The following is a 72089-nucleotide window of genomic DNA, read 5'->3' on the forward strand; positions in this document are numbered from 1 at the left end:
TGTTTTTTGGAAGACTCTGGGAAGCTGCAGTAGAACACAAAGGCATCAACTGACAGGCTGCTCCTGTTGAAATATAACAGGAAGATATTTGAGATCACACTTGAAACATGTCCTATTTTTTCTTTCTACAGCACTAACCATAATTTCTATGACAAAATGAACCCCATCATTTTGTTCCTTTTTAAATTGAATGTTTTATGTGTTGCCAGTTTATTCCAATCAAGATGGCTTCAGGTGTGCCATACTTTTGTCATAAGTAAGGCTGTTAGCGCTCTAGTTGTTCTTTGGAAGACTCTGGGAAGCTGCAGTAGAACACAAAGGCATCAACTGACAGGCTGCTCCTGTTGAAATATAACAGGAAGATATTTGAGATCACACTTAAAACATGTCCTAATATTCCTTTCTACAGCACTAACCATAATTTTTTATGACAAAATGAACCCCTCATTTTGTTCCTTTTTAAATTAAATATTTTAAGAGTTACCAGCTTATTCCAATCAAGATGGCTTCAGGTGTGCCATAATGTTGTCATAAGTAAGACTGTTAGCGCTATAGTTGTTCTTTAGAACACTCTGGAACGCTGCAGTAGAACACAAAGGCATCAACTGACAGGCTTCTCCTGTTGAAATATAACAGGAAGATATTTGAGATCACACTTGAACCATGTCCTAATTTGTCTTTCTACAGCACTAACCATAATTTCTATGACAAAATGAAACCCATCATTTTGTTCCTTTTTAAATTAAATGTTTTTAAGTGTTACCAGTTTATTCCAATCACGATGGCTTCGGGTGTGCCATACTTTTGTCATAAGTAAGGCTGTTAGCGCTCTAGTTGTTCTTTAGAAGACTCTGGGAAGCTGCAGTAGAACACAAAGGCATCAACTCACAGGCTGCTCCTGTTGAAATATAACAGGAGGATATTTGAGATCACACTTGAAACATGTCCTAATTTTTCTTTCTACAGCACTATCCATAATTTCTATGATAAAATGAACCCCATCATTTTGTTCCTTTTTAAATTAAATGTTTTAAGAGTTACCAGTTTATTCCCATCAAGATGGCTTCAAGTGTGCGATAATTTTGTCATAAGTAAGACTGTTAGCGCTCTAGTTGTTCTTTAGAACACTCTGGAACGCTGCAGTAGAGCACAAAGGCATCAACTGACAGGCTGCTCCTGTTGAAATATAACAGGAGGATATTTGAGATCACACTTGAAACATGTCCAAATTTTTCTTTCTACAGCACTAACCTTAATTTCTATGACAAAATGAACCCCATCATTATGTTCCTTTTTATATTAAATGTTTTAAGTGTTACCAGTTTATTCCAATCACGATGGCTTCAGGTGTGCCATACTTTTGTCATAAGTAAGGCTGTTAGCGCTTTAGTTGTTCTTTAGAAGACTCTGGGAAGCTGCAGTAGAACACAAAGGCATCAACTCACAGGCTGCTCCTGTTGAAATATAACAGGAGGATATATGAGATCACACTTAAAACATGTCCTAATTTTCCTTTCTACAGCACTAACCATAATTTCTATGACAAAATGAACCCCCTCATTTTGTTCCTTTTTAAATTAAATATTTTAGGAGTTACCAGTTTATTCCAATCAAGATGGCTTCAGGTGTGCCATACTTTTGTCATAAGTAAGGCTGTTAGCGCTCTAGTTGTTCTTTGGAAGACTCTGGGAAGCTGCAGTAGAACACAAAGGCATCAACTGACAGGCTGCTCCTGTTGAAATATAACAGGAGGATATTTGAGATCACACTTGAAACATGTCCTAATTTTTCTTTCTACAGCACTATCCATAATTTCTATGATAAAATGAACCCCATCATTTTGTTCCTTTTTATATTAAATGTTTTAAGTGTTACCAGTTTATTCCAATCACGATGGCTTCAGGTGTGCCATACTTTTGTCATAAGTAAGGCTGTTAGCGCTCTAGTTGTTCTTTAGAAGACTCTGGGAAGCTGCAGTAGAACACAGAGGCATCAACTGACAGGCTGCTCCTGTTGAAATATAACAGGAAGATATTTGAGATCACACTTAAAACATGTCCTAATTTTCCTTTCTACAGCACTAACCATAATTTCTATGACAAAATGAACCCCCTCATTTTGTTCCTTTTTAAATTAAATGTTTTAAGAGTTACCAGTTTATTCCATTCAAGATGGCTTCAGGTGTGCCATAATTTTGTCATAAGTAAGACTGTTAGCGCTCTAGTTGTTCTTTAGAACACTCTGGAACGCTGCAGTAGAGCACAAAGGCATCAACTGACAGGCTGCTCCTGTTGAAATATAACAGGTGGATATTTGAGATCACACTTGAAACATGTCCTAATTTTTCTTTCTACAGCACTAACCTTAATTTCTATGACAAAATGAACCCCATCATTATGTTCCTTTTTAAATTAAATGTTTTAAGTGTTACCAGTTTATTCCAATCACGATGGCTTCAGGTGTGCCATACTTTTGTCATAAGTAAGGCTGTTAGCGCTCTAGTTGTTCTTTAGAAGACTCTGTGAAGCTGCAGTAGAACACAAAGGCATCAACTCACAGGCTGCTCCTGTTGAAATATGACAGGAGGATGTTTGAGATCACACTTAAAACATGTCCTAATTTTCCTTTCTACAGCACTAACCATAATTTCTATGACAAAATGTACCTCCTCATTTTGTTCCTTTTTAAATTAAATATTTTAAGAGTTACCAGTTTATTCCAATCAAGATGGCTTCAGGTGTGCCATACTTTTGTCATAAGTAAGGCTGTTAGCGCTCTAGTTGTTCTTTGGAAGACTCTGGGAAGCTGCAGTAGAACAAAAAGGCATCAACTGACAGGCTGCTCCTGTTGAAATATAACAGGAAGATATTTGAGATCACACTTAAAACATGTCCTATTTTTTCTTTCTACAGCACTAACCATAATTTCTATGACAAAATGAACCCCATCATTTTTTTCCTTTTTAAATTGAATGTTTTATGTGTTGCCAGTTTATTCCATTCAAGATGGCTTCAGGTGTGCCATAATTTTGTCATAAGTAAGACTGTTAGCGCTCTAGTAGTTCTTTAGAACACTCTGGAACGCTGCAGTAGAGCCCAAAGGCATCAACTGACAGGCTGCTCCTTTTGAAATATAACAGGAGGATATTTGAAATCACACTTGAAACATGTCCTAATTTTTCTTTCTACAGCACTAACCATAATTTCTATGACAAAATGAACCCCATCATTTTGTTCCTTTTTAAATTAAATGTTTTAAGTGTTACCAGTTTATTCCAATCAAGATGGCTTCAGGTGTGCCATACTTTTGTCATAAGTAAGGCTGTTAGCACTCTAGTTGTTCTTTAGAAGACTCTGGGAAGCTGCAGTAGAACACATAGGCATCAACTGACAGGCTGCTCCTGTTGAAATATAACAGGAAGATATTTGAGATCACACTTAAAACATGTCCTAATTTTCCTTTCTACAGCACTAACCATAATTTCTATGACAAAATGAACCCCCTCAATTTGTTCCTTTTTAAATTAAATATTTTAAGAGTTACCAGTTTATTCCAATCAAGATGGCTTCAGGTGTGCCATAATGTTGTCATAAGTAAGACTGTTAGCGCTATAGTTGTTCTTTAGAACACTCTGGAACTCTGCAGTAGAACACAAAGGCATCAACTGACAGGCTTCTCCTGTTGAAATATAACAGGAAGATATTTGAGATCACACTTGAAACATGTCCTATTTTTTCTTTCTACAGCACTAACCATAATTTCTATGACAAAATGAACCCCATCATTTTGTTCCTTTTTAATTTGGATGTTTTATGTGTTGCCAGTTTATTCCATTCAAGATGGCTTCAGGTGTGCCATAATTTTGTCATAAGTAAGACTGTTAGCGCTCTAGTTGTTCTTTAGAACAATCTGGAACGCTGCAGTAGAGCCCAAAGGCATCAACTGACAGGCTGCTCCTGTTGAAATATAACAGGAGGATATTTGAAATCAAACTTGAAACATGTCCTAATTTTTCTTTCTACAGCACTAACCATAATTTCTATGACAAAATGAACCCCATCATTTTGTTCCTTTTTAAATTAAATGTTTAAGTGTTACCAGTTTATTCCAATCAAGATGGCTTCAGGTGTGCCCTACTTTTGTCATAAGTAAGGCTGTTAGCACTCTAGTTGTTCTTTAGAACACTCTGGGAAGCTGAAATAGAACACAAAGGCATCAACTGACAGGCTGCTCCTGTTGAAATATAACAGGAAGATATTTGAGATCACACTTAAAACATGTCCTAATTTTCCTTTCTACAGCACTAACCATAATTTCTATGACAAAAAGAACCCCCTCATTTTGTTCCTTTTTAAATTAAATATTTTAAGAGTTACCAGTTTATTCCAATCAAGATGGCTTCAGGTGTGCCATAATGTTGTCATAAGTAAGACTGTTAGTGCTATAGTTGTTCTTTAGAACACTCTGGAACGCTGCAGTAGAACACAAAGGCATCAACTGACAGGCTGCTCCTGTTGAAATATAACAGGAAGATATTTGAGATCACACTTGAACCATGTCCTAATTTGTCTTTCTACAGCACTAACCATAATTTCTATGACAAAATGAACCCCATCATTTTGTTTCTTTTTAAATTAAATGTTTTAAGTGTTACCAGTTTATTGTAATCACGATGGCTTCAGGTGTGCCATACTTTTGTCATAAGTAAGGCTGTTAGCGCTCTAGTTGTTCTTTAGAAGACTCTGGGAAGCTGCAGTAGAACACAAAGGCATCAACTCACAGGCTGCTCCTGTTGAAATATAACAGGAGGATATTTGAGATCACACTTGAAACATGTCCTAATTTTTCTTTCTACAGCACTATCCATAATTTCTATGATAAAATGAACCCCATCATTTTGTTCCTTTTTAAATTAAATGTTTTAAGAGTTACCAGTTTATTCCAATCAAGATGGCTTCAGGTGTGTCATAATTTTGTCATAAGTAAGACTGTTAGCTCTATAGTTGTTCTTTAGAACACTCTGGAACGCTGCAGTAGAACACAAAGGCATCAACTGACAGGCTGCTCCTGTTGAAATATAACAGGAAGATATTTGAGATCGCACTTGAACCATGTCCTAATTTGTCTTTCTACAGCACTAACCATAATTTCTATGACAAAATGAACCCCATCATTTAGTTCCTTTTTAAATTGAATGTTTTATGTGTTGCCAGTCTATTTCAATCAAGATGGCTTCAGGTGTGCCATAATTTTGTCATAAGTAAGACTGTTAGTGCTCTAGTTGTTCTTTAGAACACTCTGGAACGCTGCAGTAGAAAGCAAAGGCATCAACTGAGAGGCTGCTCCTGTTGAAATATAACAGGAAGATATTTAAGATCTCACTTCAAACATGTCCTCATTTGTATTTCTACAGCACTAACCATAATTTCTATGACAAAATGAACCCCATCATTGTGTTCCTTTTTAAGTTAAATGTTTTAAGTGTTACCAGTTTATTACAATCACAATGGCTTCAGGTGTGCCATACTTTTGTCATAAGTAAGGCTGTTAGCGCTCTAGTTGTTCTTTAGAAGACTCTGGGAAGCTGCAGTAGAACACAAAGGCATCAACTCACAGGCTGCTCCTGTTGAAATATAACAGGAGGATATTTGAGATCACACTTGAAACATGTCCTAATTTTTCTTTCTACAGCACTATCCATAATTTCTATGATAAAATGAACCCCATCATTTTGTTCCTTTTTAAATTAAATGTTTTAAGTGTTACCAGTTTATTCCAATCAAGATGGCTTCAGGTGTGCCATAAGTAAGGCTGTTAGCGCTCTAGTTGTTCTTTAGAAGACTCTGATAAGCTGCAGAAGAACACAAAGGCATCAACTGACAGGCTGCTCCTGTTGAAATATAACAGGAAGATGTTTGAGATCTCACTTAAAACATGTCCTAATTTTTATTTCTACAGCACTAACCATAATTTCTATGACAAAATGAACCCCCTCATTTTGTTCCTTTTTAAATTAAATGTTTTAAGAGTTACCAGTTTATTCCATTCAAGATGGCTTCAGGTGTGCCATAATTTTGTCATAAGTAAGACTGTTAGCGCTCTAGTTGTTCTTTAGAACACTCTGGAACGCTGCAGTAGAGCACAACGGCATCAACTGACAGGCTGCTCCTGTTGAAATATAACAGGAAGATATTTGAGATCACACTTGAACCATGTCCTAATTTGTCTTTCTACAGCACTAACCATAATTTCCATGACAAAATGAACCCCATCATTTTGTTCCTTTTTAAATTAAATGTTTTAAGTGTTACCAGTTTATTCCAATCACGATGGCTTCAGGTGTGCCATACTTTTGTCATAAGTAAGACTGTTAGCGCTCTAGTTGTTCTTTAGAACAATCTGGAACGCTGCAGTAGAACACAAAGGCATCAACTGACAGGCTGCTCCTGTTGAAATATAACAGGAAGATATTTGAGATCACACTTGAAACATGTCCTATTTTTTCTTTCTACAGCACTAACCATAATTTCTATGACAAAATGAACCCCATCATTTTGTTCCTTTTTAATTTGGATGTTTTATGTGTTGCCAGTTTATTCCATTCAAGATGGCTTCAGGTGTGCCATAATTTTGTCATAAGTAAGACTGTTAGCGCTCTAGTTGTTCTTTAGAACAATCTGGAACGCTGCAGTAGAGCCCAAAGGCATCAACTGACAGGCTGCTCCTGTTGAAATATAACAGGAGGATATTTGAAATCACACTTGAAACATGTCCTCATTTTTCTTTCTACAGCACTAACCATAATTTCTATGACAAAATGAACCCCATAATTTTGTTCCTTTTTAAATTAAATGTTTAAGTGTTACCAGTTTATTCCAATCAAGATGGCTTCAGGTGTGCCATACTTTTGTCATAAGTAAGGCTGTTAGCACTCTAGTTGTTCTTTAGAAGACTCTGGGAAGCTGCAGTAGAACACAAAGGCATCAACTGACAGGCTGCTCCTGTTGAAATATAACAGGAAGATATTTGAGATCACACTTAAAACATGTCCTAATTTTCCTTTCTACAGCACTAACCATAATTTCTATGACAAAAAGAACCCCCTCATTTTGTTCCTTTTTAAATTAAATATTTTAAGAGTTACCAGTTTATTCCAATCAAGATGGCTTCAGGTGTGCCATAATGTTGTCATAAGTAAGACTGTTAGCGCTATAGTTGTTCTTTAGAACACTCTGGAACGCTGCAGTAGAACACAAAGGCATCAACTGACAGGCTGCTCCTGTTGAAATATAACAGGAAGATATTTGAGATCACACTTGAACCATGTCCTAATTTGTCTTTCTACAGCACTAACCATAATTTCTATGACAAAATGAACCCTATCATTTTGTTCCTTTTTAAATTAAATGTTTTAAGTGTTACCAGTTTATTCCAATCACGATGGCTTCAGGTGTGCCATACTTTTGTCATAAGTAAGGCTGTTAGCGCTCTAGTTGTTCTTTAGAAGACTCTGGGAAGCTGCAGTAGAACACAAAGGCATCAACTCACAGGCTGCTCCTGTTGAAATATAACAGGAGGATATTTGAGATCACACTTGAAACATGTCCTAATTTTTATTTCTACAGCACTATCCATAATTTCTATGATAAAAAGAACCCCATCATTTTGTTCCTTTTTAAATTAAATGTTTTAAGAGTTACCAGTTTATTCCAATCAAGATGGCTTCAGGTGTGTCATAATTTTGTCATAAGTAAGACTGTTAGCTCTATAGTTGTTCTTTAGAACACTCTGGAACGCTGCAGTAGAACACAAAGGCATCAACTGACAGGCTGCTCCTGTTGAAATATAACAGGAAGATATTTGAGATCACACTTGAACCATGTCCTAATTTGTCTTTCTACAGCACTAACCATAATTTCTATGACAAAATGAACCCCATCATTTAGTTCCTTTTTAAATTGAATGTTTTATGTGTTGCCAGTCTATTTCAATCAAGATGGCTTCAGGTGTGCCATACTTTTGTCATAAGTAAGGCTGTTAGTGCTCTAGTTGTTCTTTAGAACACTCTGGGAAGCTGAAGTAGAAAACAAAGGCATCAACTGACAGGCTGCTCCTGTTCAAATATAACAGGAAGATATTTGAGCTCTCACTTAAAACATGTCCTAATTTTCCTTTCTACAGCACTAACCATAATTTCTATGACAAAATGAACCCCCTCATTTTGTTCCTTTTTAAATTAAATGTTTTAAGAGTTACCAGTTTATTCCCATCAAGATGGCTTCAAGTGTGCGATAATTTTGTCATAAGTAAGACTGTTAGCGCTCTAGTTGTTCTTTAGAACACTCTGGAACGCTGCAGTAGAGCACAAAGGCATCAACTGACAGGCTGCTCCTGTTGAAATATAACAGGAGGATATTTGAGATCACACTTGAAACATGTCCAAATTTTTCTTTCTACAGCACTAACCTTAATTTCTATGACAAAATGAACCCCATCATTATGTTCCTTTTTAAATTAAATGTTTTAAGTGTTACCAGTTTATTCCAATCAAGATGGCTTCAGGTGTGCCATACTTTTGTCATAAGTAAGGCTGTTAGCGCTCTAGTTGTTCTTTAGAAGACTCTGGGAAGCTCCAGTAGAACACAAAGGCATCAACTGACAGGCTGCTCCTGTTGAAATATAACAGGAAGATATTTGAGATCACACTTAAAACATGTCCTAATTTTCCTTTCTACAGCACTAACCATAATTTCTATGACAAAATGAACCCCCTCATTTTGTTCCTTTTTAAATTAAATATTTTAAGAGTTACCAGTTTATTCCAATCAAGATGGCTTCAGGACAGCCATACTTTTGTCATAAGTAAGGCTGTTAGCGCTCTAGTTGTTCTTTGGAAGACTCTGAGAAGCTGCAGTAGAACACAAAGGCATCAACTGACAGGCTGCTCCTGTTGAAATATAACAGGGAGATATTTGAGATCACACTTGAAACATGTCCTATTTTTTCTTTCTACAGCACTAACCATAATTTCTATGACAAAATGAACCCCATCATTTTGTTCCTTTTTAAATTGAATGTTTTATGTGTTGCCAGTTTATTCCATTCAAGATGGCTTCAGGTGTGCCATAATTTTGTCATAAGTAAGACTGTTAGCGCTCTAGTTGTTCTTTAGAACACTCTGGAACGCTGCAGTAGAGCCCAAAGCCATCAACTGACAGGCTGCTCCTGTTGAAATATAACAGGAGGATATTTGAAATCACACTTGAAACATGTCCTAATTTTTCTTTCTACAGCACTAACCATAATTTCTATGACAAAATGAACCCCATCATTTTGTTCCTTTTTAAATTAAATGTTTTAAGTGTTACCAGTTTATTCCAATCACGATGGCTTCAGGTGTGCCATACTTTTGTCATAATTAAGGCTGTTAGCGCTCTAGTTGTTCTTTAGAAGACTCTGGGAAGCTGCAGTAGAACACAAAGGCATTAACTCACAGGCTGCTCCTGTTGAAATATAACAGGAGGATATTTGAGATCACACTTGAAACATGTCCTAATTTTTCTTTCTACAGCACTATCCATAATTTCTATGATAAAATGAACCCCATCATTGTGTTCCTTTTTAAATTAAATGTTTTAAGTGTTACCAGTTTATTCCAATCAAGATGGCTTCAGGTGTGCCATACTTGTGTCATAAGTAAGGCTGTTAGCGCTCTAGTTGTTCTTTAGAAGACTCTGGGAAGCTGCAGTAGAACACAAAGGCATCAACTGACAGGCTGCTCCTGCTGAAATATAACAGGAAGATATTTGAGATCACACTTGAAACATGTCCTAATTTTTCTTTCTACAGCACTAACCATAATTTCTATGACAAAATGAACCCCATCATTTTGTTCCTTTTTAAAGTGAATGTTTTAAGAGTTACCAGTTTATTCCAATCAAGATCGCTTCTGGTGTGCCATAATTTTGTCATAAGTAAGACTGTTAGTGCTCTAGTTGTTCTTTAGAACACTCTGGAACGCTGCAGTAGAACACAACGGCATCAACTGAGAGGCTGCTCCTGTTGAAATATAACAGGAAGATATTTAAGATCTCACTTCAAACATGTCCTCATTTTTCTTTCTACAGCACTAACCATACTTTCTATGACAAAATGAACCCCATCATTTTGTTCCTTTTTAAATTAAATGTTTTAAGTGTTACCAGTTTATTCCAATCACGATGGCTTCAGGTGTGCCATACTTTTGTCATAAGTAAGGCTGTTAGCACTCTAGTTGTTCTTTAGAAGACTCTGGTAAGCTGCAGAAGAACACAAAGGCATCAACTGACAGGCTGCTCCTGTTGAAATATAACAGGAAGATGTTTGAGATCTCACTTAAAACATGTCCTAATTTGTATTTCTACAGCACTAAACATAATTTCTATGACAAAATGAACCCCCTCATTTTGTTCCTTTTTAAATTAAATGTTTTAAGAGTTACCAGTTTATTCCAATCAAGATCGCTTCTGGTGTGCCATAATTTTGTCATAAGTAAGACTGTTAGTGCTCTAGTTGTTCTTTAGAACACTCTGGAACGCTGCAGTAGAACACAAAGGCATCAACTGAGAGGCTGCTCCTGTTGAAATATAACAGGAAGATATTTAAGATCTCACTTCAAACATGTCCTCATTTTTCTTTCTACAGCACTAACCATAATTTCTATGACAAAATGAACCCCATCATTTTGTTCCTTTTTAAATTAAATGTTTTAAGTGTTACCAGTTTATTCCAATCACGATGGCTTCAGGTGTGCCATACTTTTGTCATAAGTAAGGCTGTTAGCACTCTAGTTGTTCTTTAGAAGACTCTGGGAAGCTGCAGTAGAACACAAAGGCATCAACTGACAGGCTTCTCCTGTTGAAATATAACAGGAAGATATTTGAGATCACACTTGAAACATGTCCTATTTTTTCTTTCTACAGCACTAACCATAATTTCTGTGACAAAATGAACCCCATCATTTTGTTCCTTTTTAAATTAAATGTTTTAAGTGTTACCAGTTTATTCCAATCACGATGGCTTCAGGTGTGCCATACTTTTGTCATAAGTAAGGCTGTTAGCACTCTAGTTGTTCTTTAGAAGACTCTGGGAAGCTGCAGTAGAACACAAAGGCATCAACTGACAGGCTTCTCCTGTGGAAATATAACAGGAAGATATTTGAGATCTCACTTGAAACAAGTCCTAATTTTTCTTTCTACAGCACTAACCATAATTTCTATGACAAAATGAACCCCATCATTTTGTTCCTTTTTAAATTAAATGTTTTAAGTGTTACCAGTTTATTCCAATCAAGATGGCTTCAGGTGTGCCATACTTTTGTCATAAGTAAGGCTGTTAGCGCTCTAGTTGTTCTTTAGAAGACTCTGGGAAGCTGCAGTAGAACACAAAGGCATCAACTGACAGGCTGCTCCTGTTGAAATATAACAGGAAGATATTTGAGATCACACTTAAAACATGTTCTAATTTTCCTTTCTACAGCACTAACCATAATTTCTATGACAAAATGAACCCCCTCATTTTGTTCCTTTTTAAATTAAATATTTTAAGAGTTACCAGTTTATTCCCATCAAGATGGCTTCAAGTGTGCGATAATTTTGTCAGAAGTAAGACTGTTAGCACTCTAGTTGTTCTTTAGAACACTCTGGAACGCTGCAGTAGAGCACAAAGGCATCAACTGACAGGCTGCTCCTGTTGAAATATAACAGGAGGATATTTGAGATCACACTTGAAACATGTCCTAATTTTTCTTTCTACAGCACTAACCTTAATTTCTATAACAAAATGAACCCCCTCATTATGTTCCTTTTTAAATTAAATGTTTTAAGTGTTACCAGTTTATTCTAATCAAGATGGCTTCAGGTGTGCCATACTTTTGTCATAAGTAAGGCTGTTAGCGCTCTAGTTGTTCTTTAGAAGACTCTGGGAAGCTGCAGTAGAACACCAAGGCATCAACTGACAGGCTGCTCCTGTTGAAATATAACAGGAAGATATTTGAGATCACACTTGAAACATGTCCTATTTTTTCTTTCTACAGCACTAACCATAATTTCTATGACAAAATGAACCCCATCATTTTGTTCCTTTTTAAATTGAATGTTTTATATGTTGCCGGTTAATTCCAATCAAGATGGCTTCAGGTGTGCCATACTTTTGTCATAAGTAAGGCTGTTAGTGCTCTAGTTGTTCTTTAGAACACTCTGGGAAGCTGAAGTAGAACACAAAGGCATCAACTGACAGGCTGCTCCTGTTCAACTATAACAGGAAGATATTTGAGCTCTCACTTAAAACATGTCCTAATTTTCCTTTCTACAGCACTAACCATAATTTATATGACAAAATGAACCCCCTCATTTTGTTCCTTTTTAAATTAAATGTTTAAGAGTTACCAGTTTATTCCAATCAAGATGGCTTCAAGTGTGCCATACATTTGTCATAAGTAAGGCTGTTAGTGCTCTAGTTGTTCTTTAGAAGACTCTGGGAAGCTGCAGTAGAACACAAAGGCATCAACTGACAGGCTGCTTCTGTTGAAATATGACAGGAGGATATTTGAGATCACACTTGAAACATGTCCTAATTTTTCTTTCTACGGCACTAACCATAATTTCTATGACAAAATGAACCCCATCATTTTGTTCCTTTTTAAATTAAATGTTTTAAGTGTTACCAGTTTATTCCAATCAAGATGGCTTCAGGTGTGCCATACTTTTGTCATAAGTAAGGCTGTTAGCGCTCTAGTTGTTCTTTAGAAGACTCTGGGAAGCTGCAGTAGAACACAAAGGCATCAACTGACAGGCTGCTCCTGTTGAAATATAACAGGAAGATATTTGAGATCACACTTAAAACATGTCCTAATTTTCCTTTCTACAGCACTAACCATAATTTCTATGACAAAATGAACCCCCTCATTTTGCTCCTTTTTAAATTAAATATTTTAAGAGTTACCAGTTTATTCTAATCAAGATGACTTCAGGTGTGCCATCATTTTGTCATAAGTAAGACTGTTAGCGCTATAGTTGTTCTTTAGAACACTCTGGAATGCTGCAGTAGAACACAAAGGCATCAACTGACAGGCTGCTCCTGTTGAAATATAACAGGAAGATATTTGAGATCTCACTTGAAACAAGTCCTAATTTTTCTTTCTACAGCACTAACCATAATTTCTATGACAAAATGAACCCCATCATTTTGTTCCTTTTTAAATTAAATGTTTTAAGTGTTACCAGTTTATTCCAATCAAGATGGCTTCAGGTGTGCCATACTTTTGTCATAAGTAAGGCTGTTAGCGATCTAGTTGTTCTTTAGAAGACTCTGGGAAACTGCAGTAGAACACAAAGGCATCAACTGACAGGCTGCTCCTGTTGAAATATAACAGGAAGATATTTGGAATCACACTTGAAACATGTCCTATTTTTTCCTTCTACAGCACTAACCATAATTTCTATGACAAAATGAACCCCCATCATTTTGTTCCTTTTTTAATTGAATGTTTTATGTGTTGTTGGTTAATTCCAATCAAGATGGCTTCAGGTGTGCTATACGTTTGTCAAAAGTAAGGCTGTTAGTGCTCTAGTTGTTCTTTAGAACACTCTGGGAAGCTGAAGTAGAACACAAAGGCATCAACTGACAGGCTGCTCCTGTTCAAATATAACAGGAAGATATTTGAGCTCTCACTGAAAACATGTCCTAATTTTCCTTTCTACAGCACTAACCATAATTTATATGACAAAATGAACCCCCTCATTTTGATCCTTTTTAAATTAAATGTTTTAAGAGTTACCAGTTTATTCCAATCAAGATGGCTTCAAGTGTGCCATACGTTTGTCATAAGTAAGGCTGTTAGTGCTCTAGTTGTTCTTTAGAAGACTCTGGGAAGCTGCAGTAGAACACAAAGGCATCAACTCACAGGCTGCTCCTATTGAAATATAACAGGAAGATGTTTGAGATCTCACTTAAAACATGTCCTAATTTTTATTTCTACAGCACTAACCATAATTTCTATGACAAAATGAACCCCCTTATTTTGTTCCTTTTTAAATTAAATGTTTTAAGAGTTACCAGTTTATTCCATTCAAGATGGCTTCAGGTGTGCAATAATTTTGTCATAAGTAAGACTGCTAGCGCTCTAGTTGTTCTTTAGAACACTCTGGAACGCTGCAGTAGAGCACAAAGGCATCAACTGACAGGCTGCTCCTGTTGAAATATAACAGGAGGATATTTGAGATCACACTTGAAATATGTCCTAATTTTTCTTTCTACAGCACTAACCATAATTTCTATGAGAAAATGAACCCCATTATTTTGTTCCTTTTTAAATTAAATGTTTTAAGTGTTACCAGTTTATTCCAATCAAGATGGCTTCAGGTGTGCCATACTTTTGTCATAAGTAAGACTGTTAGCGCTATAGTTGTTCTTTAGAACACTCTGGAACACTGCTGTAGAACACAAAGGCATCAACTGACAGGCTGCGCCTGTTGAAATATAACAGGAAGATATTTGAGATCTCACTTGAAACAAGTCCTAATTTTTCTTTCTACAGCACTAACCATAATTTCTATGACAAAATGAACCCCATCATTTTGTTCCTTTTTAAATTAAATGTTTTAAGTGTTACCAGTTTATTGCAATCAAGATGGCTTCAGGTGTGCCATACTTTTGTCATAAGTAAGGCTGTTAGCGCCCTAGTTGTTCTTTAGAAGACTCTGGAACGCTGCAGTAGAACACAAAGGCATCAACTGACAGGCTGCTCCTGTTGAAATATAACAGCAAGATATTTGGAATCACACTTGAAACATGTCCTATTTTTTCCTTCTACAGCACTAACCATAATTTCTATGACAAAATGAACCCCCATCATTTTGTTCCTTTTTAAATTGAATGTTTTATGTGTTGTTGGTTAATTCCAATCAAGATGGCTTCAGGTGTGCTATACTTTTGTCATAAGTAAGGCTGTTAGTGCTCTAGTTGTTCTTTAGAACACTCTGGGAAGCTGAAGTAGAACACAAAGGCATCAACTGACAGGCTGCTCCTGTTCAAATATAACAGGATGATATTTGAGCTCTCACTGAAAACATGCCCTAATTTTCCTTTCTACAGCACTAACCATAATTTATATGACAAAATGAACCCCCTCATTTTGTTCCTTTTTAAATTAAATGTTTTAAGAGTTACCAGTTTATTCCGATCAAGATGGCTTCAAGTGTGCCATACGTTTGTCATAAGTAAGGCTGTTAGTGCTCTAGTTGTTCTTTAGAAGACTCTGGGAAGCTGCAGTAGAACACAAAGGCATCAACTGACAGGCTGCTCCTGTTGAAATATAACAGGAAGATGTTTGAGATCTCACTTAAAACATGTCCTAATTTTTATTTCTACAGCACTAACCATAATTTCTATGACAAAATGAACCCCCTCATTTTGTTCCTTTTTAAAATAAATGTTTTAAGAGTTACCAGTTTATTCCAATCAAGATCGCTTCTGGTGTGCCATAATTTTGTCATAAGTAAGACTGTTAGTGCTCTAGTTGTTCTGAAGAACACTCTGGAACGCTGCAGTAGAACACAAAGGCATCAACTGAGAGGCTGCTCCTGTTGAAATATAACAGGAAGATATTTACGATCTCACTTCAAACATGTCCTCATTTGTCTTTCTACAGCACTAACCATAATTTCGATGACAAAATGAACCCCATCATTTTGTTCCTTTTTAAATTAAATGTTTTAAGTGTTACCAGTTTATTCCAATCACGATGGCTTCAGGTGTGCCATACTTTTGTCATAAGTAAGGCTGTTAGCGCTCTAGTTGTTCTTTAGAAGACTCTGGGAAGCTGCAGTAGAACACAAAGGCATCAATTCACAGGCCGCTCCTGTTGAAATATAACAGGAGGATATTTGAGATCACACTTGAAACATGTCCTAATTTTTCTTTCTACAGCACTATCCATAATTTCTATGATAAAATGAACCCCATCATTTTGTTCCTTTTTAAATTAAATGTTTTAAGTGTTACCAGTTTATTCCAATCAAGATGGCTTCAGGTGTGCCATACTTGTGTCATAAGTAAGGCTGTTAGCGCTCTAGTTGTTCTTTAGAAGACTCTGGTAAGCTGCAGAAGAACACAAAGGCATCAACTGACAGGCTGCTCCTGTTGAAATATAACAGGAAGATGTTCGAGATCTCACTTAAAACATGTCCTAATTTTTATTTCTACAGCACTAACCATAATTTCTACGACAAAATGAACCCCCTCATTTTGTTCCTTTTTAAATTAAATGTTTTAAGAGTTACCAGTTTATTCCATTCAAGATGGCTTCAGGTGTGCCATAATTTTGTCATAAGTAAGACTGTTAGCGCTCTAGTTGTTCTTTAGAACACTCTGGAACGCTGCAGTAGAGCACAAAGGCATCAACTGACAGGCTGCTCCTGTTGAAATATAACAGGAGGATATTTGAGATCACACTTGAAACATGTCCTAATTTTTCTTTCTACAGCACTAACCATAATTTTTATGACAACATGAACCCCATCATTTTGTTCCTTTTTAAATTAAATGTTTTAAGTGTTACCAGTTTATTCCAATCAAGATGGCTTCAGGTGTGCCATACTTTTGTCATAAGTAAGGCTGTTAGCGCTCTAGTTGTTCTTTAGAACACTCTGGAACGCTGCAGTAGAGCACAAAGGCATCAACTGACAGGCTGCTCCTGTTGAAATATAACAGGAGGATATTTGAGATCACACTTGAAACATGTCCTAATTTTTCTTTCTACAGCACTAACCATAATTTTTATGATAAAATGAACCCCATCATTTTGTTCCTTTTTAAATTAAATGTTTTAAGTGTTACCAGTTTATTCCAATCAAGATGGCTTCAGGTGTGCCATACTTTTGTCATAAGTAAGGCTGTTAGCGCTCTAGTTGTTCTTTAGAAGACTCTGGGAAACTGCAGTAGAACACAAAGGCATCAACTGACAGGCTGCTCCTGTTGAAATATAACAGGAAGATATTTGGAATCACACTTGAAACATGTCCTATTTTTTCCTTCTACAGCACTATCCATAATTTCTATGACAAAATGAACCCCCATCATTTTGTTCCTTTTTTAATTGAATGTTTTATGTGTTGTTGGTTAATTCCAATCAAGATGGCTTCAGGTGTGCCATACTTTTGTCATAAGTAAGGCTGTTAGCGCTCTAGTTGTTCTTTAGAAGACTCTGGAACGCTGCAGTAGAACACAAAGGCATCAACTGACAGTCTGCGCCTGTTGAAATATAAAAGGAAGATATTTGAGATCTCACTTGAAACAAGTCCTAATTTTTCTTTCTACAGCACTAACCATAATTTCTATGACAAAATGAACCCCATCATTTTGTTCCTTTTTAAATTAAATGTTTTAAGTGTTACCAGTTTATTGCAATGAAGATGGCTTCAGGTGTGCCATACTTTTGTCATAAGTAAGGCTGTTAGCGCTCTAGTTGCTCTTTAGAAGACTCTGGGACGCTGCAGTAGAACACAAAGGTATCAACTGACAGGCTGCTCTATTTGAAATATAACAGGAAGATATTTGAGATCACACTTGAAACATGTCCTATTTTTTCTTTCTACAGCACTAACCATAATTTCTATGACAAAAAGAACCCCATCATTTTGTTCCTTTTTAAATTGAATGTTTTATGTGTTGCCGGGTAATTGCAATCAAGATGGCTTCAGTTGTGCCATACTTTTGTCATAAGTAAGGCTGTTAGTGCTCTAGTTGTTCTTTAGAACACTCTGGGAAGCTGAAGAAGAACACAAAGGCATCAACTGACAGGCTGCTCCTGTTCAAATATAACAGGAAGATATTTGAGATCTCACTTAAAACATGTCCTAATTTTCCTTTCTACAGCACTAACCATAATGTATATGACAAAATGAACCCCCTCATTTTGTTCCTTTTTAAATTAAATGTTTAAGAGTTACCAGTTTATTCCATTCAAGATGGCTTCAGGTGTGCCATAATTTTGTCATAAGTAAGACTGTTAGCGCTCTAGTTGTTCTTTAGAACACTCTGGAACGCTGCAATAGAGCCCAAAGGCATCAACTGACAGGCTGCTCCTGTTGAAATATAACAGGAGGATATTTGAGATCACACTTGAAACATGTCCTAATTTTTCTTTCTACAGCACTAACCATAATTTCTATGACAAAATGAACCCCATCATTTTGTTCCTTTTAAAATTAAATGTTTTAAGTGTTACCAGTTTATTCCAATCAAGATGGCTTCAGGTGTGCCATACTTTTGTCATAAGTAAGGCTGTTAGCGCTCTAGTTGTTCTTTAGAAGACTCTGGGATGCTGCAGTAGAACAAAAGGCATCAACTGACAGGCTGCTCCTGTTGAAATATAACAGGAAGATATTTGAGATCACACTTAAAACATGTCCTAATTTTCCTTTCTACAGCACTAACCATAATTTCTATGACAAAATGACCCCCTCATTTTGTTCCTTTTTAAATTAAATATTTTAAGAGTTACCAGTTAATTCCAATCAAGATGGCTTCAGGTGTGCCATAATTTTGTCATAAGTAAGACTGTTAGCGCTATAGTTGTTCTTTAGAACACTATGGAACGCTGCAGTAGAACACAAAGGCATCAACTGACAGGCTGCTCCTGTTGAAATATAACAGGAAGATATTTGAGATCACACTTGAACCATGTCCTAATTTGTCTTTCTACAGCACTAACCATAATTTCTATGACAAAATGAACCCCATCATTTTGTTCCTTTTTAAATTAAATTTTTTCAGTGTTACCAGTTTATTCCAATCACGATGGCTTCAGGTGTGCCATACTTTTGTCATAAGTAAGGCTGTTAGCGCTCTAGTTGTTCTTTAGAACACTCTGGAAAACTGCAGTAGAACACAAAGGCATCAACTGAGAGGCTGCTCCTGTTGAAATATAACAGGAAGATATTTAAGATCTCACTTCAAACATGTCCTCATTTGTCTTTCTACAGCACTAACCATAATTTCTATGACAAAATGAGCCCCATCATTTTGTTCCTTTTTAAATTAAATGTTTTAAGTGTTACCAGTTTATTCCAATCACGATGGCTTCAGGTGTGCCATACTTTTGTCATAAGTAAGGCTGTTAGCACTCTAGTTGTTCTTTAGAAGACTCTGGGAAGCTGCAGTAGAACACAAAGGCATCAACTCACTGGCTGCTCCTGTTGAAATATAACAGGAGGATATTTGAGATCACACTTGAAACGTGTCCTAATTTTTCTTTCTACAGCACTATCCATAATTTCTATGATAAAATGAACCCCATCATTTTGTAACTTTTTAAATTAAATGTTTTAAGTGTTACCAGTTTATTCCAATCAAGATGGCTTCAGGTGTGCCATACTTGTGTCATAAGTAAGGCTGTTAGCGCTCTAGTTGTTCTTTAGAAGACTCTGGGAAGCTGCAGTAGAACACAAAGGCATCAACTGACAGGCTGCTCCTGCTGAAATATAACAGGAAGATATTTGAGATCACACTTGAAACATGTCCTAATTTTCCTTTCTACAGCACTAACCATAATGTCTATGATAAAATGAACCCCCATCATTTTGTTCCTTTTTAAATTAAATGTTTAAGAGTTACCAGTTTATTCCATTCAAGATGGCTTCAGGTGTGCCATAATTTTGTCATAAGTAAGACTGTTAGCGCTCTAGTTGTTCTTTAGAACACTCTGGAACGCTGCAATAGAGCCCAAAGGCATCAACTGACAGGCTGCTCCTGTTGAAATATAACAGGAGGATATTTGAGATCACACTTGAAACATGTCCTAATTTTTCTTTCTACAGCACTAACCATAATTTCTATGACAAAATGGACCCCCTCATTTTGTTCCTTTTTAAATTAAATATTTTAAGAGTTACCAGTTTATTCCAATCAAGATGGCTTCAGGTGTGCCATAATGTTGTCATAAGTAAGACTGTTAGAGCTATAGTTGTTCTTTAGAACACTCTGGAACGCTGCAGTAGAACACAAAGGCATCAACTGACAGGCTGCTCCTGTTGAAATATAACAGGAAGATATTTGAGATCACACTTGAACCATGTCCTAATTTGTCTTTCTATAGCACTAGCACTAACCATAATTTCTATGACAAAATGAACCCCATCATTTTGTTCCTTTTTAAATTAAATGTTTTAAGTGTTACCAGTTTATTCCAATCACGATGGCTTCAGGTGTGCCATACTTTTGTCATAATTAAGGCTGTTAGCGCTCTAGTTGTTCTTTAGAAGACTCTGGGAAGCTGCAGTAGAACACAAAGGCATTAACTCACAGGCTGCTCCTGTTGAAATATAACAGGAGGATATTTGAGATCACACTTGAAACATGTCCTAATTTTTCTTTCTACAGCACTATCCATAATTTCTATGATAAAATGAACCCCATCATTGTGTTCCTTTTTAAATTAAATGTTTTAAGTGTTACCAGTTTATTCCCATCAAGATGGCTTCAGGTGTGCCATACTTGTGTCATAAGTAAGGCTGTTAGCGCTCTAGTTGTTCTTTAGAAGACTCTGGGAAGCTGCAGTAGAACACAAAGGCATCAACTGACAGGCTGCTCCTGCTGAAATATAACAGGAAGATATTTGAGATCACACTTGAAACATGTCCTAATTTTTCTTTCTACAGCACTAACCATAATTTCTATGACAAAATGAACCCCATCATTTTGTTCCTTTTTAAAGTGAATGTTTTAAGAGTTACCAGTTTATTCCAATCAAGATCGCTTCTGGTGTGCCATAATTTTGTCATAAGTAAGACTGTTAGTGCTCTAGTTGTTCTTTAGAACACTCTGGAACGCTGCAGTAGAACACAAAGGCATCAACTGAGAGGCTGCTCCTGTTGAAATATAACAGGAAGATATTTAAGATCTCACTTCAAACATGTCCTCATTTTTCTTTCTACAGCACTAACCATAATTTCTATGACAAAATGAACCCCATCATTTTGTTCCTTTTTAAATTAAATGTTTTAAGTGTTACCAGTTTATTCCAATCACGATGGCTTCAGGTGTGCCATACTTTTGTCATAAGTAAGGCTGTTAGCGCTCTAGTTGTTCTTTAGAAGACTCTGGTAAGCTGCAGAAGAACACAAAGGCATCAACTGACAGGCTGCTCCTGTTGAAATATAACAGGAAGATGTTTGAGATCTCACTTAAAACATGTCCTAATTTGTATTTCTACAGCACTAACCATAATTTCTATGACAAAATGAACCCCCTCATTTTGTTCCTTTTTAAATTAAATGTTTTAAGAGTTACCAGTCTATTCCAATCAAGATGGCTTCAGGTGTGCCATACTTTTGTCATAAGTAAGGCTGTTATCGCTCTAGTTGTTCTTTAGAAGACTCTGGGAAGCTGCAGTAGAACACAAATGCATCAACTGACAGGCTTCTCCTGTTGAAATATAACAGGAAGATATTTTAGATCACACTTGAAACATGTCCTATTTTTTCTTTCTACAGCACTAACCATAATTTCTATGACAAAATTAACCCCATCATTTAGTTCCTTTTTAAATTGAATGTTTTATGTGTTGCCAGTCTATTCCAATCAAGATGGCTTCAGGTGTGCCATACTTTTGTCATAAGTAAGGCTGTTAGTGCTCTAGTTGTTCTTTAGAACACTCTGGGAAGCTGCAGTAGAACACAAATGCATCAACTGACAGGCTTCTCCTGTTCAAATATAACAGGAAGATATTTGAGATCTCACTTAAAACATGTCCTAATTTGTATTTCTACAGCACTAACCATAATTTCTATGACAAAATGAACCCCCTCATTTTGTTCCTTTTTAAATTAAATGTTTTAAGAGTTACCAGTTTATTCCAATCAAGATGGCTTCAGGTGTGCCATACTTTTGTCATAAGTAAGGCTGTTAGCGCTCTAGTTGTTCTTTAGAAGACTCTGGGAAGCTGCAGTAGAACACAAAGGCATCAACTTACAGGCTGCTCCTGTTGAAATATAACAGGAGGATATTTGAGATCACACTTGAAACATGTCCTAATTTTTCTTTCTACAGCACTATCCATTATTTCTATGATAAAATGAACCCCATCATTTTGTTCCTTTTTAAATTAAATGTTTTAAGTGTTACCAGTTTATTCCAATCAAGATGGCTTCAGGTGTGCCATACTTGTGTCATAAGTAAGGCTGTTAGCGCTCTAGTTGTTCTTTAGAAGACTCTGGTAAGCTGCAGAAGAACACAAAGGCATCAACTGACAGGCTGCTCCTGTTGAAATATAACAGGAAGATGTTTGAGATCTCACTTAAAACATGTCCGAATTTTTATTTCTACAGCACTAACCATAATTTCTATGACAAAATGAACCCCCTCATTTTGTTCCTTTTTAAATAAAATGTTTTTAAGAGTTACCAGTTTATTCCATTCAAGATGGCTTCAGGTGTGCCATAATTTTGTCATAAGTAAGACTGTTAGCGCTCTAGTTGTTCTTTAGAACACACTGGAACGCTGCAGTAGAGCACAAAGGCATCAACTGACAGGCTGCTCCTGTTGAAATATAACAGGAGCATATTTGAGATCACACTTGAAACATGTCCTAATTTTTCTTTCTACAGCACTAACCATAATTTCTATGACAAAATGAACCCCATCATTTTGTTCCTTTTTAAATTAAATGTTTTAAGTGTTACCAGTTTATTCCAATCAAGATGGCTTCAGGTGTGCCATACTTTTGTCATAAGTAAGGCTGTTAGCGCTCTAGTTGTTCTTTAGAAGACTCTGGGAAACTGCAGTAGAACACAAAGGCATCAACTGACAGGCTTCTCCTGTTGAAATATAACAGGAAGATATTTGAGATCACACTTGAAACATGTCCTATTTTTTCTTTCTACAGCACTAACCATAATTTCTATGACAAAATGAACCCCATCATTTAGTTCCTTTTTAAATTGAAGTTTTATGTGTTGCCAGTCTATTCCAATCAAGATGGCTTCAGGTGTGCCATACTTTTGTCATAAGTAAGGCTGTTAGTGCTCTAGTTGTTCTTTAGAACACTCTGGAACGCTGCAGTAGAGCAGAAAGGCATCAACTGACAGGCTGCTCCTGTTGAAATATAACAGGAGGATATTTGAGATCACACTTGAAACATGTCCACATTTTTCTTTCTACAGCACTAACCTTAATTTCTATGACAAAATGAACCCCATCATTATGTTCCTTTTTAAATTAAATGTTTTAAGTGTTACCAGTTTATTCCAATCACAATGGCTTCAGGTGTGCCATACTTTTGTCATAAGTAAGGCTGTTAGCGCTCTAGTTGTTCTTTAGAAGACTCTGGGAAGCTGCAGTAGAACACAAAGGCATCAACTCACAGGCTGCTCCTGTTGAAATATAACAGGAGGATATTTGAGATCACACTTAAAACATGTCCTAATTTTCCTTTCTACAGCACTAACCATAATTTCTATGACAAAATGAACCCCATCATTTTGTTCCTTTTTAAATTAAATGTTTTAAGTGTTACCAGTTTATTCCAATCAAGATGGCTTCAGGTGTGCCATACTTTTGTCATAAGTAAGGCTGTTAGCGCTCTAGTTGTTCTTTAGAAGACTCTGGGAAACTGCAGTAGAACACAAAGGCATCAACTGACAGGCTGCTCCTGTTGAAATATAACAGGAAGATATTTGAGATAACACTTGAACCATGTCCTAATTTGTCTTTCTACAGCACTAACCATAATTTCTATGACAAAATGAACCCCATCATTTTGTTCCTTTTTAAATTAAATGTTTTAAGTGTAACCAGTTTATTCCAATCACGATGGCTTCAGTTGTGCCATACTTTTGTCATAATTAAGGCTGTTAGCGCTCTAGTTGTTCTTTAGAAGACTCTGGGAAGCTGCAGTAGAACACAAAGGCATCAACTCACAGGCTGCTCCTGTTGAAATATAACAGGAGGATATTTGAGATCACACTTGAAAAATGTCCTAATTTTTCTTTCTACAGCACTATCCATACTTTCTATGATAAAAGGAACCCCATCATTTTGTTCCTTTTTAAATTAAATGTTTTAAGTGTTACCAGTTTATTCCAATCAAGATGGCTTCAGGTGTGCCATACTTGTGTCATAAGTAAGGCTGTTAGCGCTCTAGTTGTTCTTTAGAAGACTCTGGTAAGCTGCAGAAGAACACAAAGGCATCAACTGACAGGCTGCTCCTGTTGAAATATAACAGGAAGATGTTTGAGATCACACTTGAAACATGTCCTAATTTTTCTTTCTACAGCACTAACCATAATTTCTATGACAAAATGAACCCCATCATTTAGTTCCTTTTTAAATTGAATGTTTTATGTGTTGCCAGTCTATTTCAATCAAGATGGCTTCATGTGTGCCATCCTTTTGTCATAAGTAAGGCTGTTAGTGCTCTAGTTGTTCTTTAGAACACTCTGGGAAGCTGAAGTAGAAAACAAAGGCATCAACTGACAGGCTGCTCCTGTTCAAATATAACAGGAAGATATTTGAGCTCTCACTTAAAACATGTCCTAATTTTCCTTTCTACAGCACTAACCATAATTTCTATGACAAAATGAACCCCCTCATTTTGTTCCTTTTTAAATTAAATGTTTTAAGAGTTACCAGTTTATTCCCATCAAGATGGCTTCAAGTGTGCGATAATTTTGTCATAAGTAAGACTGTTAGTGCTCTAGTTGTTCTTTAGAACACTCTGGAACACTGCAGTAGAGCACAAAGGCATCAACTGACAGGCTGCTCCTGTTGAAATATAACAGGAGGATATTTGAGATCAAACTTGAAACATGTCCAAATTTTTCTTTCTACAGCACTAACCTTAATTTCTATGACAAAATGAACCCCATCATTATGTTCCTTTTTAAATTAAATGTTTTAAGTGTTACCAGTTTATTCCAATCAAGATGGCTTCAGGTGTGCCATACTTTTGTCATAAGTAAGGCTGTTAGCACTCTAGTTGTTCTTTAGAAGACTGTGGGAAGCTGCAGTAGAACACAAAGGCATCAACTGACAGGCTCCTCCTGTTGAAATATAACAGGAAGATATTTGAGATCACACTAAAAAACATGTCCTAATTTTCCTTTCTACAGCACTAACCATAATTTCTATGACAAAATGAACCCCCTCATTTTGTTCCTTTTTAAATTAAATATTTTAAGAGTTACCAGTTTATTCCAATCAAGATGGCTTCAGGTGTGCCATAATGTTGTCATAAGTAAGACTGTTAGCGCTATAGTTGTTCTTTAGAACACTCTGGAACGCTGCAGTAGAACACAAAGGCATCAACTGACAGGCTGCTCCTGTTGAAATATAACAGGAAGATATTTGAGATCACACTTGAACCATGTCCTAATTTGTCTTTCTACAGCACTAACCATAATTTCTATGACAAAATGAACCCCATCATTTTGTTCCTTTTTAAATTAAATGTTTTAAGTGTTACCAGTTTATTCCAATCACGATGGCTTCAGGTGTGCCATACTTTTGTCATAAGTAAGGCTGTTAGCGCTCTAGTTGTTCTTTAGAAGACTCTGGGAAGCTGCAGTAGAACACAAATGCATCAACTCACAGGCTGCTCCTGTTGAAATATAACAGGAGGATATTTGAGATCACACTTGAAACATGTCCTAATTGTTCTTTCTACAGAACTATCCATAATTTCTATGATAAAATGAACCCCATCATTTTGTTCCTTTTTAAATTAAATGTTTTAAGTGTTACCAGTTTATTCCAATCAAGATGGCTTCAGGTGTGCCATACTTGTGTCATAAGTAAGGCTGTTAGCGCTATAGTTGTTCTTTAGAAGACTCTGGGAAGCTGCAGTAGAACACAAAGGCATCAACTGACAGGCTGCTCCTGCTGAAATATAACAGGAAGATATTTGAGATCACACTTGAAACATGTCCTAATTTTTCTTTCTACAGCACTAACCATAATTTCTATGACAAAATGAACCCCATCATTTTGTTCCTTTTTAAAGTGAATGTTTTAAGAGTTACCAGTTTATTCCAATCAAGATCGCTTCTGGTGTGCCATAATTTTGTCATAAGTAAGACTGTTAGTGCTCTAGTTGTTCTTTAGAACACTCTGGAACGCTGCAGTAGAACACAAAGGCATCAACTGAGAGGCTGCTCCTGTTGAAATATAACAGGAAGATATTTACGATCTCACTTCAAACATGTCCTCATTTGTCTTTCTACAGCACTAACCATAATTTCTACGACAAAATGAACTCCCTCATTTTGTTCCTTTTTAAATTAAATGTTTTAAGAGTTACCAGTTTATTCCAATCACGATGGCTTCAGGTGTGCCATACTTTTGTCATAAGTAAGGCTGTTAGCGCTCTAGTTGTTCTTTAGAACACTCTGGAACGCTGCAGTAGAGCACAAAGGCATCAACTGACAGGCTGCTCCTGTTGAAATATAACAGGAGGATATTTGAGATCACACTTGAAACATGTCCTAATTTTTCTTTCTACAGCACTATCCATACTTTCTATGATAAAAGGAACCCCATCATTTTGTTCCTTTTTAAATTAAATGTTTTAAGTGTTACCAGTTTATTCCAATCAAGATGGCTTCAGGTGTGCCATACTTTTGTCATAAGTAAGGCTGTTAGCGCTCTAGTTGTTCTTTAGAAGACTCTGGGAAGCTGCAGTAGAACACAAAGGCATCAACTGACAGGCTTCTCCTGTTGAAATATAACAGGAAGATATTTGAGATCACACTTGAAACAAGTCCTATTTTTTCTTTCTACAGCACTAACCATAATTTCTATGACAAAATGAACCCCATCATTTAGTTCCTTTTTAAATTGAATGTTTTATGTGTTGCCAGTCTATTCCAATCAAGATGGCTTCAGGTGTGCCATACTTTTGTCATAAGTAAGGCTGTTAGTGCTCTAGTTGTTCTTTAGAACACTCTGGGAAGCTGAAGTAGAAAACAAAGGCATCAACTGACAGGCTGCTCCTGTTCAAATATAACAGGAAGATATTTGAGCTCTCACTTAAAACATGTCCTAATTTTCCTTTCTACAGCACTAACCATAATTTATATGACAAAATGAACCCCCTCATGTTGTTCCTTTTTAAATTAAATGTTTAAGAGTTACCAGTTTATTCCAATCAAGATGGCTTCAAGTGTGCCATACGTTTGTCATAAGTAAGGCTGTTAGTGCTCTTGTTGTTCTTTAGAAGACTCTGGGAAGCTGCAGTAGAACACAAAGGCATCAACTGACAGGCTGCTTCTGTTGAAATATGACAGGAGGATATTTGAGATCACACTTGAAACATGTCCTAATTTTTCTTTCTACGGCACTAACCATAATTTCTATGACAAAATGAACCCCATCATTTTGTTCCTTTTTAAATTAAATGTTTTAAGTGTTACCAGTTTATTCCAATCAAGATGGCTTCAGGTGTGCCATACTTTTGTCATAAGTAAGGCTGTTAGCGCTCTAGTTGTTCTTTAGAAGACTCTGGGAAGCTGCAGTAGAACACAAAGGCATCAACTGACAGGCTGCTCCTGTTGAAATATAACAGGAAGATATTTGAGATCACACTTAAAACATGTCCTAATTTTCCTTTCTACAGCACTAACCATAATTTCTATGACAAAATGAACCCCCTCATTTTGTTCCTTTTTAAATTAAATATTTTAAGAGTTACCAGTTTATTCCCATCAAGATGGCTTCAAGTGTGCGATAATTTTGTCATAAGTAAGACTGTTAGCACTCTAGTTGTTCTTTAGAACACTCTGGAACGCTGCAGTAGAGCACAAAGGCATCAACTGACAGGCTGCTCCTGTTGAAATATAACAGGAGGATATTTGAGATCACACTGGAAACATGTCCTAATTTTTCTTTCTACAGCACTAACCTTAATTTCTATAACAAAATGAACCCCCTCATTATGTTCCTTTTTAAATTAAATGTTTTAAGTGTTACCAGTTTATTCTAATCAAGATGGCTTCAGGTGTGCCATACTTTTGTCATAAGTAAGGCTGTTAGCGCTCTAGTTGTTCTTTAGAAGACTCTGGGAAGCTGCAGTAGAACACCAAGGCATCAACTGACAGGCTGCTCCTGTTGAAATATAACAGGAAGATATTTGAGATCACACTTGAAACATGTCCTATTTTTTCTTTCTACAGCACTAACCATAATTTCTATGACAAAATGAACCCCATCATTTTGTTCCTTTTTAAATTGAATGTTTTATATGTTGCCAGTTAATTCCAATCAAGATGGCTTCAGGTGTGCCATACTTTTGTCATAAGTAAGGCTGTTAGTGCTCTAGTTGTTCTTTAGAACACTCTGGGAAGCTGAAGTAGAACACAAAGGCATCAACTGACAGGCTGCTCCTGTTCAACTATAACAGGAAGATATTTGAGCTCTCACTTAAAACATGTCCTAATTTTCCTTTCTACAGCACTAACCATAATTTATATGACAAAATGAACCCCCTCATTTTGTTCCTTTTTAAATTAAATGTTTAAGAGTTACCAGTTTATTCCAATCAAGATGGCTTCAAGTGTGCCATACGTTTGTCATAAGTAAGGCTGTTAGTGCTCTAGTTGTTCTTTAGAAGACTCTGGGAAGCTGCAGTAGAACACAAAGGCATCAACTGACAGGCTGCTTCTGTTGAAATATGACAGGAGGATATTTGAGATCACACTTGAAACATGTCCTAATTTTTCTTTCTACGGCACTAACCATAATTTCTATGACAAAATGAACCCCATCATTTTGTTCCTTTTTAAATTAAATGTTTTAAGTGTTACCAGTTTATTCCAATCAAGATGGCTTCAGGTGTGCCATACTTTTGTCATAAGTAAGGCTGTTAGCGCTCTAGTTGTTCTTTAGAAGACTCTGGGAATCTGCAGTAGAACACAAAGGCATCAACTGACAGGCTGCTCCTGTTGAAATATAACAGGAAGATATTTGAGATCACACTTAAAACATGTCCTAATTTTCCTTTCTACAGCACTAACCATAATGTCTATGACAAAATGAACCCCCTCATTTTGCTCCTTTTTAAATTAAATATTTTAAGAGTTACCAGTTTATTCTAATCAAGATGACTTCAGGTGTGCCATCATTTTGTCATAAGTAAGACTGTTAGCGCTATAGTTGTTCTTTAGAACACTCTGGAATGCTGCAGTAGAACACAAAGGCATCAACTGACAGGCTGCTCCTGTTGAAATATAACAGGAAGATATTTGAGATCTCACTTGAAACAAGTCCTAATTTTTCTTTCTACAGCACTAACCATAATTTCTATGACAAAATGAACCCCATCATTTTGTTCCTTTTTAAATTAAATGTTTTAAGTGTTACCAGTTTATTCCAATCAAGATGGCTTCAGGTGTGCCATACTTTTGTCATAAGTAAGGCTGTTAGCGCTCTAGTTGTTCTTTAGAAGACTCTGGGAAACTGCAGTAGAACACAAAGGCATCAACTGACAGGCTGCTCCTGTTGAAATATAACAGGAAGATATTTGGAATCACACTTGAAACATGTCCTATTTTTTCCTTCTACAGCACTATCCATAATTTCTATGACAAAATGAACCCCCATCATTTTGTTCCTTTTTTAATTGAATGTTTTATGTGTTGTTGGTTAATTCCAATCAAGATGACTTCAGGTGTGCTATACGTTTGTCAAAAGTAAGGCTGTTAGTGCTCTAGTTGTTCTTTAGAACACTCTGGGAAGCTGAAGTAGAACACAAAGGCATCAACTGACAGGCTGCTCCTGTTCAAATATAACAGGAAGATATTTGAGCTCTCACTGAAAACATGTCCTAATTTTCCTTTCTACAGCACTAACCATAATTTATATGACAAAATGAACCCCCTCATTTTGTTCCTTTTTAAATTAAATGTTTTAAGAGTTACCAGTTTATTCCAATCAAGATGGCTTCAAGTGTGCCATACGTTTGTCATAAGTAAGGCTGTTAGTGCTCTAGTTGTTCTTTAGAAGACTCTGGGAAGCTGCAGTAGAACACAAAGGCATCAACTCACAGGCTGCTCCTATTGAAATATAACAGGAAGATGTTTGAGATCTCACTTAAAACATGTCCTAATTTTTATTTCTACAGCACTAACCATAATTTCTATGACAAAATGAACCCCCTTATTTTGTTCCTTTTTAAATTAAATGTTTTAAGAGTTACCAGTTTATTCCATTCAAGATGGCTTCAGGTGTGCAATAATTTTGTCATAAGTAAGACTGCTAGCGCTCTAGTTTTTCTTTAGAACACTCTGGAACGCTGCAGTAGAGCACAAAGGCATCAACTGACAGGCTGCTCCTGTTGAAATATAACAGGAGGATATTTGAGATCAAACTTGAAACATGTCCAAATTTTTCTTTCTACAGCACTAACCTTAATTTCTATGACAAAATGAACCCCATCATTATGTTCCTTTTTAAATTAAATGTTTTAAGTGTTACCAGTTTATTCCAATCAAGATGGCTTCAGGTGTGCCATACTTTTGTCATAAGTAAGGCTGTTAGCACTCTAGTTGTTCTTTAGAAGACTGTGGGAAGCTGCAGTAGAACACAAAGGCATCAACTGACAGGCTGCTCCTGTTGAAATATAACAGGAAGATATTTGAGATCACACTAAAAAACATGTCCTAATTTTCCTTTCTACAGCACTAACCATAATTTCTATGACAAAATGAACCCCCTCATTTTGTTCCTTTTTAAATTAAATATTTTAAGAGTTACCAGTTTATTCCAATCAAGATGGCTTCAGGTGTGCCATAATGTTGTCATAAGTAAGACTGTTAGCGCTATAGTTGTTCTTTAGAACACTCTGGAACGCTGCAGTAGAACACAAAGGCATCAACTGACAGGCTGCTCCTGTTGAAATATAACAGGAAGATATTTGAGATCACACTTGAACCATGTCCTAATTTGTCTTTCTACAGCACTAACCATAATTTCTATGACAAAATGAACCCCATCATTTTGTTCCTTTTTAAATTAAATGTTTTAAGTGTTACCAGTTTATTCCAATCACGATGGCTTCAGGTGTGCCATACTTTTGTCATAAGTAAGGCTGTTAGCGCTCTAGTTGTTCTTTAGAAGACTCTGGGAAGCTGCAGTAGAACACAAAGGCATCAACTCACAGGCTGCTCCTGTTGAAATATAACAGGAGGATATTTGAGATCACACTTGAAACATGTCCTAATTGTTCTTTCTACAGAACTATCCATAATTTCTATGATAAAATGAACCCCATCATTTTGTTCCTTTTTAAATTAAATGTTTTAAGTGTTACCAGTTTATTCCAATCAAGATGGCTTCAGGTGTGCCATACTTGTGTCATAAGTAAGGCTGTTAGCGCTATAGTTGTTCTTTAGAAGACTCTGGGAAGCTGCAGTAGAACACAAAGGCATCAACTGACAGGCTGCTCCTGCTGAAATATAACAGGAAGATATTTGAGATCACACTTGAAACATGTCCTAATTTTTCTTTCTACAGCACTAACCATAATTTCTATGACAAAATGAACCCCATCATTTTGTTCCTTTTTAAAGTGAATGTTTTAAGAGTTACCAGTTTATTCCAATCAAGATCGCTTCTGGTGTGCCATAATTTTGTCATAAGTAAGACTGTTAGTGCTCTAGTTGTTCTTTAGAACACTCTGGAACGCTGCAGTAGAACACAAAGGCATCAACTGAGAGGCTGCTCCTGTTGAAATATAACAGGAAGATATTTACGATCTCACTTCAAACATGTCCTCATCTGTCTTTCTACAGCACTAACCATAATTTCTATGACAAAATGAACCCCATCATTGTGTTCCTTTTTAAATTAAATGTTTTAAGTGTTACCAGTTTATTCCAATCACGATGGCTTCAGGTGTGCCATACTTTTGTCATAAGTAAGGCTGTTAGCGCTCTAGTTGTTCTTTAGAAGACTCTGGGAAGCTGCAGTAGAACACAAAGGCATCAATTCACAGGCCGCTCCTGTTGAAATATAACAGGAGGATATTTGAGATCACACTTGAAACATGTCCTAATTTTTCTTTCTACAGCAATATCCATAATTTCTATGATAAAATGAACCCCATCATTTTGTTCCTTTTTAAATTAAATGTTTTAAGTGTTACCAGTTTATTCCAATCAAGATGGCTTCAGGTGTGCCATACTTGTGTCATAAGTAAGGCTGTTAGCGCTCTAGTTGTTCTTTAGAAGACTCTGGTAAGCTGCAGAAGAACACAAAGGCATCAACTGACAGGCTGCTCCTGTTGAAATATAACAGGAAGATGTTCGAGATCTCACTTAAAACATGTCCTAATTTTTATTTCTACATCACTAACCATAATTTCTACGACAAAATGAACCCCCTCATTTTGTTCCTTTTTAAATTAAATGTTTTAAGAGTTACCAGTTTATTCCATTCAAGATGGCTTCAGGTGTGCCATAATTTTGTCATAAGTAAGACTGTTAGCGCTCTAGTTGTTCTTTAGAACACTCTGGAACGCTGCAGAAGAGCACAAAGGCATCAACTGACAAGCTGCTCCTGTTGAAATATAACAGGAGGATATTTGAGATCACACTTGAAACATGTCCTAATTTTTCTTTCTACAGCACTAACCATAATTTTTATGACAAAATGAACCCCATCATTTTGTTCCTTTTTAAATTAAATGTTTTAAGTGTTACCAGTTTATTCCAATCAAGATGGCTTCAGGTGTGCCATACTTTTGTCATAAGTAAGGCTGTTAGCGCTCTAGTTGTTCTTTAGAAGACTCTGGGAAGCTGCAGTAGAACACAAAGGCATCAACTGACAGGCTTCTCCTGTTGAAATATAACAGGAAGATATTTGAGATCACACTTGAAACAAGTCCTATTTTTTCTTTCTACAGCACTAACCATAATTTCTATGACAAAATGAACCCCATCATTTAGTTCCTTTTTAAATTGAATGTTTTATGTGTTGCCAGTCTATTCCAATCAAGATGGCTTTAGGTGTGCCATACTTTTGTCATAAGTAAGGCTGTTAGTGCTCTAGTTGTTCTTTAGAACACTCTGGGAAGCTGAAGTAGAAAACAAAGGCATCAACTGACAGGCTGCTCCTGTTCAAATATAACAGGAAGATATTTGAGCTCTCACTTAAAACATGTCCTAATTTTCCTTTCTACAGCACTAACCATAATTTCTATGACAAAATGAACCCCCTCATGTTGTTCCTTTTTAAATTAAATGTTTAAGAGTTACCAGTTTATTCCAATCAAGATGGCTTCAAGTGTGCCATACGTTTGTCATAAGTAAGGCTGTTAGTGCTCTAGTTGTTCTTTAGAAGACTCTGGGAAGCTGCAGTAGAACACAAAAGCATCAACTGACAGGCTGCTTCTGTTGAAATATGACAGGAGGATATTTGAGATCACACTTGAAACATGTCCTAATTTTTCTTTCTACGGCACTAACCATAATTTCTATGACAAAATGAACCCCATCATTTTGTTCCTTTTTAAATTAAATGTTTTAAGTGTTACCAGTTTATTCCAATCAAGATGGCTTCAGGTGTGCCATACTTTTGTCATAAGTAAGGCTGTTAGCGCTCTAGTTGTTCTTTAGAAGACTCTGGGAAGCTGCAGTAGAACACAAAGGCATCAACTGACAGGCTGCTCCTGTTGAAATATAACAGGAAGATATTTGAGATCACACTTAAAACATGTCCTAATTTTCCTTTCTACAGCACTAACCATAATTTCTATGACAAAATGAACCCCCTCATTTTGTTCCTTTTTAAATTAAATATTTTAAGAGTTACCAGTTTATTCCCATCAAGATGGCTTCAAGTGTGCGATAATTTTGTCATAAGTAAGACTGTTAGCACTCTAGTTGTTCTTTAGAACACTCTGGAATGCTGCAGTAGAGCACAAAGGCATCAACTGACAGGCTGCTCCTGTTGAAATATAACAGGAGGATATTTGAGATCACACTTGAAACATGTCCTAATTTTTCTTTCTACAGCACTAACCTTAATTTCTATAACAAAATGAACCCCCTCATTATGTTCCTTTTTAAATTAAATGTTTTAAGTGTTACCAGTTTATTCTAATCAAGATGGCTTCAGGTGTGCCATACTTTTGTCATAAGTAAGGCTGTTAGCGCTCTAGTTGTTCTTTAGAAGACTCTGGGAAGCTGCAGTAGAACACCAAGGCATCAACTGACAGGCTGCTCCTGTTGAAATATAACAGGAAGATATTTGAGATCACACTTGAAACATGTCCTATTTTTTCTTTCTACAGCACTAACCATAATTTCTATGACAAAATGAACCCCATCATTTTGTTCCTTTTTAAATTGAATGTTTTTTATGTTGCCAGTTAATTCCAATCAAGATGGCTTCAGGTGTGCCATACTTTTGTCATAAGTAAGGCTGTTAGTGCTCTAGTTGTTCTTTAGAACACTCTGGGAAGCTGAAGTAGAACACAAAGGCATCAACTGACAGGCTGCTCCTGTTCAAATATAACAGGAAGATATTTGAGCTCTCACTGAAAACATGTCCTAATTTTCCTTTCTACAGCACTAACCATAATTTATATGACAAAATGAACCCCCTCATTTTGTTCCTTTTTAAATTAAATGTTTTAAGAGTTACCAGTTTATTCCAATCAAGATGGCTTCAAGTGTGCCATACGTTTGTCATAAGTAAGGCTGTTAGTGCTCTAGTTGTTCTTTAGAAGACTCTGGGAAGCTGCAGTAGAACACAAAGGCATCAACTCACAGGCTGCTCCTATTGAAATATAACAGGAAGATGTTTGAGATCTCACTTAAAACATGTCCTAATTTTTATTTCTACAGCACTAACCATAATTTCTATGACAAAATGAACCCCCTTATTTTGTTCCTTTTTAAATTAAATGTTTTAAGAGTTACCAGTTTATTCCATTCAAGATGGCTTCAGGTGTGCAATAATTTTTGTCATAAGTAAGACTGCTAGCGCTCTAGTTTTTCTTTAGAACACTCTGGAACGCTGCAGTAGAGCACAAGGGCATCAACTGACAGGCTGCTCCTGTTGAAATATAACAGGAGGATATTTGAGATCACACTTGAAATATGTCCTAATTTTTCTTTCTACAGCACTAACCATAATTTCTATGAGAAAATGAACCCCATCATTTTGTTCCTTTTTAAATTAAATTTTTTAAGTTTTACCAGTTTATTCCAATCAAGATGGCTTCAGGTGTGCCATACTTTTGTCATAAGTAAGACTGTTAGCGCTATAGTTGTTCTTTAGAACACTCTGGAACACTGCTGTAGAACACAAAGGCATCAACTGACAGGCTGCGCCTGTTGAAATATAACAGGAAGATATTTGAGATCTCACTTGAAACAAGTCCTAATTTTTCTTTCTACAGCACTAACCATAATTTCTATGACAAAATGAACCCAATCATTTTGTTCCTTTTTAAATTAAATGTTTTAAGTGTTACCAGTTTATTGCAATCAAGATGGCTTCAGGTGTGCCATACTTTTGTCATAAGTAAGGCTGTTAGCGCTCTAGTTGTTCTTTAGAAGACTCTGGAACGCTGCAGTAGAACACAAAGGCATCAACTGACTGGCTGCTCCTGTTGAAATATAACAGCAAGATATTTGGAATCACACTTGAAACATGTCCTATTTTTTCCTTCTACAGCACTAACCATAATTTCTATGACAAAATGAACCCCCATCATTTTGTTCCTTTTTAAATTGAATGTTTTATGTGTTGTTGGTTAATTCCAATCAAGATGGCTTCAGGTGTGCTATACTTTTGTCATAAGTAAGGCTGTTAGTGCTCTAGTTGTTCTTTAGAACACTCTGGAAAGCTGAAGTAGAACACAAAGGCATCAACTGACAGGCTGCTCCTGTTCAAATATAACAGGATGATATTTGAGCTCTCACTGAAAACATGCCCTAATTTTCCTTTCTACAGCACTAACCATAATTTATATGACAAAATGAACCCCATCATTGTGTTCCTTTTTAAATTAAATGTTTTAAGTGTTACCAGTTTATTCCAATCACGATGGCTTCAGGTGTGCCATACTTTTGTCATAAGTAAGGCTGTTAGCACTCTAGTTGTTCTTTAGAAGACTCTGGGAAGCTGCAGTAGAACAAAAAGGCATCAACTCACTGGCTGCTCCTGTTGAAATATAACAGGAGGATATTTGAGATCACACTTGAAACATGTCCTAATTTTTCTTTCTACAGCACTATCCATAATTTCTATGATAAAATGAACCCCATCATTTTGTTCCTTTTTAAATTAAATGTTTTAAGTGTTACCAGTTTATTCCAATCAAGATGGCTTCAGGTGTGCCATACTTGTGTCATAAGTAAGGCTGTTAGCGCTCTAGTTGTTCTTTAGAAGACTCTGGGAAGCTGCAGTAGAACACAAAGGCATCAACTGACAGGCTGCTCCTGCTGAAATATAACAGGAAGATATTTGAGATCACACTTGAAACATGTCCTAATTTTTCTTTCTACAGCACTAACCATAATTTATATGACAAAATGAACCCCATCATTTTGTTCCTTTTTAAATTGAATGTTTTAAGTGTTACCAGTTTATTCCAATCAAGATGGCTTCAGGTGTGCCATACTTTTGTCATAATTAAGGCTGTTAGCTCTATAGTTGTTCTTTAGAACACTCTGGAACGCTGCAGTAGAACACAAAGGCATCAACTGACAGGCTGCTCCTGTTGAAATATAACAGGAAGATATTTGAGATCACACTTGAACCATGTCCTGATTTGTCTTTCTACAGCACTAACCATAATTTCTATGACAAAATTAACCCCATCATTTTGTTCCTTTTTAAATTAAATGTTTTAAGTGTTACCAGTTTATTCCAATCACGATGGCTTCAGGTGTGCCATACTTTTGTCATAAGTAAGGCTGTTAGCGCTCTAGTTGTTCTTTAGAAGACTCTGGGAAGCTGCAGTAGAACACAAAGGCATCAACTCACAGGCTGCTCCTGTTGAAATATAACAGGAGGATATTTGAGATCACACTTGAAACATGTCCTAATTTTTCTTTCTACAGCACTATCCATAATTTCTATGATAAAATGAACCTCATCATTTTGTTCCTTTTTAAATTAAATGTTTTAAGTGTTACCAGTTTATTCCAATCAAGATGGCTTCAGGTGTGCCATACTTGTGTCATAAGTAAGGCTGTTAGCGCTCTAGTTGTTCTTTAGAAGACTCTGGTAAGCTGCAAAAGAACACAAAGGCATCAACTGACAGGCTGCTCCTGTTGAAATATAACAGGAAGATGTTTGAGATCTCACTTAAAACATGTCCTAATTTTTATTTCTACAGCACTAACCCTAATTTCTATGACAAAATGAACCCCCTCATTTTGTTCCTTTTTAAGTTAAATGTTTTAAGAGTTACCAGTTTATTCCATTCAAGATGGCTTCAGGTGTGCCATAATTTTGTCATAAGTAAGACTGTTAGCACTCTAGTTGTTCTTTAGAACACTCTGGAACGCTGCAGTAGAGCACAACGGCATCAACTGACAGGCTGCTCCTGTTGAAATATAACAGGAGGATATTTGAGATCACACTTGAAACATGTCCTAATTTTTCTTTCTACAGCACTAACCATAATTTCTATGACAAAATGAACCCCATCATTTTGTTCCTTTTTAAATTAAATGTTTTCAGTGTTACCAGTTTATTCCAATCAAGATGGCTTCAGGTGTGCCATACTTTTGTCATAAGTAAGGCTGTTAGCGCTCTAGTTGTTCTTTAGAAGACTCTGGGAAGCTGCAGTAGAACAAAAAGGCATCAACTGACAGGCTTCTCCTGTTGAAATATAACAGGAAGATATTTGAGATCACACTTGAAACATGTCCTATTTTTTCTTTCTACAGCACTAACCATAATTTCTATGACAAAATAAACCCCATCATTTAGTTCCTTTTTAAATTGAATGTTTTATGTGTTGCCAGTCTATTTCAATCAAGATGGCTTCAGGTGTGCCATACTTTTGTCATAAGTAAGGCTGTTAGTGCTCTAGTTGTTCTTTAGAACACTCTGGGAAGCTGAAGTAGAAAACAAAGGCATCAACTGACAGCCTGCTCCTGTTCAAATATAACAGGAAGATATTTGAGCTCTCACTTAAAACATGTCCTAATTTTCCTTTCTACAGCACTAACCATAATTTCTATGACAAAATGAACCCCCTCATTTTGTTCCTTTTTAAATTAACTGTTTTAAGAGTTACCAGTTTATTCCCATCAAGATGGCTTCAAGTGTGCGATAATTTTGTCATAAGTAAGACTGTTAGCGCTCTAGTTGTTCTTTAGAACACTCTGGAACGCTGCAGTAGAGCACAAAGGCATCAACTGACAGGCTGCTCCTGTTGAAATATAACAGGAGGATATTTGAGATCACACTTGAAACATGTCCTAATTTTTCTTTCTACAGCACTAACCTTAATTTCTATGACAAAATGAACCCCATCATTTTGTTCCTTTTTAAATTAAATGTTTTAAGTGTTACCAGTTCATTGCAATCAAGATGGCTTCAGGTGTGCCATACTTTTGTCATAAGTAAGGCTGTTAGCGCTCTAGTTGTTCTTTAGAAGACTCTGGAACGCTGCAGTAGAACACAAAGGCATCAACTGACAGGCTGCTCCTGTTGAAATATAACAGGAAGATATTTGGAATCACACTTGAAACATGTCCTATTTTTTCCTTCTACAGCACTAACCATAATTTCTATGACAAAATGAACCCCCATCATTTTGTTCCTTTTTAAATTGAATGTTTTATGTGTTGTTGGTTAATTCCAATCAAGATGGCTTCAGGTGTGCTATACTTTTGTCATAAGTAAGGCTGTTAGTGCTCTAGTTGTTCTTTAGAACACTCTGGGAAGCTGAAGTAGAACACAAAGGCATCAACTGACAGGCTGCTCCTGTTCAAATATAACAGGATGATATTTGAGCTCTCACTGAAAACATGCCCTAATTTTCCTTTCTACAGCACTAACCATAATTTATATGATAAAATGAACCCCCTCATTTTGTTCCTTTTTAAATTAAATGTTTTAAGAGTTACCAGTTTATTCCAATCAAGATGGCTTCAAGTGTGCCATACGTTTGTCATAAGTAAGGCTGTTAGTGCTCTAGTTGTTCTTTAGAAGACTCTGGGAAGCTGCAGTAGAACACAAAGGCATCAACTGACAGGCTGCTCCTGTTGAAATATAACAGGAAGATGTTTGAGATCTCACTTAAAACATGTCCTAATTTTTATTTCTACAGCACTAACCATAATTTCTATGACAAAACGAACCCCCTCATTTTGTTCCTTTTTAAATTAAATGTTTTAAGTGTTACCAGTTTATTGCAATCAAGATGGCTTCAGGTGTGCCATACTTTTGTCATAAGTAAGGCTGTTAGCGCTCTAGTTGTTCTTTAGAAGACTCTGGAACGCTGCAGTAGAACACAAAGGCATCAACTGACAGTCTGCGCCTGTTGAAATATAATAGGAAGATATTTGAGATCTCACTTGAAACAAGTCCTAATTTTTCTTTCTACAGCACTAACCATAATTTCTATGACAAAATGAACCCCATCATTTTGTTCCTTTTTAAATTAAATGTTTTAAGTTTTACCAGTTTATTCCAATCAAGATGGCTTCAGGTGTGCCATACTTTTGTCATAAGTAAGGCTGTTAGCGCTCTAGTTGTTCTTTAGAAGACTCTGGGAAGCTGCAGTAGAACAAAAGGCATCAACTGACAGGCTGCTCCTGTTGAAATATAACAGGAAGATATTTGAGATCACACTTAAAACATGTCCTAATTTTCCTTTCTACAGCACTAACCATAATTTCTATGACAAAATGAACCCCCTCATTTTGTTCCTTTTTAAATTAACTGTTTTAAGAGTTACCAGTTTATTCCCATCAAGATGGCTTCAAGTGTGCGATAATTTTGTCATAAGTAAGACTGTTAGCGCTCTAGTTGTTCTTTAGAACACTCTGGAACGCTGCAGTAGAGCACAAAGGCATCAACTGACAGGCTGCTCCTGTTGAAATATAACAGGAGGATATTTGAGATCACACTTGAAACATGTCCTAATTTTTCTTTCTACAGCACTAACCTTAATTTCTATGACAAAATGAACCCCATCATGTTGTTCCTTTTTAAATTAAATGTTTTAAGTGTTACCAGATCATTGCAATCAAGATGGCTTCAGGTGTGCCATACTTTTGTCATAAGTAAGGCTGTTAGCGCTCTAGTTGTTCTTTAGAAGACTCTGGAACGCTGCAGTAGAACACAAAGGCATCAAGTGACAGGCTGCTCCTGTTGAAATATAACAGGAAGATATTTGGAATCACACTTGAAATATGTCCTATTTTTTCCTTCTACAGCACTAACCATAATTTCTATGACAAAATGAACCCCCATCATTTTGTTCCTTTTTAAATTGAATGTTTTATGTGTTGTTGGTTAATTCCAATCAAGATGGCTTCAGGTGTGCTATACTTTTGTCATAAGTAAGGCTGTTAGTGCTCTAGTTGTTCTTTAGAACACTCTGGGAAGCTGAAGTAGAACACAAAGGCATCAACTGACAGGCTGCTCCTGTTCAAATATAACAGGATGATATTTGAGCTCTCACTGAAAACATGCCCTAATTTTCCTTTCTACAGCACTAACCATAATTTATATGACAAAATGAACCCCCTCATTTTGTTCCTTTTTAAATTAAATGTTTTAAGAGTTACCAGTTTATTCCAATCAAGATGGCTTCAAGTGTGCCATACGTGTGTCATAAGTAAGGCTGTTAGTGCTCTAGTTGTTCTTTAGAAGACTCTGGGAAGCTGCAGTAGAACACAAAGGCATCAACTGACAGGCTGCTCCTGTTGAAATATAACAGGAAGATGTTTGAGATCTCACTTAAAACATGTCCTAATTTTTATTTCTACAGCACTAACCATAATTTCTATGACAAAATGAACCCCCTCATTTTGTTCCTTTTTAAATTAAATGTTTTAAGAGTTACCAGTTTATTCTAATCAAGATGGCTTCAGGTGTGCCATAATTTTGTCATAAGTAAGACTGTTAGCGCTATAGTTGTTCTTTAGAACACTCTGGAACGCTGCAGTAGAACACAAAGGCATCAACTGACAGGCTGCGCCTGTTGAAATATAACAGGAAGATATTTGAGATCTCACTTGAAACATGTCCTAATTTTTCTTTCTACAGCACTAACCATAATTTCTATGACAATATGAACCCCATCATTTTGTTCCTTTTTAAATTAAATGTTTTAAGTGTTACCAGTTTATTGCAATCAAGATGGCTTCAGGTGTGCCATACTTTTGTCATAAGTAAGGCTGTTAGCGCTCTAGTTGTTCTTTAGAAGACTCTGGAACGCTGCAGTAGAACACAAAGGCATCAACTGACAGTCTGCGCCTGTTGAAATATAATAGGAAGATATTTGAGATCTCACTTGAAACAAGTCCTAATTTTTCTTTCTACAGCACTAACCATAATTTCTATGACAAAATGAACCCCATCATTTTGTTCCTTTTTAAATTAAATGTTTTAAGTTTTACCAGTTTATTCCAATCAAGATGGCTTCAGGTGTGCCATACTTTTATCATAAGTAAGGCTGTTAGCGCTCTAGTTGTTCTTTAGAAGACTCTGGGAAGCTGCAGTAGAACAAAAGGCATCAACTGACAGGCTGCTCCTGTTGAAATATAACAGGAAGATATTTGAGATCACACTTAAAACATGTCCTAATTTTCCTTTCTACAGCACTAACCATAATTTCTATGACAAAATGACCCCCTCATTTTGTTCCTTTTTAAATTAAATATTTTAAGAGTTACCAGTTAATTCCAATCAAGATGGCTTCAGGTGTGCCATAATTTTGTCATAAGTAAGACTGTTAGCGCTATAGTTGTTCTTTAGAACACTCTGGAACGCTGCAGTAGAACACAAAGGCATCAACTGACAGGCTGCTCCTGTTGAAATATAACAGGAAGATATTTGAGATCACACTTGAACCACGTCCTAATTTGTCTTTCTACAGCACTAACCATAATTTCTATGACAAAATGAACCCCATCATTTTGTTCCTTTTTAAATTAAATTTTTTCAGTGTTACCAGTTTATTCCAATCACGATGGCTTCAGGTGTGCCATACTTTTGTCATAAGTAAGGCTGTTAGCGCTCTAGTTGTTCTTTAGAACACTCTGGGAAGCTGCAGTAGAACACAAAGGCATCAACTGAGAGGCTGCTCCTGTTGAAATATAACAGGAAGATATTTAAGATCTCACTTCAAACATGTCCTCATTTGTCTTTCTACAGCACTAACCATAATTTCTATGACAAAATGAACCCCATCATTTTGTTCCTTTTTAAATTAAATGTTTTAAGTGTTACCAGTTTATTCCAATCACGATGGCTTCAGGTGTGCCATACCTTTGTCATAAGTAAGGCTGTTAGCACTCTAGTTGTTCTTTAGAAGACTCTGGGAAGCTGCAGTAGAACAAAAAGGCATCAACTCACTGGCTGCTCCTGTTGAAATATAACAGGAGGATATTTGAGATCACACTTGAAACATGTCCTAATTTTTCTTTCTACAGCACTATCAATAATTTCTATGATAAAATGAACCCCATCATTTTGTTCCTTTTTAAATTAAATGTTTTAAGTGTTACCAGTTTATTCCAATCAAGATGGCTTCAGGTGTGCCATACTTGTGTCATAAGTAAGGCTGTTAGCGCTCTAGTTGTTCTTTAGAAGACTCTGGGAAGCTGCAGTAGAACACAAAGGCATCAACTGACAGGCTGCTCCTGCTGAAATATAACAGGAAGATATTTGAGATCACACTTGAAACATGTCCTAATTTTTCTTTCTACAGCACTAACCATAATTTATATGACAACATGAACCCCATCATTTTGTTCCTTTTTAAATTGAATGTTTTAAGTGTTACCAGTTTATTCCAATCAAGATGGCTTCAGGTGTGCCATACTTTTGTCATAATTAAGGCTGTTAGTGCTCTAGTTGTTCTTTAGAACACTCTAGGAAGCTGAAATAGAACACAAAGGCATCAACTGACAGGCTGCTCCTGTTGAAATATAACAGGAAGATATTTGAGCTCTCACCTAAAACATGTCCTAATTTTTCTTTCTACAGCACTAACCATAATTTCTATGACAAAATGAACCCCCTCATTTTGTTCCTTTTTAAATTAAATGTTTTAAGAGCTACCAGTTTATTCCAATCAAGATGGCTTCAGGTGTGTCATAATTTTGTCATAAGTAAAACTGTTAGCTCTATAGTTGTTCTTTAGAACACTCTGGAACGCTGCAGTAGAACACAAAGGCATCAACTGACAGGCTGCTCCTGTTGAAATATAACAGGAAGATATTTGAGATCACACTTGAACCATGTCCTAATTTGTCTTTCTACAGCACTAACCATAATTTCTATGACAAAATTAACCCCATCATTTTGTTCCTTTTTAAATTAAATGTTTTAAGTGTTACCAGTTTATTCCAATCACGATGGCTTCAGGTATGCCATACTTTTGTCATAAGTAAGGCTGTTAGCGCTCTAGTTGTTCTTTAGAAGACTCTGGGAAGCTGCAGTAGAACACAAAGGCATCAACTCACAGGCTGCTCCTGTTGAAATATAACAGGAGGATATTTGAGATCACACTTGAAACATGTCCTAATTTTTCTTTCTACAGCACTATCCATAATTTCTATGATAAAATGAACCCCATCATTTTGTTCCTTTTTAAATTAAATGTTTTAAGTGTTACCAGTTTATTCCAATCAAGATGGCTTCATGTGTGCCATACTTGTGTCATAAGTAAGGCTGTTAGCGCTCTAGTTGTTCTTTAGAAGACTCTGGTAAGCTGCAAAAGAACACAAAGGCATCAACTGACAGGCTGCTCCTGTTGAAATATAACAGGAAGATGTTTGAGATCTCACTTAAAACATGTCCTAATTTTTATTTCTACAGCACTAACCCTAATTTCTATGACAAAATGAACCCCCTCATTTTGTTCCTTTTTAAGTTAAATGTTTTAAGAGTTACCAGTTTATTCCATTCAAGATGGCTTCAGGTGTGCCATAATTTTGTCATAAGTAAGACTGTTAGCACTCTAGTTGTTCTTTAGAACACTCTGGAACGCTGCAGTAGAGCACAACGGCATCAACTGACAGGCTGCTCCTGTTGAAATATAACAGGAGGATATTTGAGATCACACTTGAAACATGTCCTAATTTTTCTTTCTACAGCACTAACCATAATTTCTATGACAAAATGAACCCCATCATTTTGTTCCTTTTTAAATTAAATGTTTTCAGTGTTACCAGTTTATTCCAATCAAGATGGCTTCAGGTGTGCCATACTTTTGTCATAAGTAAGGCTGTTAGCGCTCTAGTTGTTCTTTAGAAGACTCTGGGAAGCTGCAGTAGAACAAAAAGGCATCAACTGACAGGCTTCTCCTGTTGAAATATAACAGGAAGATATTTGAGATCACACTTGAAACATGTCCTATTTTTTCTTTCTACAGCACTAACCATAATTTCTATGACAAAATAAACCCCATCATTTAGTTCCTTTTTAAATTGAATGTTTTATGTGTTGCCAGTCTATTTCAATCAAGATGGCTTCAGGTGTGCCATACTTTTGTCATAAGTAAGGCTGTTAGTGCTCTAGTTGTTCTTTAGAACACTCTGGGAAGCTGAAGTAGAAAACAAAGGCATCAACTGACAGGCTGCTCCTGTTCAAATATAACAGGAAGATATTTGAGCTCTCACTTAAAACATGTCCTAATTTTTCTTTCTACAGCACTAACCATAATTTCTTTGACAAAATGAACCCCCTCATGTTGTTCCTTTTTAAATTAACTGTTTTAAGAGTTACCAGTTTATTCCCATCAAGATGGCTTCAAGTGTGCGATAATTTTGTCATAAGTAAGACTGTTAGCGCTCTAGTTGTTCTTTAGAACACTCTGGAACGCTGCAGTAGAGCACAAAGGCATCAACTGACAGGCTGCTCCTGTTGAAATATAACAGGAGGATATTTGAGATCACACTTGAAACATGTCCTAATTTTTCTTTCTACAGCACTAACCTTAATTTCTATGACAAAATGAACCCCATCATTTTGTTCCTTTTTAAATTAAATGTTTTAAGTGTTACCAGTTCATTGCAATCAAGATGGCTTCAGGTGTGCCATACTTTTGTCATAAGTAAGGCTGTTAGCGCTCTAGTTGTTCTTTAGAAGACTCTGGAACGCTGCAGTAGAACACAAAGGCATCAAGTGACAGGCTGCTCCTGTTGAAATATAACAGGAAGATATTTGGAATCACACTTGAAACATGTCCTATTTTTTCCTTCTACAGCACTAACCATAATTTCTATGACAAAATGAACCCCCATCATTTTGTTCCTTTTTAAATTGAATGTTTTATGTGTTGTTGGTTAATTCCAATCAAGATGGCTTCAGGTGTGCTATACTTTTGTCATAAGTAAGGCTGTTAGTGCTCTAGTTGTTCTTTAGAACACTCTGGGAAGCTGAAGTAGAACACAAAGGCATCAACTGACAGGCTGCTCCTGTTCAAATATAACAGGGTGATATTTGAGCTCTCACTGAAAACATGCCCTAATTTTCCTTTCTACAGCACTAACCATAATTTATATGACAAAATGAACCCCCTCATTTTGTTCCTTTTTAAATTAAATGTTTTAAGAGTCACTAGTTTATTCCAATCAAGATGGCTTCAAGTGTGCCATACGTTTGTCATAAGTAAGGCTGTTAGTGCTCTAGTTGTTCTTTAGAAGACTCTGGGAAGCTGCAGTAGAACACAAAGGCATCAACTGACAGGCTGCTCCTGTTGAAATATAACAGGAAGATGTTTGAGATCTCACTTAAAACATGTCCTAATTTTTATTTCCACAGCACTAACCATAATTTCTATGACAAAATGAACCCCCTCATTTTGTTCCTTTTTAAATTAAATGTTTTAAGAGTTACCAGTTTATTCTAATCAAGATGGCTTCAGGTGTGCCATAATTTTGTCATAAGTAAGACTGTTAGCGCTATAGTTGTTCTTTAGAACACTCTGGAACGCTGCAGTAGAACACAAAGGCATCAACTGACAGGCTGCGCCTGTTGAAATATAACAGGAAGGTATTTGAGATCTCACTTGAAACATGTCCTAATTTTTCTTTCTACAGCACTAACCATAATTTCTATGACAAAATGAACCCCATCATTTTGTTCCTTTTTAAATTAAATGTTTTAAGTGTTACCAGTTTATTGCAATCAAGATGGCTTCAGGTGTGCCATACTTTTGTCATAAGTAAGGCTGTTAGCGCTCTAGTTGTTCTTTAGAAGACTCTGGAACGCTGCAGTAGAACACAAAGGCATCAACTGACAGTCTGCGCCTGTTGAAATATAATAGGAAGATATTTGAGATCTCACTTGAAACAAGTCCTAATTTTTCTTTCTACAGCACTAACCATAATTTCTATGACAAAATGAACCCCATCATTTTGTTCCTTTTTAAATTAAATGTTTTAAGTTTTACCAGTTTATTCCAATCAAGATGGCTTCAGGTGTGCCATACTTTTGTCATAAGTAAGGCTGTTAGCGCTCTAGTTGTTCTTTAGAAGACTCTGGGAAGCTGCAGTAGAACAAAAGGCATCAACTGACAGGCTGCTCCTGTTGAAATATAACAGGAAGATATTTGAGATCACACTTAAAACATGTCCTAATTTTCCTTTCTACAGCACTAACCATAATTTCTATGACAAAATGAACCCCCTCATTTTGTTCCTTTTTAAATTAACTGTTTTAAGAGTTACCAGTTTATTCCCATCAAGATGGCTTCAAGTGTGCGATAATTTTGTCATAAGTAAGACTGTTAGCGCTCTAGTTGTTCTTTAGAACACTCTGGAACGCTGCAGTAGAGCACAAAGGCATCAACTGACAGGCTGCTCCTGTTGAAATATAACAGGAGGATATTTGAGATCACACTTGAAACATGTCCTAATTTTTCTTTCTACAGCACTAACCATAATTTTTATGACAAAATGAACCCCATCATTTTGTTCCTTTTTAAATTAAATGTTTTAAGTGTTACCAGTTTATTCCAATCAAGATGGCTTCAGGTGTGCCATACTTTTGTCATAAGTAAGGCTGTTAGCGCTCTAGTTGTTCTTTAGAAGACTCTGGGAAGCTGCAGTAGAACACAAAGGCATCAACTGACAGGCTTCTCCTGTTGAAATATAACAGGAAGATATTTGAGATCACACTTGAAACAAGTCCTATTTTTTCTTTCTACAGCACTAACCATAATTTCTATGACAAAATGAACCCCATCATTTAGTTCCTTTTTAAATTGAATGTTTTATGTGTTGCCAGTCTATTCCAATCAAGATGGCTTCAGGTGTGCCATACTTTTGTCATAAGTAAGGCTGTTAGTGCTCTAGTTGTTCTTTAGAACACTCTGGGAAGCTGAAGTAGAAAACAAAGGCATCAACTGACAGGCTGCTCCTGTTCAAATATAACAGGAAGATATTTGAGCTCTCACTTAAAACATGTCCTAATTTTCCTTTCTACAGCACTAACCATAATTTATATGACAAAATGAACCCCCTCATGTTGTTCCTTTTTAAATTAAATGTTTAAGAGTTACCAGTTTATTCCAATCAAGATGGCTTCAAGTGTGCCATACGTTTGTCATAAGTAAGGCTGTTAGTGCTCTAGTTGTTCTTTAGAAGACTCTGGGAAGCTGCAGTAGAACACAAAGGCATCAACTGACAGGCTGCTTCTGTTGAAATATGACAGGAGGATATTTGAGATCACACTTGAAACATGTCCTAATTTTTCTTTCTACGGCACTAACCATAATTTCTATGACAAAATGAACCCCATCATTTTGTTCCTTTTTAAATTAAATGTTTTAAGTGTTACCAGTTTATTCCAATCAAGATGGCTTCAGGTGTGCCATACTTTTGTCATAAGTAAGGCTGTTAGCGCTCTAGTTGTTCTTTAGAAGACTCTGGGAAGCTGCAGTAGAACACAAAGGCATCAACTGACAGGCTGCTCCTGTTGAAATATAACAGGAAGATATTTGAGATCACACTTAAAACATGTCCTAATTTTCCTTTCTACAGCACTAACCATAATTTCTATGACAAAATGAACCCCCTCATTTTGTTCCTTTTTAAATTAAATATTTTAAGAGTTACCAGTTTATTCCCATCAAGATGGCTTCAAGTGTGCGATAATTTTGTCATAAGTAAGACTGTTAGCACTCTAGTTGTTCTTTAGAACACTCTGGAACGCTGCAGTAGAGCACAAAGGCATCAACTGACAGGCTGCTCCTGTTGAAATATAACAGGAGGATATTTGAGATCACACTTGAAACATGTCCTAATTTTTCTTTCTACAGCACTAACCTTAATTTCTATAACAAAATGAACCCCCTCATTATGTTCCTTTTTAAATTAAATGTTTTAAGTGTTACCAGTTTATTCTAATCAAGATGGCTTCAGGTGTGCCATACTTTTGTCATAAGTAAGGCTGTTAGCGCTCTAGTTGTTCTTTAGAAGACTCTGGGAAGCTGCAGTAGAACACCAAGGCATCAACTGACAGGCTGCTCCTGTTGAAATATAACAGGAAGATATTTGAGATCACACTTGAAACATGTCCTATTTTTTCTTTCTACAGCACTAACCATAATTTCTATGACAAAATGAACCCCATCATTTTGTTCCTTTTTAAATTGAATGTTTTATATGTTGCCAGTTAATTCCAATCAAGATGGCTTCAGGTGTGCCATACTTTTGTCATAAGTAAGGCTGTTAGTGCTCTAGTTGTTCTTTAGAACACTCTGGGAAGCTGAAGTAGAACACAAAGGCATCAACTGACAGGCTGCTCCTGTTCAACTATAACAGGAAGATATTTGAGCTCTCACTTAAAACATGTCCTAATTTTCCTTTCTACAGCACTAACCATAATTTATATGACAAAATGAACCCCCTCATTTTGTTCCTTTTTAAATTAAATGTTTAAGAGTTACCAGTTTATTCCAATCAAGATGGCTTCAAGTGTGCCATACGTTTGTCATAAGTAAGGCTGTTAGTGCTCTAGTTGTTCTTTAGAAGACTCTGGGAAGCTGCAGTAGAACACAAAGGCATCAACTGACAGGCTGCTTCTGTTGAAATATGACAGGAGGATATTTGAGATCACACTTGAAACATGTCCTAATTTTCCTTTCTACAGCACTAACCATAATTTATATGACAAAATGAACCCCCTCATTTTGTTCCTTTTTAAATTAAATGTTTTAAGAGTTACCAGTTTATTCCAATCAAGATGGCTTCAAGTGTGCCATACGTTTGTCATAAGTAAGGCTGTTAGTGCTCTAGTTGTTCTTTAGAAGACTCTGGGAAGCTGCAGTAGAACACAAAGGCATCAACTCACAGGCTGCTCCTATTGAAATATAACAGGAAGATGTTTGAGATCTCACTTAAAACATGTCCTAATTTTTATTTCTACAGCACTAACCATAATTTCTATGACAAAATGAACCCCCTTATTTTGTTCCTTTTTAAATTAAATGTTTTAAGTTTTACCAGTTTATTCCAATCAAGATGGCTTCAGGTGTGCCATACTTTTGTCATAAGTAAGACTGTTAGCGCTATAGTTGTTCTTTAGAACACTCTGGAACACTGCTGTAGAACACAAAGGCATCAACTGACAGGCTGCGCCTGTTGAAATATAACAGGAAGATATTTGAGATCTCACTTGAAACAAGTCCTAATTTTTCTTTCTACAGCACTAACCATAATTTTTATGACAAAATGAACCCCATCATTTTGTTCCTTTTTAAATTAAATGTTTTAAGTGTTACCAGTTTATTGCAATCAAGATGGCTTCAGGTGTGCCATACTTTTGTCATAAGTAAGGCTGTTAGCGCTCTAGTTGTTCTTTAGAAGACTCTGGAACGCTGCAGTAGAACACAAAGGCATCAACTGACTGGCTGCTCCTGTTGAAATATAACAGCAAGATATTTGGAATCACACTTGAAACATGTCCTATTTTTTCCTTCTACAGCACTAACCATAATTTCTATGACAAAATGAACCCCCATCATTTTGTTCCTTTTTAAATTGAATGTTTTATGTGTTGTTGGTTAATTCCAATCAAGATGGCTTCAGGTGTGCTATACTTTTGTCATAAGTAAGGCTGTTAGTGCTCTAGTTGTTCTTTAGAACACTCTGGGAAGCTGAAGTAGAACACAAAGGTATCAACTGACAGGCTGCTCCTGTTCAAATATAACAGGATGATATTTGAGCTCTCACTGAAAACATGCCCTAATTTTCCTTTCTACAGCACTAACCATAATTTATATGACAAAATGAACCCCATCATTTTGTTCCTTTTTAAATTAAATGTTTTAAGTGTTACCAGTTTATTGCAATCAAGATGGCTTCAGGTGTGCCATACTTTTGTCATAAGTAAGGCTGTTAGCGCTCTAGTTGATCTTTAGAAGACTCTGGAACGCTGCAGTAGAACACAAAGGCATCAACTGACTGGCTGCTCCTGTTGAAATATAACAGCAAGATATTTGGAATCACACTTGAAACATGTCCTATTTTTTCCTTCTACAGCACTAACCATAATTTCTATGACAAAATGAACCCCCATCATTTTGTTCCTTTTTAAATTGAATGTTTTATGTGTTGTTGGTTAATTCCAATCAAGATGGCTTCAGGTGTGCTATACTTTTGTCATAAGTAAGGCTGTTAGTGCTCTAGTTGTTCTTTAGAACACTCTGGGAAGCTGAAGTAGAACACAAAGGTATCAACTGACAGGCTGCTCCTGTTCAAATATAACAGGATGATATTTGAGCTCTCACTGAAAACATGCCCTAATTTTCCTTTCTACAGCACTAACCATAATTTATATGACAAAATGAACCCCATCATTGTGTTCCTTTTTAAATTAAATGTTTTAAGTGTTACCAGTTTATTCCAATCACGATGGCTTCAGGTGTGCCATACTTTTGTCATAAGTAAGGCTGTTAGCACTCTAGTTGTTCTTTAGAAGACTCTGGGAAGCTGCAGTAGAACAAAAAGGCATCAACTCACTGGCTGCTCCTGTTGAAATATAACAGGAGGATATTTGAGATCACACTTGAAACATGTCCTAATTTTTCTTTCTACAGCACTATCCATAATTTCTATGATAAAATTAACCCCATCATTTTGTTCCTTTTTAAATTAAATGTTTTAAGTGTTACCAGTTTATTCCAATCAAGATGGCTTCAGGTGTGCCATACTTGTGTCATAAGTAAGGCTGTTAGCGCTCTAGTTGTTCTTTAGAAGACTCTGGGAAGCTGCAGTAGAACACAAAGGCATCAACTGACAGGCTGCTCCTGCTGAAATATAACAGGAAGATATTTGAGATCACACTTGAAACATGTCCTAATTTTTCTTTCTACAGCACTAACCATAATTTATATGACAAAATGAACCCCATCATTTTGTTCCTTTTTAAATTGAATGTTTTAAGTGTTACCAGTTTATTCCAATCAAGATGGCTTCAGGTGTGCCATACTTTTGTCATAATTAAGGCTGTTAGCTCTATAGTTGTTCTTTAGAACACTCTGGAACGCTGCAGTAGAACACAAAGGCATCAACTGACAGGCTGCTCCTGTTGAAATATAACAGGAAGATATTTGAGATCACACTTGAACCATGTCCTGATTTGTCTTTCTACAGCACGAACCATAATTTCTATGACAAAATTAACCCCATCATTTTGTTCCTTTTTAAATTAAATGTTTTAAGTGTTACCAGTTTATTCCAATCACGATGGCTTCAGGTGTGCCATACTTTTGTCATAAGTAAGGCTGTTAGCGCTCTAGTTGTTCTTTAGAAGACTCTGGGAAGCTGCAGTAGAACACAAAGGCATCAACTCACAGGCTGCTCCTGTTGAAATATAACAGGAGGATATTTGAGATCACACTTGAAACATGTCCTAATTTTTCTTTCTACAGCACTATCCATAATTTCTATGATAAAATGAACCTCATCATTTTGTTCCTTTTTAAATTAAATGTTTTAAGTGTTACCAGTTTATTCCAATCAAGATGGCTTCAGGTGTGCCATACTTGTGTCATAAGTAAGGCTGTTAGCGCTCTAGTTGTTCTTTAGAAGACTCTGGTAAGCTGCAAAAGAACACAAAGGCATCAACTGACAGGCTGCTCCTGTTGAAATATAACAGGAAGATGTTTGAGATCTCACTTAAAACATGTCCTAATTTTTATTTCTACAGCACTAACCCTAATTTCTATGACAAAATGAACCCCCTCATTTTGTTCCTTTTTAAGTTAAATGTTTTAAGAGTTACCAGTTTATTCCATTCAAGATGGCTTCAGGTGTGCCATAATTTTGTCATAAGTAAGACTGTTAGCACTCTAGTTGTTCTTTAGAACACTCTGGAACGCTGCAGTAGAGCACAACGGCATCAACTGACAGGCTGCTCCTGTTGAAATATAACAGGAGGATATTTGAGATCACACTTGAAACATGTCCTAATTTTTCTTTCTACAGCACTAACCATAATTTCTATGACAAAATGAACCCCATCATTTTGTTCCTTTTTAAATTAAATGTTTTCAGTGTTACCAGTTTATTCCAATCAAGATGGCTTCAGGTGTGCCATACTTTTGTCATAAGTAAGGCTGTTAGCGCTCTAGTTGTTCTTTAGAAGACTCTGGGAAGCTGCAGTAGAACAACAAGGCATCAACTGACAGGCTTCTCCTGTTGAAATATAACAGGAAGATATTTGAGATCACACTTGAAACATGTCCTATTTTTTCTTTCTACAGCACTAACCATAATTTCTATGACAAAATAAACCCCATCATTTAGTTCCTTTTTAAATTGAATGTTTTATGTGTTGCCAGTCTATTTCAATCAAGATGGCTTCAGGTGTGCCATACTTTTGTCATAAGTAAGGCTGTTAGTGCTCTAGTTGTTCTTTAGAACACTCTGGGAAGCTGAAGTAGAAAACAAAGGCATCAACTGACAGCCTGCTCCTGTTCAAATATAACAGGAAGATATTTGAGCTCTCACTTAAAACATGTCCTAATTTTCCTTTCTACAGCACTAACCATAATTTCTATGACAAAATGAACCCCCTCATTTTGTTCCTTTTTAAATTAACTGTTTTAAGAGTTACCAGTTTATTCCCATCAAGATGGCTTCAAGTGTGCGATAATTTTGTCATAAGTAAGACTGTTAGCGCTCTAGTTGTTCTTTAGAACACTCTGGAACGCTGCAGTAGAGCACAAAGGCATCAACTGACAGGCTGCTCCTGTTGAAATATAACAGGAGGATATTTGAGATCACACTTGAAACATGTCCTAATTTTTCTTTCTACAGCACTAACCTTAATTTCTATGACAAAATGAACCCCATCATTTTGTTCCTTTTTAAATTAAATGTTTTAAGTGTTACCAGTTCATTGCAATCAAGATGGCTTCAGGTGTGCCATACTTTTGTCATAAGTAAGGCTGTTAGCGCTCTAGTTGTTCTTTAGAAGACTCTGGAACGCTGCAGTAGAACACAAAGGCATCAACTGACAGGCTGCTCCTGTTGAAATATAACAGGAAGATATTTGGAATCACACTTGAAACATGTCCTATTTTTTCCTTCTACAGCACTAACCATAATTTCTATGACAAAATGAACCCCCATCATTTTGTTCCTTTTTAAATTGAATGTTTTATGTGTTGTTGGTTAATTCCAATCAAGATGGCTTCAGGTGTGCTATACTTTTGTCATAAGTAAGGCTGTTAGTGCTCTAGTTGTTCTTTAGAACACTCTGGGAAGCTGAAGTAGAACACAAAGGCATCAACTGACAGGCTGCTCCTGTTCAAATATAACAGGATGATATTTGAGCTCTCACTGAAAACATGCCCTAATTTTCCTTTCTACAGCACTAACCATAATTTATATGACAAAATGAACCCCCTCATTTTGTTCCTTTTTAAATTAAATGTTTTAAGAGTTACCAGTTTATTCCAATCAAGATGGCTTCAAGTGTGCCATACGTTTGTCATAAGTAAGGCTGTTAGTGCTCTAGTTGTTCTTTAGAAGACTCTGGGAAGCTGCAGTAGAACACAAAGGCATCAACTGACAGGCTGCTCCTGTTGAAATATAACAGGAAGATGTTTGAGATCTCACTTAAAACATGTCCTAATTTTTATTTCTACAGCACTAACCATAATTTCTATGACAAAACGAACCCCCTCATTTTGTTCCTTTTTAAATTAAATGTTTTAAGTGTTACCAGTTTATTGCAATCAAGATGGCTTCAGGTGTGCCATACTTTTGTCATAAGTAAGGCTGTTAGCGCTCTAGTTGTTCTTTAGAAGACTCTGGAACGCTGCAGTAGAACACAAAGGCATCAACTGACAGTCTGCGCCTGTTGAAATATAATAGGAAGATATTTGAGATCTCACTTGAAACAAGTCCTAATTTTTCTTTCTACAGCACTAACCATAATTTCTATGACAAAATGAACCCCATCATTTTGTTCCTTTTTAAATTAAATGTTTTAAGTTTTACCAGTTTATTCCAATCAAGATGGCTTCAGGTGTGCCATACTTTTGTCATAAGTAAGGCTGTTAGCGCTCTAGTTGTTCTTTAGAAGACTCTGGGAAGCTGCAGTAGAACAAAAGGCATCAACTGACAGGCTGCTCCTGTTGAAATATAACAGGAAGATATTTGAGATCACACTTAAAACATGTCCTAATTTTCCTTTCTACAGCACTAACCATAATTTCTATGACAAAATGAACCCCCTCATTTTGTTCCTTTTTAAATTAACTGTTTTAAGAGTTACCAGTTTATTCCCATCAAGATGGCTTCAAGTGTGCGATAATTTTGTCATAAGTAAGACTGTTAGCGCTCTAGTTGTTCTTTAGAACACTCTGGAACGCTGCAGTAGAGCACAAAGGCATCAACTGACAGGCTGCTCCTGTTGAAATATAACAGGAGGATATTTGAGATCACACTTGAAACATGTCCTAATTTTTCTTTCTACAGCACTAACCTTAATTTCTATGACAAAATGAACCCCATCATGTTGTTCCTTTTTAAATTAAATGTTTTAAGTGTTACCAGATCATTGCAATCAAGATGGCTTCAGGTGTGCCATACTTTTGTCATAAGTAAGGCTGTTAGCGCTCTAGTTGTTCTTTAGAAGACTCTGGAACGCTGCAGTAGAACACAAAGGCATCAAGTGACAGGCTGCTCCTGTTGAAATATAACAGGAAGATATTTGGAATCACACTTGAAATATGTCCTATTTTTTCCTTCTACAGCACTAACCATAATTTCTATGACAAAATGAACCCCCATCATTTTGTTCCTTTTTAAATTGAATGTTTTATGTGTTGTTGGTTAATTCCAATCAAGATGGCTTCAGGTGTGCTATACTTTTGTCATAAGTAAGGCTGTTAGTGCTCTAGTTGTTCTTTAGAACACTCTGGGAAGCTGAAGTAGAACACAAAGGCATCAACTGACAGGCTGCTCCTGTTCAAATATAACAGGATGATATTTGAGCTCTCACTGAAAACATGCCCTAATTTTCCTTTCTACAACACTAACCATAATTTATATGACAAAATGAACCCCCTCATTTTGTTCCTTTTTAAATTAAATGTTTTAAGAGTTACCAGTTTATTCCAATCAAGATGGCTTCAAGTGTGCCATACGTTTGTCATAAGTAAGGCTGTTAGTGCTCTAGTTGTTCTTTAGAAGACTCTGGGAAGCTGCAGTAGAACACAAAGGCATCAACTGACAGGCTGCTCCTGTTGAAATATAACAGGAAGATGTTTGAGATCTCACTTAAAACATGTCCTAATTTTTATTTCTACAGCACTAACCATAATTTCTATGACAAAATGAACCCCCTCATTTTGTTCCTTTTTAAATTAAATGTTTTAAGAGTTACCAGTTTATTCTAATCAAGATGGCTTCAGGTGTGCCATAATTTTGTCATAAGTAAGACTGTTAGCGCTATAGTTGTTCTTTAGAACACTCTGGAACGCTGCAGTAGAACACAAAGGCATCAACTGACAGGCTGCGCCTGTTGAAATATAACAGGAAGATATTTGAGATCTCACTTGAAACATGTCCTAATTTTTCTTTCTACAGCACTAACCATAATTTCTATGACAATATGAACCCCATCATTTTGTTCCTTTTTAAATTAAATGTTTTAAGTGTTACCAGTTTATTGCAATCAAGATGGCTTCAGGTGTGCCATACTTTTGTCATAAGTAAGGCTGTTAGCGCTCTAGTTGTTCTTTAGAAGACTCTGGAACGCTGCAGTAGAACACAAAGGCATCAACTGACAGTCTGCGCCTGTTGAAATATAATAGGAAGATATTTGAGATCTCACTTGAAACAAGTCCTAATTTTTCTTTCTACAGCACTAACCATAATTTCTATGACAAAATGAACCCCATCATTTTGTTCCTTTTTAAATTAAATGTTTTAAGTTTTACCAGTTTATTCCAATCAAGATGGCTTCAGGTGTGCCATACTTTTATCATAAGTAAGGCTGTTAGCGCTCTAGTTGTTCTTTAGAAGACTCTGGGAAGCTGCAGTAGAACAAAAGGCATCAACTGACAGGCTGCTCCTGTTGAAATATAACAGGAAGATATTTGAGATCACACTTAAAACATGTCCTAATTTTCCTTTCTACAGCACTAACCATAATTTCTATGACAAAATGACCCCCTCATTTTGTTCCTTTTTAAATTAAATATTTTAAGAGTTACCAGTTAATTCCAATCAAGATGGCTTCAGGTGTGCCATAATTTTGTCATAAGTAAGACTGTTAGCGCTATAGTTGTTCTTTAGAACACTCTGGAACGCTGCAGTAGAACACAAAGGCATCAACTGACAGGCTGCTCCTGTTGAAATATAACAGGAAGATATTTGAGATCACACTTGAACCACGTCCTAATTTGTCTTTCTACAGCACTAACCATAATTTCTATGACAAAATGAACCCCATCATTTTGTTCCTTTTTAAATTAAATTTTTTCAGTGTTACCAGTTTATTCCAATCACGATGGCTTCAGGTGTGCCATACTTTTGTCATAAGTAAGGCTGTTAGCGCTCTAGTTGTTCTTTAGAACACTCTGGGAAGCTGCAGTAGAACACAAAGGCATCAACTGAGAGGCTGCTCCTGTTGAAATATAACAGGAAGATATTTAAGATCTCACTTCAAACATGTCCTCATTTGTCTTTCTACAGCACTAACCATAATTTCTATGACAAAATGAACCCCATCATTTTGTTCCTTTTTAAATTAAATGTTTTAAGTGTTACCAGTTTATTCCAATCACGATGGCTTCAGGTGTGCCATACCTTTGTCATAAGTAAGGCTGTTAGCACTCTAGTTGTTCTTTAGAAGACTCTGGGAAGCTGCAGTAGAACAAAAAGGCATCAACTCACTGGCTGCTCCTGTTGAAATATAACAGGAGGATATTTGAGATCACACTTGAAACATGTCCTAATTTTTCTTTCTACAGCACTATCAATAATTTCTATGATAAAATGAACCCCATCATTTTGTTCCTTTTTAAATTAAATGTTTTAAGTGTTACCAGTTTATTCCAATCAAGATGGCTTCAGGTGTGCCATACTTGTGTCATAAGTAAGGCTGTTAGCGCTCTAGTTGTTCTTTAGAAGACTCTGGGAAGCTGCAGTAGAACACAAAGGCATCAACTGACAGGCTGCTCCTGCTGAAATATAACAGGAAGATATTTGAGATCACACTTGAAACATGTCCTAATTTTTCTTTCTACAGCACTAACCATAATTTATATGACAACATGAACCCCATCATTTTGTTCCTTTTTAAATTGAATGTTTTAAGTGTTACCAGTTTATTCCAATCAAGATGGCTTCAGGTGTGCCATACTTTTGTCATAAGTAAGGCTGTTAGCGCTCTAGTTGTTCTTTAGAAGACTCTGGGAAGCTGCAGTAGAACACAAAGGCATCAACTCACAGGCTGCTCCTGTTGAAATATAACAGGAGGATATTTGAGATCACACTTGAAACATGTCCTAATTTTTCTTTCTACAGCACTATCCATAATTTCTATGATAAAATGAACCCCATCATTTTGTTCCTTTTTAAATTAAATGTTTTAAGTGTTACCAGTTTATTCCAATCAAGATGGCTTCAGGTGTGCCATACTTGTGTCATAAGTAAGGCTGTTAGCGCTCTAGTTGTTCTTTAGAAGACTCTGGTAAGCTGCAAAAGAACACAAAGGCATCAACTGACAGGCTGCTCCTGTTGAAATATAACAGGAAGATGTTTGAGATCTCACTTAAAACATGTCCTAATTTTTATTTCTACAGCACTAACCCTAATTTCTATGACAAAATGAACCCCCTCATTTTGTTCCTTTTTAAGTTAAATGTTTTAAGAGTTACCAGTTTATTCCATTCAAGATGGCTTCAGGTGTGCCATAATTTTGTCATAAGTAAGACTGTTAGCACTCTAGTTGTTCTTTAGAACACTCTGGAACGCTGCAGTAGAGCACAACGGCATCAACTGACAGGCTGCTCCTGTTGAAATATAACAGGAGGATATTTGAGATCACACTTGAAACATGTCCTAATTTTTCTTTCTACAGCACTAACCATAATTTCTATGACAAAATGAACCCCATCATTTTGTTCCTTTTTAAATTAAATGTTTTCAGTGTTACCAGTTTATTCCAATCAAGATGGCTTCAGGTGTGCCATACTTTTGTCATAAGTAAGGCTGTTAGCGCTCTAGTTGTTCTTTAGAAGACTCTGGGAAGCTGCAGTAGAACAAAAAGGCATCAACTGACAGGCTTCTCCTGTTGAAATATAACAGGAAGATATTTGAGATCACACTTGAAACATGTCCTATTTTTTCTTTCTACAGCACTAACCATAATTTCTATGACAAAATAAACCCCATCATTTAGTTCCTTTTTAAATTGAATGTTTTATGTGTTGCCAGTCTATTTCAATCAAGATGGCTTCAGGTGTGCCATACTTTTGTCATAAGTAAGGCTGTTAGTGCTCTAGTTGTTCTTTAGAACACTCTGGGAAGCTGAAGTAGAAAACAAAGGCATCAACTGACAGGCTGCTCCTGTTCAAATATAACAGGAAGATATTTGAGCTCTCACTTAAAACATGTCCTAATTTTTCTTTCTACAGCACTAACCATAATTTCTTTGACAAAATGAACCCCCTCATGTTGTTCCTTTTTAAATTAACTGTTTTAAGAGTTACCAGTTTATTCCCATCAAGATGGCTTCAAGTGTGCGATAATTTTGTCATAAGTAAGACTGTTAGCGCTCTAGTTGTTCTTTAGAACACTCTGGAACGCTGCAGTAGAGCACAAAGGCATCAACTGACAGGCTGCTCCTGTTGAAATATAACAGGAGGATATTTGAGATCACACTTGAAACATGTCCTAATTTTTCTTTCTACAGCACTAACCTTAATTTCTATGACAAAATGAACCCCATCATTTTGTTCCTTTTTAAATTAAATGTTTTAAGTGTTACCAGTTCATTGCAATCAAGATGGCTTCAGGTGTGCCATACTTTTGTCATAAGTAAGGCTGTTAGCGCTCTAGTTGTTCTTTAGAAGACTCTGGAACGCTGCAGTAGAACACAAAGGCATCAACTGACAGGCTGCTCCTGTTGAAATATAACAGGAAGATATTTGGAATCACACTTGAAACATGTCCTATTTTTTCCTTCTACAGCACTAACCATAATTTCTATGACAAAATGAACCCCCATCATTTTGTTCCTTTTTAAATTGAATGTTTTATCTGTTGTTGGTTAATTCCAATCAAGATGGCTTCAGGTGTGCTATACTTTTGTCATAAGTAAGGCTGTTAGTGCTCTAGTTGTTCTTTAGAACACTCTGGGAAGCTGAAGTAGAACACAAAGGCATCAACTGACAGGCTGCTCCTGTTCAAATATAACAGGGTGATATTTGAGCTCTCACTGAAAACATGCCCTAATTTTCCTTTCTACAGCACTAACCATAATTTTAATGACAAAATGAACCCCCTCATTTTGTTCCTTTTTAAATTAAATGTTTTAAGAGTCACCAGTTTATTCCAATCAAGATGGCTTCAAGTGTGCCATACGTTTGTCATAAGTAAGGCTGTTAGTGCTCTAGTTGTTCTTTAGAAGACTCTGGGAAGCTGCAGTAGAACACAAAGGCATCAACTGACAGGCTGCTCCTGTTGAAATATAACAGGAAGATGTTTGAGATCTCACTTAAAACATGTCCTAATTTTTATTTCCACAGCACTAACCATAATTTCTATGACAAAATGAACCCCCTCATTTTGTTCCTTTTTAAATTAAATGTTTTAAGAGTTACCAGTTTATTCTAATCAAGATGGCTTCAGGTGTGCCATAATTTTGTCATAAGTAAGACTGTTAGCGCTATAGTTGTTCTTTAGAACACTCTGGAACGCTGCAGTAGAACACAAAGGCATCAACTGACAGGCTGCGCCTGTTGAAATATAACAGGAAGGTATTTGAGATCTCACTTGAAACATGTCCTAATTTTTCTTTCTACAGCACTAACCATAATTTCTATGACAAAATGAACCCCATCATTTTGTTCCTTTTTAAATTAAATGTTTTAAGTGTTACCAGTTTATTGCAATCAAGATGGCTTCAGGTGTGCCATACTTTTGTCATAAGTAAGGCTGTTAGCGCTCTAGTTGTTCTTTAGAAGACTCTGGAACGCTGCAGTAGAACACAAAGGCATCAACTGACAGTCTGCGCCTGTTGAAATATAATAGGAAGATATTTGAGATCTCACTTGAAACAAGTCCTAATTTTTCTTTCTACAGCACTAACCATAATTTCTATGACAAAATGAACCCCATCATTTTGTTCCTTTTTAAATTAAATGTTTTAAGTTTTACCAGTTTATTCCAATCAAGATGGCTTCAGGTGTGCCATACTTTTGTCATAAGTAAGGCTGTTAGCGCTCTAGTTGTTCTTTAGAAGACTCTGGGAAGCTGCAGTAGAACAAAAGGCATCAACTGACAGGCTGCTCCTGTTGAAATATAACAGGAAGATATTTGAGATCACACTTAAAACATGTCCTAATTTTCCTTTCTACAGCACTAACCATAATTTCTATGACAAAATGAACCCCCTCATTTTGTTCCTTTTTAAATTAACTGTTTTAAGAGTTACCAGTTTATTCCCATCAAGATGGCTTCAAGTGTGCGATAATTTTGTCATAAGTAAGACTGTTAGCGCTCTAGTTGTTCTTTAGAACACTCTGGAACGCTGCAGTAGAGCACAAAGGCATCAACTGACAGGCTGCTCCTGTTGAAATATAACAGGAGGATATTTGAGATCACACTTGAAACATGTCCTAATTTTTCTTTCTACAGCACTAACCATAATTTTTATGACAAAATGAACCCCATCATTTTGTTCCTTTTTAAATTAAATGTTTTAAGTGTTACCAGTTTATTCCAATCAAGATGGCTTCAGGTGTGCCATACTTTTGTCATAAGTAAGGCTGTTAGCGCTCTAGTTGTTCTTTAGAAGACTCTGGGAAGCTGCAGTAGAACACAAAGGCATCAACTGACAGGCTTCTCCTGTTGAAATATAACAGGAAGATATTTGAGATCACACTTGAAACAAGTCCTATTTTTTCTTTCTACAGCACTAACCATAATTTCTATGACAAAATGAACCCCATCATTTAGTTCCTTTTTAAATTGAATGTTTTATGTGTTGCCAGTCTATTCCAATCAAGATGGCTTCAGGTGTGCCATACTTTTGTCATAAGTAAGGCTGTTAGTGCTCTAGTTGTTCTTTAGAACACTCTGGGAAGCTGAAGTAGAAAACAAAGGCATCAACTGACAGGCTGCTCCTGTTCAAATATAACAGGAAGATATTTGAGCTCTCACTTAAAACATGTCCTAATTTTCCTTTCTACAGCACTAACCATAATTTATATGACAAAATGAACCCCCTCATGTTGTTCCTTTTTAAATTAAATGTTTAAGAGTTACCAGTTTATTCCAATCAAGATGGCTTCAAGTGTGCCATACGTTTGTCATAAGTAAGGCTGTTAGTGCTCTAGTTGTTCTTTAGAAGACTCTGGGAAGCTGCAGTAGAACACAAAGGCATCAACTGACAGGCTGCTTCTGTTGAAATATGACAGGAGGATATTTGAGATCACACTTGAAACATGTCCTAATTTTTCTTTCTACGGCACTAACCATAATTTCTATGACAAAATGAACCCCATCATTTTGTTCCTTTTTAAATTAAATGTTTTAAGTGTTACCAGTTTATTCCAATCAAGATGGCTTCAGGTGTGCCATACTTTTGTCATAAGTAAGGCTGTTAGCGCTCTAGTTGTTCTTTAGAAGACTCTGGGAAGCTGCAGTAGAACACAAAGGCATCAACTGACAGGCTGCTCCTGTTGAAATATAACAGGAAGATATTTGAGATCACACTTAAAACATGTCCTAATTTTCCTTTCTACAGCACTAACCATAATTTCTATGACAAAATGAACCCCCTCATTTTGTTCCTTTTTAAATTAAATATTTTAAGAGTTACCAGTTTATTCCCATCAAGATGGCTTCAAGTGTGCGATAATTTTGTCATAAGTAAGACTGTTAGCACTCTAGTTGTTCTTTAGAACACTCTGGAACGCTGCAGTAGAGCACAAAGGCATCAACTGACAGGCTGCTCCTGTTGAAATATAACAGGAGGATATTTGAGATCACACTTGAAACATGTCCTAATTTTTCTTTCTACAGCACTAACCTTAATTTCTATAACAAAATGAACCCCCTCATTATGTTCCTTTTTAAATTAAATGTTTTAAGTGTTACCAGTTTATTCTAATCAAGATGGCTTCAGGTGTGCCATACTTTTGTCATAAGTAAGGCTGTTAGCGCTCTAGTTGTTCTTTAGAAGACTCTGGGAAGCTGCAGTAGAACACCAAGGCATCAACTGACAGGCTGCTCCTGTTGAAATATAACAGGAAGATATTTGAGATCACACTTGAAACATGTCCTATTTTTTCTTTCTACAGCACTAACCATAATTTCTATGACAAAATGAACCCCATCATTTTGTTCCTTTTTAAATTGAATGTTTTATATGTTGCCAGTTAATTCCAATCAAGATGGCTTCAGGTGTGCCATACTTTTGTCATAAGTAAGGCTGTTAGTGCTCTAGTTGTTCTTTAGAACACTCTGGGAAGCTGAAGTAGAACACAAAGGCATCAACTGACAGGCTGCTCCTGTTCAACTATAACAGGAAGATATTTGAGCTCTCACTTAAAACATGTCCTAATTTTCCTTTCTACAGCACTAACCATAATTTATATGACAAAATGAACCCCCTCATTTTGTTCCTTTTTAAATTAAATGTTTAAGAGTTACCAGTTTATTCCAATCAAGATGGCTTCAAGTGTGCCATACGTTTGTCATAAGTAAGGCTGTTAGTGCTCTAGTTGTTCTTTAGAAGACTCTGGGAAGCTGCAGTAGAACACAAAGGCATCAACTGACAGGCTGCTTCTGTTGAAATATGACAGGAGGATATTTGAGATCACACTTGAAACATGTCCTAATTTTTCTTTCTACGGCACTAACCATAATTTCTATGACAAAATGAACCCCATCATTTTGTTCCTTTTTAAATTAAATGTTTTAAGTGTTACCAGTTTATTCCAATCAAGATGGCTTCAGGTGTGCCATACTTTTGTCATAAGTAAGGCTGTTAGCGCTCTAGTTGTTCTTTAGAAGACTCTGGGAAGCTGCAGTAGAACACAAAGGCATCAACTGACAGGCTGCTCCTGTTGAAATATAACAGGAAGATATTTGAGATCACACTTAAAACATGTCCTAATTTTCCTTTCTACAGCACTAACCATAATTTCTATGACAAAATGAACCCCCTCATTTTGCTCCTTTTTAAATTAAATATTTTAAGAGTTACCAGTTTATTCTAATCAAGATGACTTCAGGTGTGCCATCATTTTGTCATAAGTAAGACTGTTAGCGCTATAGTTGTTCTTTAGAACACTCTGGAATGCTGCAGTAGAACACAAAGGCATCAACTGACAGGCTGCTCCTGTTGAAATATAAAAGGAAGATATTTGAGATCTCACTTGAAACAAGTCCTAATTTTTCTTTCTACAGCACTAACCATAATTTCTATGACAAAATGAACCCCATCATTTTGTTCCTTTTTAAATTAAATGTTTTAAGTGTTACCAGTTTATTCCAATCAAGATGGCTTCAGGTGTGCCATACTTTTGTCATAAGTAAGGCTGTTAGCGCTCTAGTTGTTCTTTAGAAGACTCTGGGAAACTGCAGTAGAACACAAAGGCATCAACTGACAGGCTGCTCCTGTTGAAATATAACAGGAAGATATTTGGAATCACACTTGAAACATGTCCTATTTTTTCCTTCTACAGCACTATCCATAATTTCTATGACAAAATGAACCCCCATCATTTTGTTCCTTTTTTAATTGAATGTTTTATGTGTTGTTGGTTAATTCCAATCAAGATGGCTTCAGGTGTGCTATACGTTTGTCAAAAGTAAGGCTGTTAGTGCTCTAGTTGTTCTTTAGAACACTCTGGGAAGCTGAAGTAGAACACAAAGGCATCAACTGACAGGCTGCTCCTGTTCAAATATAACAGGAAGATATTTGAGCTCTCACTGAAAACATGTCCTAATTTTCCTTTCTACAGCACTAACCATAATTTATATGACAAAATGAACCCCCTCATTTTGTTCCTTTTTAAATTAAATGTTTTAAGAGTTACCAGTTTATTCCAATCAAGATGGCTTCAAGTGTGCCATACGTTTGTCATAAGTAAGGCTGTTAGTGCTCTAGTTGTTCTTTAGAAGACTCTGGGAAGCTGCAGTAGAACACAAAGGCATCAACTCACAGGCTGCTCCTATTGAAATATAACAGGAAGATGTTTGAGATCTCACTTAAAACATGTCCTAATTTTTATTTCTACAGCACTAACCATAATTTCTATGACAAAATGAACCCCCTTATTTTGTTCCTTTTTAAATTAAATGTTTTAAGTTTTACCAGTTTATTCCAATCAAGATGGCTTCAGGTGTGCCATACTTTTGTCATAAGTAAGACTGTTAGCGCTATAGTTGTTCTTTAGAACACTCTGGAACACTGCTGTAGAACACAAAGGCATCAACTGACAGGCTGCGCCTGTTGAAATATAACAGGAAGATATTTGAGATCTCACTTGAAACAAGTCCTAATTTTTCTTTCTACAGCACTAACCATAATTTTTATGACAAAATGAACCCCATCATTTTGTTCCTTTTTAAATTAAATGTTTTAAGTGTTACCAGTTTATTGCAATCAAGATGGCTTCAGGTGTGCCATACTTTTGTCATAAGTAAGGCTGTTAGCGCTCTAGTTGTTCTTTAGAAGACTCTGGAACGCTGCAGTAGAACACAAAGGCATCAACTGACTGGCTGCTCCTGTTGAAATATAACAGCAAGATATTTGGAATCACACTTGAAACATGTCCTATTTTTTCCTTCTACAGCACTAACCATAATTTCTATGACAAAATGAACCCCCATCATTTTGTTCCTTTTTAAATTGAATGTTTTATGTGTTGTTGGTTAATTCCAATCAAGATGGCTTCAGGTGTGCTATACTTTTGTCATAAGTAAGGCTGTTAGTGCTCTAGTTGTTCTTTAGAACACTCTGGGAAGCTGAAGTAGAACACAAAGGTATCAACTGACAGGCTGCTCCTGTTCAAATATAACAGGATGATATTTGAGCTCTCACTGAAAACATGCCCTAATTTTCCTTTCTACAGCACTAACCATAATTTATATGACAAAATGAACCCCATCATTTTGTTCCTTTTTAAATTAAATGTTTTAAGTGTTACCAGTTTATTGCAATCAAGATGGCTTCAGGTGTGCCATACTTTTGTCATAAGTAAGGCTGTTAGCGCTCTAGTTGTTCTTTAGAAGACTCTGGAACGCTGCAGTAGAACACAAAGGCATCAACTGACTGGCTGCTCCTGTTGAAATATAACAGCAAGATATTTGGAATCACACTTGAAACATGTCCTATTTTTTCCTTCTACAGCACTAACCATAATTTCTATGACAAAATGAACCCCCATCATTTTGTTCCTTTTTAAATTGAATGTTTTATGTGTTGTTGGTTAATTCCAATCAAGATGGCTTCAGGTGTGCTATACTTTTGTCATAAGTAAGGCTGTTAGTGCTCTAGTTGTTCTTTAGAACACTCTGGGAAGCTGAAGTAGAACACAAAGGTATCAACTGACAGGCTGCTCCTGTTCAAATATAACAGGATGATATTTGAGCTCTCACTGAAAACATGCCCTAATTTTCCTTTCTACAGCACTAACCATAATTTATATGACAAAATGAACCCCATCATTGTGTTCCTTTTTAAATTAAATGTTTTAAGTGTTACCAGTTTATTCCAATCACGATGGCTTCAGGTGTGCCATACTTTTGTCATAAGTAAGGCTGTTAGCACTCTAGTTGTTCTTTAGAAGACTCTGGGAAGCTGCAGTAGAACAAAAAGGCATCAACTCACTGGCTGCTCCTGTTGAAATATAACAGGAGGATATTTGAGATCACACTTGAAACATGTCCTAATTTTTCTTTCTACAGCACTATCCATAATTTCTATGATAAAATTAACCCCATCATTTTGTTCCTTTTTAAATTAAATGTTTTAAGTGTTACCAGTTTATTCCAATCAAGATGGCTTCAGGTGTGCCATACTTGTGTCATAAGTAAGGCTGTTAGCGCTCTAGTTGTTCTTTAGAAGACTCTGGGAAGCTGCAGTAGAACACAAAGGCATCAACTGACAGGCTGCTCCTGCTGAAATATAACAGGAAGATATTTGAGATCACACTTGAAACATGTCCTAATTTTTCTTTCTACAGCACTAACCATAATTTATATGACAAAATGAACCCCATCATTTTGTTCCTTTTTAAATTGAATGTTTTAAGTGTTACCAGTTTATTCCAATCAAGATGGCTTCAGGTGTGCCATACTTTTATCATAATTAAGGCTGTTAGCTCTATAGTTGTTCTTTAGAACACTCTGGAACGCTGCAGTAGAACACAAAGGCATCAACTGACAGGCTGCTCCTGTTGAAATATAACAGGAAGATATTTGAGATCACACTTGAACCATGTCCTGATTTGTCTTTCTACAGCACTAACCATAATTTCTATGACAAAATTAACCCCATCATTTTGTTCCTTTTTAAATTAAATGTTTTAAGTGTTACCAGTTTATTCCAATCACGATGGCTTCAGGTGTGCCATACTTTTGTCATAAGTAAGGCTGTTAGCGCTCTAGTTGTTCTTTAGAAGACTCTGGGAAGCTGCAGTAGAACACAAAGGCATCAACTCACAGGCTGCTCCTGTTGAAATATAACAGGAGGATATTTGAGATCACACTTGAAACATGTCCTAATTTTTCTTTCTACAGCACTATCCATAATTTCTATGATAAAATGAACCTCATCATTTTGTTCCTTTTTAAATTAAATGTTTTAAGTGTTACCAGTTTATTCCAATCAAGATGGCTTCAGGTGTGCCATACTTGTGTCATAAGTAAGGCTGTTAGCGCTCTAGTTGTTCTTTAGAAGACTCTGGTAAGCTGCAAAAGAACACAAAGGCATCAACTGACAGGCTGCTCCTGTTGAAATATAACAGGAAGATGTTTGAGATCTCACTTAAAACATGTCCTAATTTTTATTTCTACAGCACTAACCCTAATTTCTATGACAAAATGAACCCCCTCATTTTGTTCCTTTTTAAGTTAAATGTTTTAAGAGTTACCAGTTTATTCCATTCAAGATGGCTTCAGGTGTGCCATAATTTTGTCATAAGTAAGACTGTTAGCACTCTAGTTGTTCTTTAGAACACTCTGGAACGCTGCAGTAGAGCACAACGGCATCAACTGACAGGCTGCTCCTGTTGAAATATAACAGGAGGATATTTGAGATCACACTTGAAACATGTCCTAATTTTTCTTTCTACAGCACTAACCATAATTTCTATGACAAAATGAACCCCATCATTTTGTTCCTTTTTAAATTAAATGTTTTCAGTGTTACCAGTTTATTCCAATCAAGATGGCTTCAGGTGTGCCATACTTTTGTCATAAGTAAGGCTGTTAGCGCTCTAGTTGTTCTTTAGAAGACTCTGGGAAGCTGCAGTAGAACAACAAGGCATCAACTGACAGGCTTCTCCTGTTGAAATATAACAGGAAGATATTTGAGATCACACTTGAAACATGTCCTATTTTTTCTTTCTACAGCACTAACCATAATTTCTATGACAAAATAAACCCCATCATTTAGTTCCTTTTTAAATTGAATGTTTTATGTGTTGCCAGTCTATTTCAATCAAGATGGCTTCAGGTGTGCCATACTTTTGTCATAAGTAAGGCTGTTAGTGCTCTAGTTGTTCTTTAGAACACTCTGGGAAGCTGAAGTAGAAAACAAAGGCATCAACTGACAGCCTGCTCCTGTTCAAATATAACAGGAAGATATTTGAGCTCTCACTTAAAACATGTCCTAATTTTCCTTTCTACAGCACTAACCATAATTTCTATGACAAAATGAACCCCCTCATTTTGTTCCTTTTTAAATTAACTGTTTTAAGAGTTACCAGTTTATTCCCATCAAGATGGCTTCAAGTGTGCGATAATTTTGTCATAAGTAAGACTGTTAGCGCTCTAGTTGTTCTTTAGAACACTCTGGAACGCTGCAGTAGAGCACAAAGGCATCAACTGACAGGCTGCTCCTGTTGAAATATAACAGGAGGATATTTGAGATCACACTTGAAACATGTCCTAATTTTTCTTTCTACAGCACTAACCTTAATTTCTATGACAAAATGAACCCCATCATTTTGTTCCTTTTTAAATTAAATGTTTTAAGTGTTACCAGTTCATTGCAATCAAGATGGCTTCAGGTGTGCCATACTTTTGTCATAAGTAAGGCTGTTAGCGCTCTAGTTGTTCTTTAGAAGACTCTGGAACGCTGCAGTAGAACACAAAGGCATCAACTGACAGGCTGCTCCTGTTGAAATAAAACAGGAAGATATTTGGAATCACACTTGAAACATGTCCTATTTTTTCCTTCTACAGCACTAACCATAATTTCTATGACAAAATGAACCCCCATCATTTTGTTCCTTTTTAAATTGAATGTTTTATGTGTTGTTGGTTAATTCCAATCAAGATGGCTTCAGGTGTGCTATACTTTTGTCATAAGTAAGGCTGTTAGTGCTCTAGTTGTTCTTTAGAACACTCTGGGAAGCTGAAGTAGAACACAAAGGCATCAACTGACAGGCTGCTCCTGTTCAAATATAACAGGATGATATTTGAGCTCTCACTGAAAACATGCCCTAATTTTCCTTTCTACAGCACTAACCATAATTTATATGACAAAATGAACCCCCTCATTTTGTTCCTTTTTAAATTAAATGTTTTAAGAGTTACCAGTTTATTCCAATCAAGATGGCTTCAAGTGTGCCATACGTTTGTCATAAGTAAGGCTGTTAGTGCTCTAGTTGTTCTTTAGAAGACTCTGGGAAGCTGCAGTAGAACACAAAGGCATCAACTGACAGGCTGCTCCTGTTGAAATATAACAGGAAGATGTTTGAGATCTCACTTAAAACATGTCCTAATTTTTATTTCTACAGCACTAACCATAATTTCTATGACAAAACGAACCCCCTCATTTTGTTCCTTTTTAAATTAAATGTTTTAAGTGTTACCAGTTTATTGCAATCAAGATGGCTTCAGGTGTGCCATACTTTTGTCATAAGTAAGGCTGTTAGCGCTCTAGTTGTTCTTTAGAAGACTCTGGAACGCTGCAGTAGAACACAAAGGCATCAACTGACAGTCTGCGCCTGTTGAAATATAATAGGAAGATATTTGAGATCTCACTTGAAACAAGTCCTAATTTTTCTTTCTACAGCACTAACCATAATTTCTATGACAAAATGAACCCCATCATTTTGTTCCTTTTTAAATTAAATGTTTTAAGTTTTACCAGTTTATTCCAATCAAGATGGCTTCAGGTGTGCCATACTTTTGTCATAAGTAAGGCTGTTAGCGCTCTAGTTGTTCTTTAGAAGACTCTGGGAAGCTGCAGTAGAACAAAAGGCATCAACTGACAGGCTGCTCCTGTTGAAATATAACAGGAAGATATTTGAGATCACACTTAAAACATGTCCTAATTTTCCTTTCTACAGCACTAACCATAATTTCTATGACAAAATGAACCCCCTCATTTTGTTCCTTTTTAAATTAACTGTTTTAAGAGTTACCAGTTTATTCCCATCAAGATGGCTTCAAGTGTGCGATAATTTTGTCATAAGTAAGACTGTTAGCGCTCTAGTTGTTCTTTAGAACACTCTGGAACGCTGCAGTAGAGCACAAAGGCATCAACTGACAGGCTGCTCCTGTTGAAATATAACAGGAGGATATTTGAGATCACACTTGAAACATGTCCTAATTTTTCTTTCTACAGCACTAACCTTAATTTCTATGACAAAATGAACCCCATCATGTTGTTCCTTTTTAAATTAAATGTTTTAAGTGTTACCAGATCATTGCAATCAAGATGGCTTCAGGTGTGCCATACTTTTGTCATAAGTAAGGCTGTTAGTGCTCTAGTTGTTCTTTAGAAGACTCTGGAACGCTGCAGTAGAACACAAAGGCATCAAGTGACAGGCTGCTCCTGTTGAAATATAACAGGAAGATATTTGGAATCACACTTGAAACATGTCCTATTTTTTCCTTCTACAGCACTAACCATAATTTCTATGACAAAATGAACCCCCATCATTTTGTTCCTTTTTAAATTGAATGTTTTATGTGTTGTTGGTTAATTCCAATCAAGATGGCTTCAGGTGTGCTATACTTTTGTCATAAGTAAGGCTGTTAGTGCTCTAGTTGTTCTTTAGAACACTCTGGGAAGCTGAAGTAGAACACAAAGGCATCAACTGACAGGCTGCTCCTGTTCAAATATAACAGGATGATATTTGAGCTCTCACTGAAAACATGCCCTAATTTTCCTTTCTACAGCACTAACCATAATTTATATGACAAAATGAACCCCCTCATTTTGTTCCTTTTTAAATTAAATGTTTTAAGAGTTACCAGTTTATTCCAATCAAGATGGCTTCAAGTGTGCCATACGTTTGTCATAAGTAAGGCTGTTAGTGCTCTAGTTGTTCTTTAGAAGACTCTGGGAAGCTGCAGTAGAACACAAAGGCATCAACTGACAGGCTGCTCCTGTTGAAATATAACAGGAAGATGTTTGAGATCTCACTTAAAACATGTCCTAATTTTTATTTCTACAGCACTAACCATAATTTCTATGACAAAATGAACCCCCTCATTTTGTTCCTTTTTAAATTAAATGTTTTAAGAGTTACCAGTTTATTCTAATCAAGATGGCTTCAGGTGTGCCATAATGTTGTCATAAGTAAGACTGTTAGCGCTATAGTTGTTCTTTAGAACACTCTGGAACGCTGCAGTAGAACACAAAGGCATCAACTGACAGGCTGCGCCTGTTGAAATATAACAGGAAGATATTTGAGATCTCACTTGAAACATGTCCTAATTTTTCTTTCTACAGCACTAACCATAATTTCTATGACAATATGAACCCCATCATTTTGTTCCTTTTTAAATTAAATGTTTTAAGTGTTACCAGTTTATTGCAATCAAGATGGCTTCAGGTGTGCCATACTTTTGTCATAAGTAAGGCTGTTAGCGCTCTAGTTGTTCTTTAGAAGACTCTGGAACGCTGCAGTAGAACACAAAGGCATCAACTGACAGTCTGCGCCTGTTGAAATATAATAGGAAGATATTTGA

Source organism: Triturus cristatus, chromosome 1_1 (assembly GCF_964204655.1).
Source record: "Triturus cristatus chromosome 1_1, aTriCri1.1, whole genome shotgun sequence".
Classification (NCBI taxonomy): Eukaryota; Metazoa; Chordata; class Amphibia; order Caudata; family Salamandridae; genus Triturus; species Triturus cristatus.